The sequence below is a fragment of the Chiloscyllium plagiosum genome, chromosome 28 (assembly GCF_004010195.1).
Source record: "Chiloscyllium plagiosum isolate BGI_BamShark_2017 chromosome 28, ASM401019v2, whole genome shotgun sequence".
In the NCBI taxonomy this organism is placed as follows: Eukaryota; Metazoa; Chordata; class Chondrichthyes; order Orectolobiformes; family Hemiscylliidae; genus Chiloscyllium; species Chiloscyllium plagiosum.
The window spans coordinates 32,501,386-32,573,474 of NC_057737.1; the positions used below are offsets into that span (position 1 = coordinate 32,501,386).

Genomic DNA, 72,089 nt, shown 5'->3' on the forward strand with positions numbered 1-72,089 from the left:
TCTCTATTGTTGTACACTCTGAGAAAAGAATCCCAGTCTGCAAGAAATAAATAAATATTTCTTGGAGTCTACTGAAACAATGAGCATAAACTGGTGACTTCAGAATTCAAGCAAGATGTACAGTTCTACTTGCCTGTGAATAACCCATTGTCCAACGAATTCTGAAGACTTGGCATTCATCATATGAAAGACTTTATTTAATATTGGCACCGGCCAATGATGATTCTTTTGATTTTTTTCTCATTAATTATCCCTCAACTGTACCTGTGTGTCGGTCTGTGCGTTAATTGTTAATTGTTAATTTTTGTTTAAGTTATAAACTTGTGTCCAAGAACTGTTATTCATAAAGTATGGTAAGGAACAAATGAACAACTAGGTGGGTCACTGAAAGTTTTAAATTTCACTGTGCTACAAATCCAGTGATAGTGAGGCTGATTTGGTTTGGCTTGCTATCCCTGTGCTGTTATAACAGGATTTAAAATGAAATTCATTGGATTTTGATTACTTCAGTTTGATTGATCAGGCTGTTAAAAAGTTTCAAGTTAATCCCTTTAAACTCTACAGTTTAGATGTTTCTGGTTTGACAGAGATGTACCATCAGGTAAGACAGAAGTCGATGCATAAAACCAAATTTTATTGAATATAAGCAAAGAACATAATACAGTATAATGATTCTATAATGATTCTAGTACCAAGCAGAAGATAATGCTAAGCTTGAGAGGTTCACAATAGCCTCCATACAAAAGAGGGTAAAGCAATATATTCATATACAAGACCGACTTCTGGTTCAACTGGATTCCCATTTGTGGATGGAAAAAGTTCTTCTTTCCCAAGACATTACATATCAAAGTTCCCAATGACAGAAGTCCTAACTACACCATCTTAAAATCTGACATTTCAAAACACCTTAAGTTTCTGCCTTAACGCGGACAAAAGCATCAATTCCCTCAGCTGGAAAACCTCTACACACATGCACAAAATATGACACTCAAAAACCTTATTTTACCGTACATTCGGTACATTTTAATTAAAGTATCCAATTTGCTAATAATCCAGTGATGCTTAAATTAACTGGTCTTTACCATTCTACAAGGTGACTTAACATGAGAAAATGATACACTTTTCTCCTAGAATGGCAGGCCTACATTAATTAGTCTGTGCGTCTGTGACTGTGAAACCCAAGGACAGTTTTAGCTTTTCGGGAATTGGAGGTGTTTTGCCTTGTATCTTGCAGAGGCCGCTTCTCAGGTTATGAGTAAATTCTATTAGATTTATCGGTAAAAATTAATCTTAAAATTATTTTTATTTCTAATGATCAATTACTTACTTTTTGAGTACAAATATAATTACGCTGCTTCTTCTAATTAATCATTGATTTCTTGGTTGATAACTAAATCTGCCAGTGTTTTGAGATTAGGTGTATCACTGCAGCAGCAGCACAAGATGACTCTATTCAGACACAATGTATCAATACACAAAATAATTGCTCTCCTCTCTCAGAGTACAGGAGTTTGCAAAAAAGCATTTTAAAATACACAGATTAAGCAAGCTGAATTTCAAATCTAAAATTCCACTCCACGTATAGAGAAATCAATCAGTATGTGAGAGCAATCCAGGGTGGCCGCTATTCATGGATAGGGTTGGGGTTGGAGACAGGGAATGTTGTGGATCAGGAAGTCAGAAGTGGGGATCGGGAGGGTTCACAATTTTGATGAGGCAGATCAAAGGGATCAGGAGATGGCTTGAAGATCTAATGAGGGCTGTGGGTTCTGAGAGCAACTGGGCAAGGTTTGAGAGAGCTGGATTGTGAAATTTCCTCAGGTAGTCACACTAAATCCAGGAGCTAGATACAAGGGCATTCAATTCTTCGATCCAAACAATTTTTGTCTCCTATCACTGATTTGGGACCAAGATTTAGGAAGGCTAACAAAAAATCTAAATCAAATCTAAAAAAAAATGACATAAGCCATCTCTTCCCTGTCTCAGTTCAGACTGAAAGTAGGTTGAGCTAGTTTTGGTTTGGAACCCAATTTAAAACATTCTGAATCCCCACTGCTCCAAACTCGGTCTAAACCTACCCATTTATGTTTGGGTTAAATTTCACATGTGACTAGTCTCACTGTTCATCAGAAATGATATGATAGAATTGAATTAGTCCAATTAGCTTTGGATTCTCAGTTGCAGGTTGTGCAGAAAATTTGGATATTTTTGGAATAATTCTCTTGCTAAGTTCCAGTGGCCCACCGTCATCTTAATGTTCTTCTGGTTCAATTAAGTTGTCCTCCGCTGCTATTGCCCCTTCATCCTGACAAGGAACTCCATGCACCTGTAAGAATAGATCAACATGTTTATCTGCACCCTGCAATATGCAGATATTTCCCTGCACTTGTTAAACAACATTGCTTCCAACATTTGGATTATTCGTAGGAAAAAGGCAATAAGACACAATATGGCCCAGCACACAATGAATTTCTTTGAGAAGCCATCACAAGAGGAAATTGTGACAAAGCGGCTGAATATTCCCACTATTGGCAAAGTGATTGGTGTTGCACCATGCATGGATCCCCCAAAAAAGGCTAGAATTAGAAAGTGCTAAGAATCGACTTACAAAATTAAAATGACTGCCTGGGAAATACTTGGTGTGGAACTGCCTAAGGAAGGGCAGTTTTGTCATGTCACTGCAGCATTTTACAAATATTTATCTCCAAAACAAGAGAGACTTAATGTGCTGCACTTGGACGACCGAAGACACAAACTGAAAGATCTAAATGTTCTGCACCTGCTTTAAGTTTTCATGTACAATTTCCAAAAAAAAAGAAATAACACTGAATAATTTATGTTTAGCGTACTCCCAAGGTTTAAAGATACCAGAAAGACTTACAGGTATATATAAAACTACAAGTTGAATCAAATTGTTTTACATCCAATGAATTTTTTTTTGCAGAGTTTAAAATGAGTGAGAATCAGATTTTGGTGCAAACTATGGTGTGAGCTGTGAAGTTTTGGATCAGCTCAACTTTAAGCTAAGAGCAAGATCCAGAAAAAAAAGACTTTTTCATTCCTTGAGTTACGTTCCGAGGATGTGTTAAGGTAGTTTTAAATTAAGATCCTGCATTCAGTGCTTAATTAAATGTTGGATTTAGTCCCTAAATGTTAGAACAAAAAACAATATCTGAATAACAAGGGGATGATACAGTTTCCTAATTCCTCTTCAGTGCGTTGCCCTTCAAAACAATACAGAATGGAAAAGCAGGAAAATGAGGTGCAAGAATCTTGCAGACCCCTGCAGGCAAATCAGAGGAAATTCCCAAAGTTTACCTTTTCCAGGTATCCGTTCTCTAACTGCTTCCATTTTGAGCAAATCTTGACTCTTGCACCTGTAATATAGTCAGATACAATTAGTAGGGAACTGAAAGATTTATAATATTTAGTGAAATATACCAGAAAATAATTCAATAGTTCTATTATAGAGTCACAGAGTCATACAATATGGAAACAGACCCTTCAGTATGACTAGTCCATGTCAAACATAATCCCAAACTAAACTAGTCCACCTGCCTGCATTTGGCCCAAAGCCTTCCAAACGTTTCTTATTCATGTACTAATCCAAATGAGTTTTAAATGTTGCAACTGTACCTGCTTCCATCACTTCTTCTGGGAGTTCAATCCACACACGAACCACTCTCTGTGCAAAATAATTGCCCCCATGTCTTTATTAAATCTTTCTCCATTCATCTTAAAAATATGGCCCCTAATCTTGAAATCTTCCAGCTTAGGGAAAATACACTACCTTATCTATGGCTCTTATAATTTTATAAACCTCTATAAGGTCACCCCTCAATCTCTTATGATTCAGTGACAAAAGTTCCAGCCTATCCAGCCTCTCCTTATAATTCAAACCATCCATTCCTGGCAGCTTAAATCTCTTCTAACCTTATCCAGTTTAATACTTTCTTCCTGTAACAGGGCAATCATAACAGGATATAGTAGTCTAGAACAAGCCTCACCAACATTCTGAATAATCTCAACATAACTTTGAGCAACAAAGGCATGTATACTAAATGCTTTCTTAACCTCCCTATATGTATGTGAAGCAAACTTCAAAGAAATTGCACCTAGACCCCTAGGTCTCACAGTTCTACAATACCACCTAAGTCACTACTTTTAATTGTATAAGTCATATTGTTTTCATTTCTGATATAACTCCACAGAAGCTGGTTTCCCTTCACCAAGTCATCCTTTATTTACACTTGGAGAGTCCATGGCAATGATCTAGCTCCCTCAAAGCCGGCTCTCAGAGTGAACAGAACCTCTGTCACTCCTGTTTATTATCTGTCAGCCAGGGCTTCCTGATTGGACCAGGTTAACAGCACCAGTCAGGGAACTCATATTGAACTGGTTTGGTATTTACATTAAACTCTTAAAATTGATATCTCTGAAATTCACTGGACCTCCCTCAGACTCCTTCCACACTAATTCCACTATCTGGCAGATTTCCTGTGATCAACTGTATTATATTATTCCATTTTGGACCACTAACATCGTCTGAGCCTGATTGATCCAATTTTTCTATATTTATCTAATACTTTATCCCTTCCCTCTTTCTTGTAGGTTTTTATGCATTTAGATGCAGCAGAGACCTCACTGCTGGTTTGGGACATATCTGACATACCCATCAGACTCAGGTAGGATTCTTGAAAACAGATTTGAATCAGGATCTTGTTCACAATGATTGCAAAGCCTTTTGTTGGTGAAGTATCCTCTGTGAGCACGCAGTTGAACTTGTTGATCATGAAGTGGATGTCCTCAGTGGCAAGTGAGACATTTATTTTCATGGGACCAGGAAAAGTTGGAGTGCTCATTGAACTTAATCCGAGTTTTGCTGTCCTCACACACTTTTGAAATTGTAAGCCCTTATCTAGCCTTTTCCTGTCACAGGTCTGACTGTAATGCTGGCTTTACGGTCTCCAGGTTACCCAACATTGCCTGAGGCTTTCCAGCTTGTCAGATCTATACAACTGAGATTTTGCACCTGGAATAGTCTGGTTCTCCTGAATGGTAAGCTGACTGGCTGCTAAAGTGAGAAATTATTCTCCTCCATTTCTTGCGCTCCATTTTAATTTTCTATTAACTCATGTATTTATTAAAGCTCTTACCCGCACATCTAGGTGGTGTTGAGTCCCATTTTCCATTACTCAGACACTTTATTGTGTCGCCTCCCACTATCTTGAATCCGGACTTACAGGTGTATTTGACTGCCAAATTACAGATTGAGAAATGGCCAAATCTCACAACAGGAACAGAACCACAGGGGGTCACTGTAAAGAGAGAAAATAGACATCAATTAGGAAATGTTACAGAGAATGTTTGAATGATTGTGGGTGCCCAGCCAAAGATTAAACAGAATGACAGAAAAGTGGTTATCAAGTGAGTCTTAAAAGGTAAGTCTTAAATGGAAGTGAGGATGATGAAGATGTTGAGGAACATGAGAAGAAATTTCAGTGTATAGACCTTAATGACTGAGAATATGAAAACCCAGCCAACAATAGTTGGATAAAATGAGGAAGCAGAGTTAAAAAAGCTAATGGCAGAGTTCAGGGACATCAAGGAGCAGAGCATGAGGAGACAGAAAGAGGACAACCTTGAGCATAAAGATAAAAAATTTAAGTCTGGAAAGTTGAGGACTGAAAGCTGGGGCATATCAGTGTGAAATATTGTATTCTGATTCTCTTCACTAATTCACTCACAAGCACTCTATTTTACGATACCACATTTCCATTCATTCATTAAACTGCATTTAGCGCCCTATGTTTACTATACCGCATTTCCATTTTACTCTTACAAAGATAAACCAAATTAAACATCCCTTCCTGGGCTGCCAACCCATTACTGTTACTTTACACCATTCAATTCTTATCAGCCCCATGCTGCAAGCAGTGTTTAGACCTGTTTCTATATCAAAGGCTACCTCTGAATAAACGTTAATACTGTCACTTACTCAGAACAATGCCATCAATGTCATCATGTTTTCTTAACCCACACAAAACTCTGTAAAGAATATAATATTAATTATCCCTTAGTAACTATCTCTCAGGACCTGAATAGTTGCAGGACGTCAAACAGTTTCCTTTACAAGCATGGCCCTACAGTCTGCTGCTTTTTATCTCTTTGAAATTTCCTTTTATACTACCTATTTCTATTAAATCTAATTCCTATTTCTAACTTTTATTTAGGACTACCAGCTTGTACTAACGTATGGACTTATACTTTTTAAATGTATATTAAATACAGCCACTACCCCCTTTAAGAAACTTACTATCAAAATAGCGCTTCCGTGAAACTGCATAAATGAATGTGTCGGAACTGTTCAAAACTGGCAATAGTAAATGAAATCTCTAGATCCAGCTGCTGGAGATCAGTTTAATATCCTCTATAATTTTATTTAGTACACATATAATTTCTCACTTATTTACATCATATAGGTCTAGCATTTCTATTAACATCACTAACTTTAAAGACAAAGGGACTAACACCATTTAATTATGCAAGCACAGACTGGACAGTCATTCTAATACTATCAGGAGGAACAAGCACTATTTAGCAAGTACTTAAACTATCTCCCGAGGATAGATGTCACACAAACTTGTGTACAATCGATACAATCATGTGACACCAGATCACAAAAATGCTAACATACCTAAAAACTGTATATGAAAGAGGCTATTGTAAAACTGTACTTTGGATTCCATCACTCTCTCGAACTCTGGAAAGAATACTCAATAAAGAGATGATTTTCACCATTCACTGATCTTGGTCATTATTGAACATGATCCCACATCTCTCAAGACAAGGGTGAAAGGAAAATGCTATTTTGTGTGGTCTCTAAACTTGTAAAAAGGTTTTGGATCAGTTGACATTTATTGACCCCTAAAGATTGGAATTTGACCAGAGAGCATTTGAAGTAATTGGGTGTTGAGAAAAAAAAAAGTGCGGAGAGGAATTTCAGGAGGCAATATTCCAAGGTAGTGCCAAGGATGAATGATGTTACTGAGGTAAAATCGGAAAGGTTAACTGTTGAGGGTGTTTGGGTGCTTCTGACATTTTGGAGACAATGGTAACAACAAAGTGATAAGGACCGCAAAATTCTCTTGAAAGAAACATTTTGATTTTTGTTTTTCATTTTTTATTGAAGCTTGAAATTGAACATTTTTAGTTGTGCTTGAAAAACTGGATATGAAACATATCAGGCCAACTAGAAACAGTTCTCCACACTCAGTAAATACTTTAATGCACTTCTTTTGCAAATGAGTTTAATGTTGGTAATGGGATCTGAGGAAACCCGGAGATAGCCTTAAAATGTCAACTGCAAAAGGGAATCTTTATGCCATCAAGCAGTGAACACTCATGTAGTTATTTTAAGATTATAAGTTATTAGTTATGTTCATGAATGTTGTACTTAAAAAATCAGAATGAAACAAATGTGGAAAATTAGGACAATAAGGTGAGAGTGCTTGGTTGATAGTCACAGAATTATAGCAGAAAGGGAAGCTACTTGACTTACTGTGACTGTACTGGTTCTCTGAATGAGCAAGTCACCTAAAGCCATTCCCCTGATCTTCTCCCTGTAATCCTGTACATCCTTCCTTTTCAGATTGATAAGATATAGGAGCAGAATTAGGCCATTCGGCTCACCAAGTCTGCTCCACCATTCGATCATGGCTGATATGCTCCTCATGCCATTTTCCTGATTTCTTTCTGTATCCCTTCAACCCATTACCAATTAAAAATCTGTACAACTCCTCCTTAAATTTACTCACTATCCCAACATTCACTGTCCCTTGTGGGACAGCTAATTCCACCAATTCATAACGCTTTGGGAAAAGTAGTTTTTCCTCAACTCTGTTTTAAATTTGCTACCCCTTGTCCTAAGACTATGACCTCTTGCCCTAGAATGCCCCAAAGGAGGAAGTATCCACTCCACATCTATTTTATCCACACCTTTTATCATCTTGAATACCTCATTTTGATCTCTCCTCATTCTTCTAAATTCCAGAGAGTATAGGCCTAAACTGTCCAATCTCTCTTCATACGACAAACCCCTCATCTCTGGGCTCAATCCAGTGAATCGCCTCTGAACTGCCTGCAATGCCACCACATCTTTCCTCAAATAAGGGGACAAAAATTGTACAGATAATAGTCCAATTCCATTTTGAATGCCTCAGTTGAACCTAACTCCACCATACTCTCAGGCAGCATATTCCAGATCTTAACCTCTTATTGACTGAGAAAGACTTTCCGTACATTGTCATTGCTGCTTTTGCCAATGATCTTAAGTCTGTGTCCTTTCAGTCTTGAACCTTCCGCCAATGAGAACAGTTTGCCTACAATCTACATTTTTTGCAGACCCCACTTGAACTTGATATTGAGGCATCTCTTTTTATTCAAGGTGGGAATGGGATAATTATATTGGATAATGTAAGTCCAAAGTGTCAGAGATCTAATTTTGAAACTGCAGGTGGATCACTCTGCTCTTGAAAAAGTGAAGTGCATGACTAAATCACAAAGAAATGGTTTTCAAAGTTCCAGACTTCAGCTCCTCTTTGTCGTTTTATTACAATAGATTTGGGTAGTTTTACGCTCAAAAATCAATTAGTAATAATGCCAGCTTTCTGAAGACTGAGCCAGTCTTGTAATTAAGATACCTTGAGTATCCTCCTTCCAGTCACTCAGGTCTACTGCTGGTATCGTGTTGCACTCCACATATCCGCTTGGATACTGACTGAATTTAAATGCTTCCCGAGGAACAGATTGAATCCCGGTGTTATCACAGATAATCCTGGACAGGGAGATTTTAGCAAGAGCCTGGCGTTGGCTGCCTGAAAAAACACCGTCATTTTCCCACCAGAATCTAAAGGGAAAGAAAAACTTGCATTTGTAATACTCCTTTCACAACATCAATGTCCCACAAGCTTATCACAGATAATGATAAACATTTAAAGTACAGTCACTTGTAGTTTAAGGTACACAGCTGCTAATTTGATGCACAGCAAAGAACAATGGGATAAATGACCAGATGCTCTGTGTGGAAGGAGAAATATTAGCCAAGATTATGGAAAGCTTCCTTGTACATCTTTATATTCCCTTGAAAGGGCAGCTGGATCTTAGTTTAACATTTTATCTGACTGTGCAGCACTCCTCTAAACATTAAGATGTGCGTTAAGACTGTAGGTTCCTGGCATGGTGCTTGAACCCATGATAGCTAAATTCAGAGCTGAGAATGCCAACAGAGTGCTAAAGCTGATGCCCGATAAATCAAGAGGAAAAGCATCATAGAGAAGCCTCTGAAATTGCTAACGTAGATCAGGTTGCAATGTACATGATTGAGGCGGCTTCCTGTTGTAATGAATCACCTGGAAACAAGTGGAATCTGAAATAGTATGAGAATCATTTGAGATTTGCAAATCAATTGTAGTCAATAAAGGGCTTTCACAGGATGATGATTAGCGTAGGAGAACAAATATTTTCAAAAAAGGAAAGAACTGTGAGAATGTGGAGTACTTTTTCATCCATGAGATTAAATTGAGACATCATTCATTTAAATGTGCAACCATATTATGGCTCTAAGAAGTGTATTTTGTCCTGGTTAAGACAGAGGTGAAAAATGGTCTGCTCCTAATAAATAAAATAAACAGCTTGTGAGACTTTGGTTTTTTTAAAAAAAGTTGGAACAATAGAAGCAGCATGATTGGGTGCAGTCAGTCTTAGTTTAGCTTTCAGTGGTTGTTGGGGTTTTGAAACTTCCATACATCTCTCCCTGCTACAGCAAAATTCTTGAGTACACTCTTTCTCTGCCAGAATTTTCTTCTGATATTCTTTCATCCTGACTAGAGAAATATTACATGTGAAACAATCTGTTTTACTGAATTTGCTTTACCGAGGGTGTGTTTATGGGATATTACTATATTGGAATAGTTGCTGTTTAGCAGTTAAGTAATTATTATTCTGTTAAGTTTTCCAGTACAGTTAATGTTACACCAATTCCTCTTTTTCTTTTGTTTGCGTTTTAACTGTAGAGTAATTATAAAATGTTTTGCTTAAAGCTAAGTAATGTAACCAATCAAATTACATCTGGAACACAGCACCTTATACTTGCATTTTAAAAAAAGTTAGCCTAGACCATAGCTCCTTGATATATTTGAAGGGGGTTTGGTCTGCTTCATAACAAATGGAAATTGGACAATTATTTGAAAAGAAATAATACAAAATGATATCAGGAAAATAGGAACAGATTAATTAATTCTAGTTGAAAAGCAAACATTGATATTTGCATGAAGGATCAAGGGACCTCCTTTAACACTATGAATTCCATGGCTTCTGCTTACTCAATGACTGCAAATGCACATCAGAGGTAGTGCATTTGCTGTCTTTAAAATAATAACTGTGGACTTTCAGTTAACCTAGGCAGCTGTTTTAAAAATGTCAGCAGGGACAGCATTGATTGACTTCAAATGTAGTAAATAGTAAACTCAGGTGGGAAAACTCGACCCTCGCATATTTTGCAAAGTGTTGGTTTTACACTTTACTTCATTTTCAAATTTCTTCAGGACACTAAGTGATCACATAGTTTCCAATTGACTGAAGATACATTTACGGAAAGGTTGGTGACACACTCTTCATACACATCATGATTCGGAGATACCGGTGTTGGACTGGGGGGTACAAAGTTAAAAATCACACAACACCAGGTTATAGTCCAACAGGTTTAATTGGAAGTACACTAGCTTTCGGAGCGACGCTCCTCACAATCACCTGATGAAGGAGCGTTGCTCCGAAAGCTAGTGTGCTTCCAATTAAACCTGTTGGACTATAACCTGGTGTTGTGTGATTTTTAACTTCATACACATCACACTCTTTGAAGATTGTAATCAAGTTTCTAGTCTCTGATAGAAAAGTAGCATGATGGAATGGAAGGATTTGCTGGTTGATTAACAATGTGACATTCTTTACACATCCATAATCAACTTCATAACTTGTAATACGATTCTTCATTTTATATGGGATCTCAGAATGCACATGATTGGGAATTAGGGATTGGGACAGGAGGCAGGGGGTGGGTGGGTGTGGGAGGAGTGACAAAAGATACCACCAGATCACAAATTTAAGCTGCATGTCAACCCAGAATTCAGAACTAGTCTCCATTTGTCTACTGATGTAACAGCTCCATAGTGGATGCCATATCTCTAGCCCTGCACTTATCCCTGGAACATCTGAACAACAAAGACATTTACGTCAGACTCGAGCTCATTGACTACAGCTCCACCTTCAACACCATTATCCCAGCCAGACTGATCTCAAAATCTGAGACCTAGATCACAGCTCTGCCCTCTGCAATTGGATCCTCAGTCTTTTGCCGCACAGACAGGTAAGTGCACCTCCTCCACAATAACACTCTTAACACTGGAACCTTGCAAGGATGCATCCTCAGCCGCCTACTGTACTTCTTGTACAATCGAAACTGTGTTGCCAAATTCCAAATGAACGCCACCCACAAATTCGCTAATGACACCACCATATCTAACAACAACGAGTCAAAATACAGAAGGGAGAAAGAGGGCTTGGTGACGTAGTGCAATGAGAACAACCTCTCTCTCAATGCCGGCAATGTTAAAGATCATTGACTCCAGAAAGAAAGGAGGAGAACACATCCCCATCTACATCAATGGAACGGAAGTTGAGAGGGTGGAGAGTGTCAAATTCCTCAGAATGATGATAACCGACAACCTATCCTGGACTTCCCATGCAAATGCAATGGTCAGGAAGGCACAACAATGCCTCTTCAGCCTCAGGAGATTCAGTAAATTTGGCATGTCCATAAGGACCTTCACCAATTTCGACAGATGCATCACAGAAAGCACACTGTCTGGGTGCATAATGGCCTGGTATGGCAACTGTTCTGCTCAGGACCATAAGAAACTACAAAAGGTGGGTGTGCACAGCCCAGACCATCACGGAAGCCAACCATTTACATGGCTCGCTGCCATGGAAAGGCTGCCAAAAACATCAAAAACCTATTACACCCCAGTAGTGATCTCCTACAACCTCTTCTGTCAGGCAGAAGATACAGAAGCTTAAACACATGCACAGTAGGTTTAGGAAAAGTTTCTTCCTGGCTGTTATTAGACTGATGAACAGATTCTAGCCCCAAATAACACTGATCTAGCTAACGTTGATCTCGCCTAGCACGCATCCAATGAAATGTAACCTTTATGCCTTTGTCTAAGTCTTTTTGATTTGTACATCCGTGCTTACTATGATCTGCTTGTACCACTCATAAACAAAACTTTTCACTGTACTTCGGTACATGTGACAATAAATTGATCAAGTCAAATCAAATGCCTTGTGACTATCTGAGGCTGGGTTCAAATTTTGCATCTTCTGACTCAAGAGTGGAATGTTAACACCAAGCCAGTTGTTTGCTATAAATCATAAATACAATATAAATGGCACAGTGGCTCAGTGTTTAGCACTGCTGCCTCACAGCACTAGGACCTGGGTTTGATTCCATCCTTGTGCAACTGGCTGTGTGGAATTTGCACATTCGCTGTAGCTTTTGCCTAGGTGCTCTGGTTTCCTCCCACACTCCAAAGATCTGCATTAGGTAGATTGGCCACACTAACTTGTCCATATTGTCGAAGAATGTGCAGACTAGGTGGGTTAGCCATGGGAAATGCAGGTTTACAGGGATAGGATAGGTAGGTGGGTCTAGGTGAGATGCTCTTTGAAGGGTCAGTATGGAGACAATGGGCTGAAGGGCCTGCTTCCACGCTTTGGGGTTCTATGATAACTGGCTTTACCTGTAACAAAATTGATTGACTGAACATAACACAGTTAAGGCTGGTAGACTGGAGTTCTAGGAGAAAGTGAGGTCTGCAGACGCTGGAGATCAAAGCTGAAACTTTATTGCTGGAACAGCACAGCTGGTCAGGCAGCATCTAGGGAACAGCTTCTGTTCCCTAGATGCTGCCTGACCTGCTGTGCTGTTCCAGCAATAAAGTTTCAGACTGGAGTTCTAGGCAACCCAGTGTCTCTGAACTATGATTGTTTGATTGTGAAATAATATTCTACTGAAGTACTGAATATCAATGTGCTGAGCTGTTTTTGTGCGGTTAATATTATCCATTACCTGTCACCATCTCTCAGGTTCTTGAATTGCTGTCCTATTAAACAAGCCAACAATGGGCCCACCTTTCCACCTGTGACCGAAGGTTCAGCAATAGCCCCAATCCACACATCAATATTGTTTGCAGTTCTGTACAATTCGAAGAATTTCCTTGCCACTTTCAAATTCTTGATAACTTGACGAAATTGATTAAGATTGTTGATCTGCGTAAGGCCACAGAATTTCCGCCAAGCATTATAACCTGCAAAATTTAAACAGAGTCAATAGAACCATTCACCAGTCAGTAACAGAAAGAATTATTTGTTTATTATAATTGATATTTTAGTGAATGGTACATTAAAATTCAGTGAAAAACTCCAACAGTCACCACAATCCAGTGCCATTTTGAATTGTTCAAGCATAAAAAGGATAAAAGATATAACTGAAAGAGAATCCTGAGCTGGCTCACCAACAACACCTGTACTGGCGCTTGTGCCAGACCCACCAACGTCGGAGTCACCAATCTTTAGGCGCCATCTCTTCGCTGCTGGACCCACCTTGTCAATGTCTTCACCAATGGCAGGTCCCATGCTGAACCCACAATTGCCCTGCAACTGGGAATCCCTAGCTCCATTGCCATCTCAATGATGCTAGGAGACTGATAAAGACTGACAATGCTGTGATTTATATGCTTTTGCTATATATAAATGACTTGGACTTTGGAGTAAAAGGAGATTGAGGAGACACTCTAGAAACTATGCAAGATTTTGACAGATCTGGGAAAGGTCAACCAGGAAATACCATTTCCATTAGCTGACGGTACAAGGACTGGATGAAAACGATTAAGGCCTTGGCCAATGAATGCAGGCGCATATCAGGAGGAACACCTTTTATGCAACAAATGGTAATGATAAGGAATTTACTGCTAATGAGATGGTGGAAGTGGAAAAAAATAATGATTTCAAAAGTGAAATTGGAAATGAGATTGTCACTAACTGATTCACCTTCATCTTATCTACAAGATTGTTTAAATAAATGTCCCCCTGTGGGTTCAACAAATATAATTCTTCTTTCATAAACCACTGAAAAGGAAGTTCAAAATATCCTTCTCCTATGCAAAGGTGTGCTTCCCCAAATAACCCCCATGGCCCTTCAGCCGCTCTATGCTAAGGTATGGCACTTCCAGGCCTATACACCATGTATGCACTGTAGAGAAACATACCCTTCATAGTGGCAGTTAGATAAACAAAAGCTTAAAAAATTATTCCTTCATAATTTTTAACTATGTGTTGTAAAAGATTCTCCTGGAAGTGTCAGCTATCTAGACCTCTCAACTTTTCAGTACATGAAACGTTTTCCCTTCTGTAAACCAACACATTGTCAAATTGATTGAGGTTAGAGCTGTCAATCGAGCCAGGCCTAGCTATTTCAATAAGCAAATGATTTTCATTTTTGTGGGCTCTCAGCTAAGAACAAAATACAATGAAACTGCGGATGCATCCCACCTTTTTCTGAAGTAGGCTGGAACCAGCAGCCAGCCATCAACAATAAAGATTGTACTTTTGAAAGTAATACTTCCTGAGGTAGGCATGCAAAGCTGGGAATTTTCTCAACATTTTCTACTAGCCTTGAGGATGAAAGTCCAGCTTTTTATCGAAACACCTCTGTATCTCCCTCCTCAGGCTCAAACATTTACTCTGTCTGGAGACTCCCTGTTTCTTTTGCTGTTTTACAAAGAATAACCCCTGCTTCTGTAGTTTCTCCTTCAGCAACTGAAGGCACTCATTCTGTTTACCATTCTTTTCAATAACCTTTTGCAATTTCAGCATTTTCCATAAAAGTAAGGCTAAATTCATGAGTTCAAAAGCTTAGAATAACATTTTGCATTTCGGCTGTATGGCCTGATAATAACTGTAAGGGAGGGAAAGTAGGGGGTCAAATTTAGTAGTTAAGAAACCAAAAAGTGCAATTCCCATTTTATTTTATTTTGAGCATTTTCATTTTAATATAAGTCTTTCCACATCTTTTCCAATCAATCCTGGGATACAACAAATTATTAGGGTGTAGGTTTGCTCGCTGAGCTGTAGGTTTGATATCCAGACGTTTCATTACCTGGCTAGGTAACATCATCAGTGGCGACCCCCAAGTGAAGCGAAGCTGTTGTCTCCTGCTTTCTATTTATATCTATGCAGCCCGTATCGATGGGCTAAATGTCCTGCTTCCACACTGGTAAGGATTCTGTGAATGCTGGTGATATAAATAGAAAGCAGGAGACAACAGCTTCGCTTCACTTGGAGGTCGCAACTCATGATGTTACCTAGCCAGGTAATGAAACGTCTGGATATCAAACCTACTGCTCAGCGAGCAAATCTACACCCTAAACCTCAACCTGAGCTACAAACCTTGCAAAAAACAAATTATTAATATGAATGAAATCTGTATTTGCTAGTTAATGAATTCAAAATAGTATGGGTGCTGGAAATCTGAAACAAACGCAGAAAATGTGGACTTTCGTAGCTGAGCTGGTAGAGCACCAGGCTTTTAATCTGAGAGTCCAGGGCTTATGTCTCATTCTCAGCAGTGCTTTTGTTAAGGCATGGCATAGTGGCTCAGCGGTGAGCATCGCTACCTCATAGCGCAGCAACTCAGGTTTGATCCCACCCTTGGGTGATTGTCTGTGTGGAGTTGGCACGCTCTGCCCATGCCCTCACGGGATTCCTCTCACAGTCCAAAAATACGCAGATTAGATGGATTGGCCATGTTATATTTCCCACAGTCTCCAGGGATGTGTAGGCTAGATGGATTAGCCATGGGAGATGTAGGGTTACAGGAATAGCGGGGTTGGTCTGGGTGGACTGCTCTTCAGAAAGTTGTGTGTGAACTCGATGGGCTAAATGTCCTGCTTCCACACTGGTAAGGATTCTGCGAATGCTGGCGAATCACAGTAGTTTTCGCAGCATCTGTGGTAAACAGCATTGATATTTTTAGTTCAGTATGACTCTTTTTAACTCTACTTCTCTCTCAACAGATGCTGCCCGCCATGCTGAACTGCATTTTCCAGGTTTGTTCCTGCTAGCTTCTTCATACTATGAGCCTTAGTAATAAAATTGTTGTATTAACTGACATTTCAACATGTTTTTTGCATTTATATCGTGATTTTCCACTTACCTGGAATTCCATGATCTCGCGAACGCTGCATATTCAAAGAACCCAGGTCCAGGGCTATTTGGCTGGTCAATTCAAAAAGTTTTTCACGTAATTCATCATGCATCATCTTGTCCTGCACCTGCAGCTTGGCCGGTCTGCCCAACAACCCTCGTATGAGGGGATCAACCCCACCTAAAACGAATGAGGGTACACACACACAATAAATATGCATTCTTAATCGATGTTATGGATAATTATTCTATTGTTTAAACTGTACCTTGAAGAGTGTTAGAATAGTTGTGAGTGGGAGAAATGCATAAATATCTATGACAAAGATTGGTACCTGACAAAATCAGCATTGTTTAAGCAAGACTCTGTAATAGAATCTTGCTTAATATAAATAGTGTTTGGCAAAATGAATAGACATCTGAGTTGTGGAAGGTAGTATTCAAGATTCCTGTCATAATTTCAATGGCTATATTGCAAAACTGGCATAAATGACTTTTATGACATTTCTCCAGAAGATTCATCAATCTTCCGCTACTCTGTTTTCAGAAATTCTAAGTAATGCTATGTGGTACTTGAAAGAGTGAGAGAAATACAATTTGATAGTTGAAGAGTATAAGAAAAAATATAGCATGTTAACATCATGTTTTTGAGTCTGCATTTTGTCTTGTAGCTTGATGTCTATATGAACAATTTTACAGGTGCTATGAATCTGAAATCAAAACAGAAAATGCTGTAAGTATTAACTTAGTTTATAGATGCTGCCTGATCTAAGTATTTTCAACATTTTCTCATTTTATTATAGTAAAACAATTTGCTCGTAATTTCTGATCAAGTTTTATAAGGATATTAATGGATATTAAATGTCAATTTAAAATGTACTGTATATAATCTACTGTCTGTGGGGGAATCAAAAATAGCATGCAAATGAAACAAGGGCTGGAGATGGCGTTGGCATTCCCTGCTATCATTTCCTTAAACCTTTCTGTATTTTAGTACAGGTCTTTTGTGATGATGAGGAACCAATTAATTTATATTTGGATGCAATTTGTGGAAAAAGAAAAATCTCAATTTACTCAGGTTCTCAAACTCTGCTGAAAAATGTGTTGCTGGAAAAGTGCAGCAGGTCAGGCAGCATCCGAGGAGCAGGAGAATCGACGTTTAGGGCATAAACCCTTCTTCAGGAATCTGCAGCAATGTGCGATAGTACGGATGAAAATAGGTCTGCCCAGAAAATTGGGACTGAAACAAGAACCTACTTGAAAAGTGTGGGTTCTTGCTTACAAAAACAGAATGTAATTCAACCAGGCTCATTAACTAACACTGTAACTTGACCAATAGTGAGCAGTTTTCCTTCACAGTTATTTAATAACTAACTTGCTGGCCAGGCACTGTGCCAGCACAAATACAACATGAAGCCAATCAGAAATTGATTTCATTGAACTTTAGTTATCTCATCCATTATTTATCAAGTACAACCACTGAAGTCAATGGAACAGAAAATGGGAAGAGGTGCACATGATCATTTAACTTGAATCAGCTACTTTTACTCGAGAGTTGAAAATTAGAGCCACTCCTCACAGAGTTTCTATTGAGGAAATGGGTAACAATGCCTGCTTCACCCACTATTATGGTAGAAATAACACAAGCAAGAGAGCAGGCCAGGGAATCAGGTCTAATAGAAGATAATAAAAATTGCAGCAAGGTTGAATACATGTTAATGGTTTTTTTTGGCACTCCTGTTCCTCTGGGCTAATCCTTGTTTGCAGCAACAGACTGAAAAATCATTTCATATAATTAGAAGCAAAGGGCAACTAAATTAGTGGCATCTAAAGAGTTACAGAGTCATTGAGATGTATAGCATGGAAATGGACACTTCGGTCCAACTTGTCCATGCTGACCAGATGTCCCAACCTAATACAGTCCAATTGCCAGCACCTGGCCCATATCCCTCTAAACCCCTCCTATTCATGTACCCATCCAGACACCTTTTAAATGCTGTATTGTACTAGCCTCCACATTTCCTCTGGCAGTATATTCAAGACACGCAACACACTCTGCATGAAAACATTACCAATTAGGTCCCTTTTAAATCTTTCCCTTCTCACCCTAAACCTATGCCCTCTAGTTCTGGACTCCCCCACTCAAGGGAAAACAACTTGTTTATTTAACCTATCCATGCCCCTCATGATTTTACAAACCTCGACAAGGTCACCCTTCAACTAGGCCCAACACAAATTCGGCTAAACAGTTTCTGCAAGCAAGGCCTGATGGTATGCAAAGCTGCCAAGGTTACCATAGATCAAAAACAAACAAGGATTAGCCCAGAGGAACAGGAGTGCCCAAAAAACCATTAACATGTATTCAACCTTAGAGTGAAGGGATGACACTTTGGAATTAAGATGAGGAGAAATATTTTTAAGCCAAAAAGATATTAATCTGTGGAACCCATTGCTGCAGAAGGCTGTAGAGGCCAAGTCATTGAGTATATTTAAGACAGAGATAGATAGGTTCTTGATTAGTAATGGCAACAAGTTTTACAGGGCGAGGCAGGAGAATGGCTTTGAGGAATATCAGTCATGATCGAACAGTGGGGCAGACCCAATGGGCAGAATGGTCTAATTCTGCTTCTATAGATGAAGGTATATGCATTTTATGAGTTATAAACTGGTCAAACATTCTTTTAAGAATATTTCACAGGTAACACCTATGTGCTCTGTGGCCTCTTCCATGCTCAAATTCTTTGACTTGTGGCCTGTCTCCTTTGTTTGCAATCTCTCCCAGTACCTACTCTGCCACTTGTGGCCTCTTTCTGATCTGATCCAATGCTGGAGTCCCAATGTGAGCTGACAAAAAGTTCTGTGGTTGCCAGATGCAACAAGAAATGAGAATGTAGAATGACATAGGAGAACAATTCAGGATGGCATGGTGGCTTAGTGGTTAACATTGCTGTCTCACACTGCCAGGGACCCAGTTTTGATTCCAACCTCGGGCGACTATCTGTGTGGAGTTTGCACATTCTACCCGTGTCTGTGCGGGTTTCCGCCCACAATCCAAAGATGTGCAGGTCAGGTGAATTGGCTGTGCTAAATTGCCCATAGTGTTAAGTGCATTTGTCAGGGGTAAATATAGGGTAGGAGAATTGGTCTGGGTGGGTTAATTTTTGGAGGGTCGGTATGGACTTGTTGGGCCAAAGGGCTTGCTTCCACACTGTAGGGAATATAATCTGATCAAGAAAGGGACCATGGTATTTTGAAATGTGGGAGTTCAGCAATGTAAGATATTAAGGCGGATAGGTTAAGTTTAATAGGCTGCACTGTGGCACAGTGGTTAGCACTGCTGCCTCACAGTGCTAGGGACCCTGGTTTGTTTCTAGCCTTGGATCACTGTATGGAGTTTGTACATTCTCCCTGTGTGTGGTGGTTTCACAAGGTGCTTCAGTTTCCTTCCACAATCCAAAGATGTACAGGTTAAGTGGATTGGCTATTTCAATTCCCCCGTAGTGTCCAGTGAGGTGCATGTTATGCACCTTAGCCATGGTATAGTATGGGGAGGGTTGGAATGCTCTTCAGAGTGTTGATACACCGAAAGGCCTGTTTGCATACTGTAAGGAGTCTTTGATTCTAAATGCTTTCGTACTTTCTGATAAGAAAGGCCCTTCTCTTGTTATAGCTTTCTCATTGATTTGTACAGGAATCTAAGTTTCATTTGTACAGGAATCTAAGTTTCATTTAAAGCTGTTTCACTTAAGGTTGCAATTCTCAGAAATGAAACTATAACCTTAAATAAGGACTACCTGTGTTCAACTCTATTTGACATATCACACTTAGAGCTTGAACTTAGTTACTGTAATCATGGGTCTATTTGCCCATTACTGAAGTGGAAGATTGCTCTCAGTCTCACTGTAATGTCTCAAGATGAGTTTGCTGCTTGCAATATTTAAAAGGCATCTGGATGGGTCTATGAACAGAAGGGATTTAGAGGCATATGGGCCGGGTGCTGGCAGGTAGGACTAGACTGGGTTGGGATATCTGGTCAGCATGGACGGGTTGGACCGAAGGGTCTGTTTCCATGCTGTATATCTCTATGACTCTATATTAAAGATTGTTACCTACCTTCCTTGATCAGTCTCCAGGGAGTGAAGAAAGCCTTGTGCAGTTCAATGTTTTTGAACTGAGGATGTTCCTGGTAGTTTTCATTAAGGCGGAATAGCTTTGGCTGAATGATAAGATGCCCAAAACGGAAAGCTGCTGTTGAGACAACATTGGCAATACCAGGATCAATAAATTCATTATAGGCTTCATAACGTGGGAGATATTTCTTTGTTGCTTCATTCCCAATAAGCAATGGAAGAAAGTCTCTGTAGGTTATTATCTGTAGCAGGAAGAGAAGTTATCAGTGTAGTCAGAATTGAAAAAGGATCAATAAGTATTGTATTAGAAAATGATCTCTGTGTCGCTGGATATTAATCGGTTACATCTCTGGCACACTCAGAAGGATTCAAGTTTCCATCACTGTTGTGTTTTGGAAGTGAGAGTGCATATACATTGCTCTTTACCCTGATACTTAAGATATGGCAGTTCAGAAAGTAATGATTGGGTACAGAAATTCAAATTGGAATTGGAATATTACAGCACAAAAGGAGCTCAATTGACCCATTGTATCTGTGTTGACCTTCTGAAGGATTGATCAACAATAGAGTCATAGAGTCATAGAGATGTACAGCATGGAAACAGACCCTTCGGTCCAACCCATCCATGCTGACCAGATATCCCAACCCAATCTAGTTCCACCTGCCAGCACCTGGCCCATATCCCTCCAAACCCTTCCTATTCATATATCCATCCAAGTACCTTTTAAATACTGCAATTGTACCTGCCTCCACCACTTTCTCTGGCAGCTTATTTCATACATTTTCCACCCTCTGCATGAAAAAGTTGCCCTTTAGGTCTCTTTTATATCTTTCCCCTCTCACCCTAAATGACCAACATTTCCTAAGAGCTCTGCCCCGGATGCTTATTCAAGTTTGATTCAAATTTCCTTTTGAGTGTCTCAATTTTAAACCCATCTCCAAGTTATACATTGCAGATCTTAACCGTTTGCTGTGTAAAAACAGTTTTCTTCCTGTTGCCATTGCTTCTTTTAGCAATTACCTTAAATCAGCATCCTCAGGCTCACAATACTTCCACCAATAGGAAAAGCTTCTCTCTACATACTCTGACCAGACATTGTATAATTCTGAGCATCTATCAACTCTGGTGTAAGCTTTCTCTTATCTGAGGCAATTTGTCCAATCAATCTATTAATTAAAGTTTCTCACTACAGGAAACATTATTGGCATGGTGGCTCAGTGGTTAGCACTGATGCTTCATAGTGTTAAGGCCCTGGGTTCAGTTCCACCCTGGATGACTATCTGTGTAGGGTTTGCATAATCACCCCCCCCCCCACCACCCCGTCACTATGTGGGTTTCCTCCCACAGTCCAAAGATATGCAGGTTAGCTGGATTGGACATGTTAGGTTACTCTGCAGCTTCCAGGGATGTACAGGTTAGGTGGGTTAGCCATAGTTAATGTGGGGCTGTGGCATCATAGGTCAAGGTGGGATGCTCTTCAGGGTGAATAGTGCAAACTTGATGGGCTGAATAGTCACTATCTGCACTGTAGGAATTCTATGATTCTCTTGAATTGTTTCAGCTCTCGTTCCAAACATTTTCACGTCCTTGCAAAGAGGTGGTGACCAGAAATGGATGTAATATTCCAGTTGAGACTGAACTGCAGTATTATACAGCTCTAACAAGAGTTCCTTGCTTTCAGATTCTATGCCCTGATTCATAAAGTTCATGCTTCTGTGTGCTTTATCAGCTGCTCACTTAATCTGTGTGTCACCTTCAATTGTTAATGCATCCAGTCTCTTTGAGACTGCACTACTTCTGGAATCGCACTCTACTTCATATTGTGTCTTTATGCTCTTCCTATCGAAATAAATGACTTCTAATGCTTGTCACAAATAAATCACATTTCTCCTCAATAAATTTCATTTACCATTTCACCAACTTGTCCATCTTTAAGTTTAACACCAACATGATTCACAAAACTTTCAAGTTTTATATCATCTACAACATTTGAAATTGTGACCTCTACATTAAGATCTGTGTCATTAATCTACACAGGATGAGTTCTATGGAGCCCAACACTATAAACCTGCTCCCATCCGAAAAACAGTCTTTTACCAATACTCTGTTTTTGTTCATTCAGCCAAATTCATTAAAAGTCATGTTGCTACTGCCTCTTGTTGGACATGAGATCTAACAATCTTCATAGATACATTGTACACTTGATCAAATCTGTTAATCTATATCCTCCATATGAACCTCTTATGAAGCCTTCGTAATACCTCAAAAAACTCAAGCAAGTTCAACACCATTTGTCCTTTGAAAAATTATGCTAGCCTCCCTCAGTTATTCTGAATCTGCCAAAATGAGATCTCCACTGAGATTGAAATGACCAACTCCATTGCTGAGCTTGCCTTTATACTTTTTTCTGAACAAGTGTGCAACATTGGCAATTTTATCAATTGCTGGCATTCCAAGGTTGGAAAATTAGAGACAGTTCCTCCACAAAATGGATACAGGCTTCCATCAATATCCTAGAATACACCTCATCCCATTCAGGTTCCTTATCAACTTCAATACATTCGAACGTTTACCACTGCAAGGAGAAGTCTTCTGAACGCAACAGGCCATCTTAGCTCAGATACTGACTGGAGAACATGGGTACCCAACTATCTGACACTATAGCCGGGCAACCCACTCTGCCCTACTGTCTGACCCCAGAGCAAGACATGCCACAGTCTTGACCTCAAAACATTGATACCCGATTGTCTTGACCCCAGAGTGTGGACACACCACTGCCTAACCCCAAGGCTGGGGTGCACACTTGCAGTGGATCATTTCAATTTCTAACCTCATTCCCCTGGAAGCACATGAGCAATAAAACATTGTTTATCTGCAATTAGCTAGGAATATATTCATCAACATTGAAAGTCAAGGTAGCATTACATCAACAAATGTCAAGTGACCAGAAACAGGGAAAACAGGTCAAAATAATTGAACAATTTATAGTCTGATTAAATGTGATGAACCACAAACTTAATTAAAGATAGCCCATATTTGTTCCTACATATGTCTAAATGACATTTTCTCTTTACCTGCTGAAAAGCTCCCAGGATTTTTCTCGCTTCATGATAGGTCGTATCTCCGCTCCAGTGAGGGTTCATTCTCTTCAACTCTCTTGCTAAACGATTGTGTTCCCGGAGAAACACTGTATGTAATGATAACAGGGCTAGCTGTTCATTCACTCGTACATCTCCTGTGGGAAGACAAATGCATTCAAGTTTACAAGTGGTAGGTCTACAATCCTTTACAATGTTACTGACAAAAGAAAAAAAACCTGTAGAAAAATGAAGGTAGCTCAACACAACCTTCCCAAAGACAACTAGGGTGGGCACTAAATGGTGGTTCATCCAATATCACCAACAACCCATGAATGAATGAAAAAAAAAATCTGAACATGGATTTAAAAGATTGGAGATGGTAGGAGATCTTGATAATTTTACAATGCATAATGGTGAAAATGTGGGAGGATTACTGATTGCAGTTAAACCAGCAAGACTGTAGGACATCATTGAAAATGTAGGGCACCAAAACCTAATGGATACAGTTTATCTTCACCAGAGATTTTGGGACTCTAATTTTGAAAAGGAAATATTAAGGGCAAAATATTAAAGGATCTTCATTTTTAAGTCACCTTTCACAAAATCAAGACATTTTAAAGTAAGCTGTAGACAATAAATATGCTGAAGTGGAGTCATAGAGATGTACAGCACGGAACCAGACCCTTCAGTCTAACCCATCCATGTCGACCAGATATCTCAACCCAATCTAGTCCCACCTGTCAGCACCTGGCCCATATCCCTTCAAACCCTTCCTATTCATATACCCATCCAGATGTCTTTTAAATGCAATTGTGCCAGCCTCCACCACTTCCTCTGGCTGCTCATTCCAGTCATGCACCACCCTCTGTGTGAAAACTTTACCCCTTTGATCTCTTTTATATCTTTCCCCTCTCACCATAAACCTATGCCCTCTAGTTCTGGACTCCCCGACCTCAGGGAAAAGACTGTCTATTTATCCTACCGATTGCCTCTCTTGATTTTATAAACCTCCATAAGGTCACCCCTCAGCCTCCAATGCTCCAGGGAAAACAGCCCTAGCTTAGTTAGCCTCTCCCTCTGGCTCAAATCCTCCAACCCTGGCAACTTCCTTCTAAATTTCTTCTGAACCCTTTCAAGTTTCACAACATCCTTCCAATAGGATAGAGACCAGAACTGCATGCAATATTCCAAAAGTGGCCTAACCAATGTCCTGTACATCCGCAACATGACCTCCCAATTCCTGTACTCAATACTTTGACCAATAAAGGAAAGCATACCAAATGCCTTCATCACTATCCTTTCTATCGCTGTTATAATATAGGAAATATAGCAGCTTAGTTGTGCTCAGTAATAGTCCATAAATAGCAAGAGATAATGGTTTACATTATAAACTTTGAGTGATAGTGGTTGAGTGACAAATAGCGATCTAATGAAGCTTCTGCTTCAAAGTAGTGCTATGAGATAATTTACATCAACCTGAGAGCATGGATGGGATTCTGGTTTAATATAGCATCCAAAGCATGGCACCTGTGACAGTGGGGCATTCCCTCAGGACTGCACTGGAATATAAACATGGACTACGTGCTCTTGTCTCTGGGATAGTAGAGTTGAAACCACAATTTAAAAGACTCAGAGATATAAGAGTAATCAACAGAGGATTAAGGATGGAGTCACAAAATGTACCTTTAGCCTTGTGATAATATTCTCACCATTGAAAACAAAACGTAAAGCTTCATTCTGGAAACTGGACAATCTAGGCTGGGATTATTGTAGTTTTACATTGAGAGAATGCTAACATTGCAGTATGGGTTGCACTGAGGAAATGTTACTTTGTCAATGATCCTACCTTTCAGATGAGATGTAAACCAAGGCTCCAGGAATGTCTCTGGCCATCTTCCAACTCTTGCAAAATCAGTTACTACTTGATAACTCCTAACACCTTTCTTTCTATGTACAGTGAATTCCTGTGATGCGTGTTAAACGATTGTAAAGCTGGAGCACTGCATGTAAAAAGAATGTCCCGTACATTCTTCTCTCTGATTGACATATGATTGGAAGTAGAGACCCTCAACATTCCTATTGTTCATCATTTATCTCTCAAGCCGTACCAGAACAAAATCTGATCATTTATTATATTCTGTGACAGTCAATGTGGATTGGTTTTGTGCTTCAATAAAAGTCTGAAAATGAGAGTTTAACTATTTTATGCAAATTGGCAAGAAGAAGAGCTGAATATTATTTAAATGGAGAAAGAATGCTGAAGGATTTGGACAAAGGAAGTTGGTGCTTCTCGTACATAAATGCTAGATTCCACATTCAGCAGGCTAATAGGTAATTGTCACAATGTTGGTCTTTTTACAAGGTTACTGTGCCCTTGAGGTTTTTCCAGATGGGGGGAAATTGGCTCAGCTCTAACTACGCTGGTTTTGAGGTTTACAGGGGCCCTTTACTTTTATCCCGAACAGATAATGCCTCTAGCCTAAGGCTTTCATATCTTAATAAAAAGGTATAATCAAAGGGGAGTGGCCAGCTAGCTGGTAGCTAGCCTTCGTTTAGAGTAAAGATTTTGATTCAGTTCAGCAGCAGTGTATGTGAAGAAAGGCTGCTGGGGCAAGTCCAGCCGGGTATTCTCTCTCTCTCTCTCTAACTTCAAACCTGTCAGCCCTGGCTTGTTTCATTTTTACTGTTTATGCTAAGGGATGTATTTATTGGGACTGTTGCAAATTGTGTCGGAACAGCATCATTAAGTCGGGATAGTCTGTTGGATTTTTGGATAAGATAAGTAATCCAGTATTCTATTTTCTTTTCTTTGTGTTTCATTCTGTAAATTAGAAATAAATTATGTTTGTTTAAACTTTGGCAGTCGGATCAGCTAATTCGCTCCAGGAATATCCAATATACACTTACCTAAACAAATAGCAAAGTTACAGTGTGGGCTACCTGCTTAAAAATGTTTTGAGGGTCTGGCCTGGTCCATAACACAAGGCAAATGGAATATTGGCCTTTATTGAAAATGGAATGGAGTATAAATATAGGAAAGCCTTGTCATAACTATACAAGATACTAGTTAGATTACACACAGAATACTGAGAACAGATTTGGTCCCCTTACTTAGGGAAAAACATACTATCATTGTAGGCAGTCCAGAGAAGGTTCACTAAGTTCAGCTTAGGTTAGGACAGCTTCCTTATGAAAAGGATTTTAGTAGCTGGGCTTGTATTCAGGAGTTTAGAAGAATGAGAGAAAATCTTATTGAAACAATAGGATTCTTAGAGAACTTTACATGGTAGATAGGGAGAGATCATTTCCCTTTGTAGGAGAGTCTAGGACCTCTCAGGCAAAATCTCAGAGTAAGAGGTTACCCACTTAAAACAGTTATGAGACTTCTTGGATTTCTTCTCTCAGAGGGTTGTGAATCTGTGGGAATTCTATATCACAAAGAGCTGTTGAGATTGGGTTATTAATATATTCAAGGCTGCGATAGAACAACATTTTACCAGTAAGTGAACCAAGTGTTATGGGGAAAAGTCAGAAGTGGAGTTGAGGATTATCACATCTCATCCCAATTAGCAGGCTTGAATGGCTTACTTTTTGAGTCTAATGACCTTACTTTGCCAAGTGCCAAAAGATGGAACGTGCATCATAAGCACCTCACCACTAACACCACACAAGCTGCAACATCCAAGTTACACAGGACAAACAAGTTTGTACCTATAAAGATACATTTCTGATCTGCCCAGCTCAAAACGAAAAGCAGTGACTGAATGGATAATGAAAAAGGCAGTGGTGGGGTATTGCCCTTTTTGTCTTGCTATTGCTCAATTCCTATTAGATTGCTATTTTCTTCAGACTTTACTGTGCAAAGTAAATCTTTGCAATGTGCAAAGCTTTGTGCAATGTTCTCTCATATTTCAATTATTCTTGTCTCTGGCCATCTTCCAACTCTTACAAAATCAATTACTACTTGATAACTCCTAACACCTTTCTTTCTATGTACAGTAAATTCCTGTGATGCGTGTTAAACGATTGTAAAGCTGGAGCACTGCATGTAAAAAGAATGTCCCGTATAAAAGTGACTTGAGACAGAAGTTCTTAATCCAGCTAATACTCACCAGCCAAAAAACATGGAGTTGAATTTTCACTGGTTAAACAACTTTCCCCCATACTTCCACAAAGGTTGCTTGAAATGGTGTTAAATGGTAAATATTCTCGTCCATTGTCAGAGTATTTCTCATTGACAGCCAACAGGCCAAGTTCATTAGTGAGGTTTCTGAGTTTGTTGGCCAAACAGTCTGTGCTGCCATAGACCTCATTCACATCAATGAAAGCAGTAAGTGCATTGATCTGCTGACGAGTGTTGACATCTCCAAATAATGCACCCAGCTCACCGCTGCCACACGCAGGAGCTGACCGGAAGAACGGCAAGCATTTAGTTGTGTCCTTGATTCTTGTGTCACTTGGAGGGATCTGTCAGGAAAGATCAAGGACACTTTAGATCAAAGTGAAAGAGGCTCTGTCTGCAGTCAGTGACTGGGACAATTCTACAAGGAATTGTTCTGCATTCTGTTGTTCACAGAATAAATAACATGGAGCAGTTGACTTCAGCAATTGTTTAATATTGCCTGGTGACACCAAGGCACATAGTCAGGAAGCTTACAAAAGATAGGCAAATAGGTTCAGAACAGATAAATTAAAAGACTAAGCAATAGTTGGTTGATTTTAATGAGAGTATAACACCATAAAATAATGCAGGTTAATGCAGAATAGGAACTATGCACAGGCAATGAATAAATGCATGTTTTTAAAAGCACAAATTTAATCATTTGACAAGAATGTCTTAACAAAGAATAGCTGTGATAAGTTACAAATACATAATCAAGGATAGACACAATTCAAGACATAGCTCAAAGAATAAAGTACATTAACTATAAAAATTCATTGATGAAATCATTGGATTTGACTCCAGACATTGACTTCTTGTTGATTTAGTGGAGAGTGTTGAAGAAGAGTGCAAATGAAGATTCTAAGAACACAACTGAAAAAAGACACATCAAGTCGGTATTACAGAAACCCCATGTTCTATTTCTTTTTAACCGCAATGGGTAATCTGACACTATAGCTCCAGAGTATAATAACAGATCTATCTTCTACTGGTCTCAATTTTTCTCAATAATTCATCGATCAGATGCCACATGGTTCCTCACTCTACTCCCAATTCCACCTTAGTCAATATTTCAATTACTATAGAAGAATTCAGTTCCATCTCTCATGATCTATTATGAGTAAAGACTGTTGGTCAAACCAGGTCAGAGGGTATCGTTAAGAATTTTGAACTGGATCTCCAGGAAACATTTGAATACTCTTAATTTCACTGGTGAGCCGATAGAAAATGCTTGGATCAAGGATGCAAGGAAGGGAAAAGATCACATGCTATACAAAGAATTTCAGGAGTAGAATAGAGGTCTAACCTTAATTGGGAAACAAGGACTTTGCTGAATACAAGTTCGGTCACAATTGATGCCATCATTGAAGGTCTGGAGGCTGCCACTAAAAGGGCTTAAACTCATGTCGTGATCAATCCACTGACCCCATTGCATAAAAAAATGACTTCTTGTTAAATCTGAGACCACATCTTTATTGGCTGTTCTCAGGATAACATTTGACACTTGTCGAACCTGGAGGAAAAGTGGAAAACATTCATCACATGAAATCATGTCAAGGCTCATTCATCAATGATATATCTACTGTCCTCTCATCTGCTCTTCTACAACATGTTCCCGACTAAGAAAACATTAATAAAGACTGAAACCCCATGAGAACACAAAGAACATGCCAAGCTAGAGACATTCAATAGCAGACTGGGATTTTCTTTTTATCTTGTCCAACCAGTGGACCATTTAATACACCATTGCATTGTGGTCTTTCCAATGATACTGCAAATGTATATTCAGTTACTACTGCATTAAAGAGTCAGTTGTGTTTTGTGTCCACATCCACTAAGACAGTGTTGAACTGTTGCAAAGAGAGCTCATAAAATAGCATTGAACACTGAAAGGGTAAAAGTGAATTTCATCCTGTCTGACAGGTTAACTCTAGGTGCAGTAGGGTGTAATGTGTGAGATTTATATGCATTTTAATATCATTTGCTACAGGCTTCAGATTTGTTTGGTTTTCAGGGCCCTTGATGGTTTAAAAGTATGAAGATACATTTCCTGGAAAGTGTTCACAGTGGACCAGTGGACAAGGTAAAGAATGAAATGCCTTAGAATTTCAGTCAGAAGGATCTGAATAGGGTTTCTTTTTTGTTTAGAGGAAACATGTGTCATTTGGAAACAAAAACGTTGCTTTTTGGTTTCAGTTTGAAGAAGTCACACTAGGAATTAGATGTGTAAAGCAGTTTCTCCTGAAGAGAGAACATGGTTTAGAGTGGTTAAGGTACAAGTTACCTCAGTATAAGCAGTTTGAAAACTCCACACCCAGAAATATTTAGTTAGACCCTGAAGTGATTATTTGAAGCCAGGAGAGTCAAAGCTCAATCAGGTGAACACTCAAAGAAGAGGCTATCCAACTTTTAGGACTGGGAGTTGAAAGAAAAATTAGGTCAATCCATAAAAGTGACAGAGAATGGGTTCTTTCTGGTGTTTGGGGGGTGATGTTGGAATAAATGGGATTGTATGTTACTGAGTGTTTTGAAATCTTATAGTTTGTATCATGTGAAAATAGTTTTGTCTATTCGGTTTGATCTTCTTTTGTCTTGATTAATAAATGATTATTAAAACCAAATCTTCAATATTGTAGGTCCGTGGTTCAGTGACAGACCACCTTGTTATATTTAAAGAACATAAAATATAATCTATCCATGATCTAATTTGTTCAGTAATAATATCAGCTGGGGTCATAAAGAAGGTACACTACACTAGCACACCTCATTACCTGCCCCAAGTATGATGCTGGTATATTACTGGTATATTACTGGTGACCGCAAACAGACAGCTCTTTTATGGATAGCATAGAGATTTTGATTTATTTTTGCCTGATTTGCAAACAATTACCAGTGGCAGCCGGAATCCAAAATGCAGCCTGATTGGAGTCCAGCCCAGTGGAAGTGAAAACCCATCTTCATAGCGAGCTGGGAGCCATCGGCTGAGTGCAATGTTGGACGATCCCAGGCGAGGCTTCCTCCTGGAAGTCAGGAAAACAAAATGTTAAACTTCTTTTCATCAATGTACCCAATCCAAAAATAGAACCCAGTCTAAATGAAACTCATACAAGTAATGTTTCTACAACTGAAGGATGAATAATAAAAGCATTTAAATTTAGGCTCACAGGTATTCTTGTGAGAATGAAGCCAGTAGATGTCAGTGTAAACTTGATTTCCAGGCATAGAGTCATAAGGTCATAGAGATGTACAGCATGGAAACAGACCCTCTAGTCCAACCCATCCACGCCGACCAGATATCCCAATCTAGTCCCACCTGCCAGCACTTGGCCCATATCCCTCCAAACCCTTCCTATTCATATACCCACCCAGATGGCTTTTAAATGTTGCAATTGTACCAGCCTCCACCACTTCCTCTGGCAGTTCATTCCATACACGTACCACCCTCTGTGTCCCTTAGGTCCCTTTTATATCTTTCCCCTCTCACCCTAAACCTATGCCCTCTAGTTCTGGACTCCCTGACCCCAGGGAAAAGACTTTGTCTATTTATCCTATCCATGCCCCACTTGAGTTTGTAAACCTCTATAAGGTTTCCCTGGAACCTCAGCCTCTGACACTCCAGGGAAAACAGCCCCAACCTGTTCAGTATCTCCCTTTGGCTTAAATCCTCCAATCTTGGCAACATCCTTCTAAATCTTTTCTGAACCCTTTTAGGTTTCACAACATATTTCCAAGAGGAAGGAGACCAGAATTGCACGCAATATTCCAACAGTGGCCTAACCAATGTCCTGTACAGCCACAACATGACCTCCCAACTCCTGTACTCAATACTCTGACCAATAAACGAAAGCATATCAAATGCCTTCTTCACTATCCTATCTACCTGTGACTCCACTTTCAAGGAGCTGTGAACCTGCACTCCAAGGTCTCTTTGTTCAGCAACACTCCCGAGGACCTTATCATTAAGTGTGTAAGTCCTGCTAAAATGCAGCACCTCTGAATTAAACTTCATCTGCCACTTCTCAGCCCATTGGCCCATCTGATCAAGATCCTGTTTTAAGCTGAGGTAACCTTCCTCGCTGTATACACTACACCTCCAATTTTGGTGTAATCTGCAAACTTACTAACTATATCTCTTGTGCTCACATCCAAATTATTTATGTAAAAGTCAAAAAGTAGTGGACACAGCTATGCTATTTGTAGTTTTTATAAATGACTTGGATGAGGAGGTTGAGGGGTGGGTTAGTAAATTTGCAGATGACACAAAGGTTAGAGGTGCCGTTGATAGTATCGAGGGCTATTGCAGGCTGCAGCACAACATAAACAGGATGCAGAGCTGGGCTGAGAAATGGCAGATGAGTTCAATCTGGATAAATTCAAAGTGATGCATTTTGGAAGGTTGAACTCGAGTGCTGAATATAGGATTAAAGACAGGATTCTTGGCAGTGGGAAGGGACAGAGGCATCTGGGTGTTGAAGTACATAGGTCCCTCAGAGTTGCCACCCAAATGGATAGGGTTGTTAAGAAAGCATATAGTGTTTTGGCTTTCATTAACAGGAGGGTCGAGTTTAAGAGCCACGAGGTTTTGTTGCAGTTCTACAAGTCCCTGATGAGACCACACTTGGAATATTGTATCCAGTTCTGGTCGCCCTACTAAAGGAAAGATACAGAAGGTTTGGAGAGGGTGCAAAGAAAATTTACCAGGTTGCTGCCTGGACTGGAGGGCTTGCCTCATGAAGAAAGGTCAACTAAGCTCGGACTTTTCTCTCTGGAGAGAAGGAGGAAGAGAGGTGACCTGATCGAGGTATACATGATAATGAGAGGAAAGGCTAGAGTCAATAGCCAGAGGTTTTTTCCCAAGGCAGGGTTGAATGGCATGAGGGGTCATAGTTTTAAGATATTAGGAGAAAGGTATGGAGGGGACATCAAAAGAAGAGTAACAACAAGATGGGGTACTGGGCTAATGGTCGGATACTTGGTCGTGTGGATGAGCAGAGGGATCTTGGTGTCCATGTACACAGATTTCTGAAAGTTGCCACCCAGGTAAATAGTGCGGTGAAGAAGGCATATGGCATACTGGCTTTTATTGGTAGAGAGATTGAGTTCCGGAGCCCTGAGGGCATGTTGCAGTTGTATAAGACTCTGGTATTGTGTGCAGTTTTGGTCGCCATACTATAGGAAGGATGTGGAGGCACTGGAACGGGGGGCAGAGGAGGTTTACCAGGATGTTGCCTGGTATGGTAGGAAGATCGTATGAGGAAAGGCTGAGGCACATGGGGCTGTTTTCATTGGAGAAAAGAAGGTTTAGGGGCGACTTGATAGAGGTGTACAAGATGATTAGGGGTTTCCTGTTCCCTAGATGCTGCCTGACCTGCTGCGCTTTTCCAGCAACACATTTCCATCTCTGATCTCCAGCATCTGCAGACCTCACTTTCTCCTCAGGGGTTTAGATAGGGTTGGCCATAAGAACTTTTTTCCACGTATGGAGTCAGCTATTACGAGGGGGCATAGCTTTAAATTAAGGGGTGGTAGGTATAGGACAGATGTTAGGGGTAGATTCTTTACTCAGTGAGTCGTGAGTTCATGGAATGTCCTGCCAGTAGCAGTGGTGGACTCTCCCTCTTTATGGGCATTTAAACGGGCATTGGATAGGCATATGGAGGATAGTGGGCTAGTGTAGGTTAGGTGGGCTTGGATCGGCGCAACATTGAGGGCCAAAGGGCCTGTACTGCGCTGTATTTTTCTATGTTCTATGTTCTAAGGTTCTTTATGCAGAGAGTTGTGAATGCATGGAATGCATTGCCAGCGGTGGTGGTGGAAGCAGAGTCATTAGGGACAGTTAAGCGACTGCTGGATATTCACGTGGACAGCAGTGAATTGAGGGGTATGTAGGTTAAGTTATTTTATTTTACATTAGGATTCATTCTCGGCACAACATCATGGGCCAAAGGGCCTGTACTCTGCTGTACATTTCTATGTTCTAACCTCCAGTGTACTGCCACCTCACCTGTGACTATCGATGATACAAATATCTCAGTAAGAGGCCCAGCAATCACTTTCTTAGCTTCCTACAGAGTTCTCAGGTACACCTGATCAGGTCCTGGGGATTTATCCATCTTTACCCATTTCAAGACATCCAGCACTTCCTCCTCGGTAATATGGACATTTTTCAAGATGTCACCATCTATTTCCCGACATTCTATATCTTCGATGTTCTTTTCCACAATAAATACCGATGCAAAATACTTGTTTCGTATTTCCCCAATTTTCTACAGCTCCACTCAAAGGCCGCCTTGCTGATCTTTGAGGGGCCCTATTCTCTCCCTAGTTACCCTTTTGTCCTTAATGTATTTGTAAAAACCCTTTCAATATTCCTTAATTCTATTTACCAAAGCTATCTCATGTCTGCTCTTTTGCCCTCCTGATTTCTCTCTTAAGTATACTCCTACTGCTTTTATAGTCTTCTAAGGATTCACTCGATCTATCCTATCTATACCTGCATCTACCAGAGTTCCTCAGCATCTCAGAAACCTGTCTAAATCGCTCCACGTGATATCAAAGGATGATCAGGGGAACTGGATACTGCAAAGGCTATGTACCCTGACAACATTCCAGCAATATGAGTGAGGACATGTGCTCTAGTACTTGCGCACCCCTCGCTAAACTGTTCCAATACTGCTCCGACAATAGTATCTCCCCGATAATGTGGAAAATTGGCCCAGATATTGTGAGCGTGTTGCTGGAAATGCACAGCAGGTCAGGCAACCTCCGAGGAGCAGGAGAGTCGATGTTTCGAGCGTAAGCTTTTCATCAGGAGCTTATGCAAAAAATGTCGACTCTCCTGCTCCTTGGATGCTGCCTGACCTGCTGAGCTTTTCCAGCAACACACTCTTTGACTCTGATCTCCAGCATTTGTAGTCCTCACTTTCTTCCAATTGGCCCAGATATGTCCTGTACACAAAAGGCTTGACAGACCAAGCTAGTTAATTACTGCCTCATCGATCTACTCTTGATCATTAGTAAAATGATGGAAGGTGTAATCAACAATGCTAACAATCAACAGCATCACAGCAATAATCAGCTCACTGACACCCTATTCATCTTCCACCAGGATCACTCAGCTCCTGCATTACTATCACTGAATCCCCAATATCCTGCTGGTTACCTTTGATCAGAAACTGACCTGGACTTGCCACACAGGTACTGTGGCTACAAGAGTAGGTCAGAGGCTGGAAATCCTTCAGCGAGCAATTCACGTCTGAGTCCCCAGTGCCAGTCCTGCATCGACAAGGCACAAGCCAGGAGTGTGATGGGATACTTTCTACTTGCATGGATGAGTGCAGCTCTAACGTCAATTAAGAAGCTTGATACCATTCAGGATAAAATAAACCAGTTGTCTGGCACCACATTCAGAAACATCAAATCCCTCTATCACCAATTCTCAGTAGCAGCAATGTGCACCATTTACAAAGTGCAGTGCAGAGGTTCACCAAAGACCCATACAGAGTGTAGTGATTGTAACGAGATCAGCTAGGTGGACATCATAGAATATGAGTTCCCTGACTAGGGCTGTGAATCTGGTCCAATCAGGGAGCTCTGGCCGACAGATAAAAAGAGGAGTATCAGGCATTCTGACACTCTGACAGCTGGTTCTGAGGGAGCTGGACCAGTGTCAAGGACTTTCCAGGTGTAAACAAAGGCTGAGTTTGTGACGGGATACCAACATCTGGAGTTATTTCACACATCAGTTTCCAAATTCACAATCACTTCCATCTAGAAGAATACAGGGAACAGATAAATGGGAACACTACCACCTGGACGTTCCCCTCCAAGCCATTCACCATCCTGACTGGGAAATACGACACAGTTCTTCAGCGTCATTGGGACAAAATCCTGGAACTCCTTGTCTAACAACATTTTACAATGTCAAAAGGAATGTTGTGCTTCAAGAAGACAGCTCACCATTGTCTTCTCAAGTGTGGCTATAAATGCACAGGAAATGCTGGCCCAACCAATGATGCCCACAATCCATGAAAGAATTAAAATAAACTCAAAAATTCATCTATTAATTACAATGGTTTAAAGGAAGTATAACTATAGTAAACACAAACTAGATGTTACTTTGAAATTAGAAGGGTACTGACAAACCAGTGAAAAATTTACAACTAAATTGTTGATGGAGATGTTTCAAGGTTCTGGAGGATTCAACAGACAAGGGGCCGTGCAATTTATAAAGTTACAACTTCTTGTATGGTTCAGGGGCCAATCTACACTTTGTGTGATTTTAGATTCCCTACAGTGGAATCAGACCCTTCGGCCCAACAAGTTCACACTGACCCTGAAAATAGAAAATGCCCAGAAATACCTCAGTAGGAAAAGCTTCACTCCCCCAATGTACATCTATCCAAAGTAACAGGTATCTATTGTTACAAAGAAAAACTCTGGCTTTGTGAAATCTTTACAATCCATCTTGGTTTCCAGACCTTCTCCTGTTCTATCTCTCACTCTTCAATTAAGACTGTTGTCAGCATTGAAAGGTCCCCTGCTTTAAGGTGATGTCAAATGGCTGTGAAGAAAGGTCACATTTTTTTTCCACAATGTTGCTTGCAGCACCAGCATTTTCTGTTTGTATTACAATGATATAAATGCTTGTGAAGACATGGTCTATTGTTTATCATGAGTAGATGTTAATTAAGATGAAGATTAAAACATTTAATCAATGGCTGTATTTGCTTAGCACTCAATCACTGCAATGGATAGTGGTCACCAGCAGCATCAGTTCCTACCTGTTGTTACACACAGAGGTGAAAGTCCTGTATCGGTCTGAAAAACAGTCGTCTTTACATATTGGAGGTTGACGTATGGCCAGACAGCCTGTGACACGTGCAATGGTATCCAGGTCAGCTGGTGTTAACAAATCTGGAGGAAAGACACAGTCGTTAACCAGTTCTGATCTCTGAGAAATTCACACACTAAAAGTGTAGCAGTTAAACAACAATCTGATTTTCCGTTAGCAGTAGTACCTTCTGCTTTGTTGATGAGTACAAATGGTTGCACCAGTCCAGGTTCTGTGATTGTAGGTTTGAATTGTAGTATGACCTGCTGTTATGTGCCACTGCCAACTTTGACTTTATTCCACACAGCCTGCGTGAGAAATTCATGGGTTCTCAAACAGGCTGCTTCCAGGCAGATCTTGTAAGTGACAGTCTCTCACATTGGACAACAGCTGCAGGTTAGAGCCAGGAAAGTACCAGAGCAGGAATCTGAAATCCTGGGACAGATTTTCCTGGGAGATTCTCCTCAACCTACCTTCAAATGTGCTGGAGGTGAGTTGTAATACTCAGTAGATGAAACGGGGTCTTGAACTGAATATATCAGTAAAAAATGGAATGTCTTCCCTGTGGTCAGACAGCATGCAGGAAACTGCTAGTTGGACTGAAGCCAGTCACTAGTGATCTTCTGACTTGTATCATTCACTCCCTGGCCTGAGTCTGCACTGTCCCAGGCTGATTGTATTTTTGGGAATGGAACCTATTCTCGCATGACTCAGTTTCTAATATTATTGCAAACTCTTAGCGATCATGGAATGGGGTCGAATGAAATAAGTCGGTTGAATTGCCAAATACAGCAAGTGTTTCCTCCAGGTTTCTTTAAATAGTTGAGGCGGAATATGTGAACCATTTAGAGACACCTATTTTGATCAGTGAGGTGACTCTAAGTACTGGCATCATCCATTTATTGATCACATCAATATTTTCCTTTATACTGCAACCAGAATCCCACCATTTCTGAAAGCGAAAAGCAATGGAGAGACTCCAGCTGGTTCCTCGACATCAAACTGATGCGGGGATAAGTGCGGCCTTCACGATTGGATTGCACACTGGAAGAACTCAGCACATGCTCCAGGAATGTGAGAATATTTCTGAAGCATCCAAATAAAAAAATGGACTAGCACGTGCAGCAGACTGCAAAACACTTTCTTTTACATTCCACCTCGCATGTTATGGTTATCAGGAAGTCTTTTTGGATTTATTTTCTTTTGGATATGGGTGTTGTTGGCCAGCATTTGTTGTCTGCCCCTGCTTGTGAATGGTCTGCTAGAACATCTCAGAGGGCAGTTCAGAATTAATGACATTACTGGAGAGACACAGAACCATAGCCATGAAAGGATGGTAGATTTTTTGCTCATGAAAGGACACTAGTGAACCAGATGGATTTTTAACATTATAACACATGATAATTTAATTCTCATGATTCCCATAATCAGATCTATGTTCTGTGTCTTTATTTTACTTGAATTTAAATGTCATCAGCACTGTGCTGGGATATGGACCCTTGTCCCAGAGTATTAGCCTGGGTTTTTTGATTACTCAACCAATGAAAGAATGGCTAACAGGAGACGTAGATTGAAACAAAAGCAAAAAAAATTGCCAGAGAAACTCAGCAAGTCTGGCAGCACCTGTGGAAGGAAAGCAGAGTTAATGTCTCGAGTCCAGTCACCAGACTGTGCTTTCCATGGATGCTCCCAGAGCTGCTGAGTTTCTCTAGCAATTTTGGTTTTTGTTTCAGATTTCTAGTGCCTGCAGTTTTTTAGGTAGTTTTTCTTTAATTAGATCTAGATTGACCTCTGTTTTTATTGATGGGAGTCATGATTTTCTCTTTTTCAGACTTTGTGGGGCAGGCAAGCTCTGCACTGATTAATCTACTGACTCCTGCACTGACAAAATTCACTGGATCACTCAATTAACTGCTCAGTGCTGACCAGGCAGTTCCTCAGCCAAAGGCCAGGAGTTTCTGGGTCTTAAAGAGTGCCAGTGACCTTTCAAGGCTCCATTTGCAACATAACTTTTTTTTTGCCTCTTTCAGGAGTGAGTAGCATGGGGAGAGTGGTCAGAGGCCAGTGTAGGGAGTAGCTTTCGGAGTCCTTCAACTTGCCGCCTTCATCCAGACCTCTGATTTCTCCAGATTGGAGGGAATACAGCTACCAGCCACCCTCACACCTGACAGATAGGTGCCTGGATATCTGGGTCATCTTTCTCACCTACTGGAAAGGCAGGCAGTTGAGGAGAAGAAGGCAAAAGAGGGAAACGTGATCTGAGGGAAGAAGTTTTATACAGATAATGGTTAAGATGTAGAATGCAGTGCCTGAAAAGGGTGAGGGAGGTTCAATCAAAGCTCTTAAGAGAAAACTGAATTATTATCTGGAAAATAAAACTGTGCAGGGTTACAAGGAGAAGGCAGGGGAGTCACTGTAAGTAATTTGCTGCTTCAGACAGCTAGTACAGACACAGCAGATCAAATAGTGTTCTGTGCTATAACATTCTATATTTGCTTCTTATGTCACATTCACACTAGCCTGGTTGGGTTCAGTTTGTGTTTCACTCATCTGTGGATGAAACACTTCTAAACTGACCTGATGCATTCAGGGACCGCTTGTGGATTCGATGAACATTGCGTTGAATAAGATGCATTGCCATTTCCATGTACTCTGCTGACCGCACTGCTCTCCTCGTTTCTGCGAAAGGTTGCTTAAAGAAACGCAGAAGGTCAGTTGTTCTCAGGGACCTTTTTCTCAGTTTCTCCTTGTGTCTGGAAATAAAAGAGCTCAGACTAAATGGAGACATCTCTCAGGAAGTCAATGTATAAATATGAACCTGGGATACAATACCACTGTGTTAAGTAACAGCTTGTTACTTAAGAACACTAGTTTCAGTCACTTTTGATTACAGTTTCCCAACACTGATCATTATATATTATCTTTTTTTTCACTAACAACGTGATGAGATGGGATTAATTATAAAGCTCTTGGTAAAGGATTATCTAGGCAAAGGTATTCACAACATAATAGAATTTCACATTCAGTTTGAGAATGTTCTGCTAAACATTACGTAATCTGTGGTTAACTTTGGGAGTTAATGGTTGCATCTAATTGAAAGCAAAGGCACATAAAACCATGAAGGTTAGTGGTATGTCAGTCAGTTGGAAATTTTTAAGGATCAGTGGGAGAAATTGAAGTCTGAGAGGAAACAAACAAGAAATATAAAAACACACAGTTAAAGCTTCTGTAAACATTTGAAAGGAGAAAGACTAGCTAAAATCAGCATTGGTCTCTTAGAGGAAAGTAATAATGAGGAAATTGAATTAGTAAATGAAAGAGGCTTTGAAATGTCTTCATAGCTGAAGATATAAAAAGAAACTCAAGATCAGTAGAAAATCAAGAGACAAATGAACAGAGGAACATAACACAATCACAAACACTGGAGAAGTAGGAATTGATACGTCATTAACAAGGCAAAAACAGAAAATGCTGGGATAATCCAGCAAAACTGGCAGCATCTGTGGATAAAGAAATAATTTGAGTCCAGTATGACTCTACTTTAGAACTGAAAGGGGATGGAAAATGGTGACTTTTATATTTTTGACAGAAGTGGAGGGGGCAGATGATGTGGAGACAAAAGAGTTGCTAATGGTGGTGAAAGCAAAATAGAAATTTAAAATGTACATCAGTTAAGGTGTGAAAGGGAGAAAAATGAGTTCTTTGCACTGACAGGAATGTAAACAAAACATATATAAGACAATGCTGCAGGATTGGTGGGGAGAGGAGGGAAGAGAGAGAGAGAATGCAAGAAAATGGAAGACAGAGATCATGTGGTCAGGCTTTGAAGCTGTAGTATTCAATATTGAGTCTGAGAGGTTGTCAGGTGCCTAAGTGAGAAATGAGGTGTTGTTCCCTGAGCTTTCATTTATTGTTAAGATGCTTATTGTGTATTGTTATTGCTCATTATAAACATGGCTCCCTGGATCAAATGGCCTGTATCCTAGGTTCTTACAAGAAGTAATTGTTTTATTGGAATCTTCTAAAATTCCTTAGAACCTGAAAAGGTGCCAACAGATTAGATATCCTGATAATGTAATAATTCTATTCAAGAAAGAATTTAAAATAGAAAACAGGAAACTGTGGTCAGTTAGTGTATTATTTGTCATTGAGAAAATGTGCATATTCCTTGTTAAGAGGGGGGAGCAAGTTGTTTAGAAAATCTTTAGGAAGTCCTATTTGACAAATATTTTATAGATCTTTGAGGATGTAACATATAGCATGGATAAAGGAGAACCAGTGATGTAAAATATTTAGATGTCCAAACGATATTTGATAGGGTGGCTTGTCAAGGTACAGAATAAGATCTTATTATATTGAAGATAAATATTAGTATGGAGAGAAGTCTGGCTAACTGACAGGAAACAGTTAGGAAAAATGAGTTACTTAAAAGATGGCAAACTCTAACTAGCAGAGTACTGAAGCATGAACTATTTATGAATAATAACTTAGGTGAAAGGGCCAGCAGAATTGTAGCCAAATTTGTTAATAACATGAAGATAGGTAGGAAATAAATTTGTGAAGAGGGTAAAAAGGGTCTTCAAAGGAACATAGATAGTTTACGTGACCGGGCAGATGTGAGTATACTCGGGTGGAGTGGTGGTGGTGGATGAAATAGCTGTCCATTCCAGCAGAAATAATGGAAAAACACAATATTATTTAAACAGGGGAGGACTACAAAATGCTAAAGGTTAGCAGTATCTCAATATCCTTGTTTATGAATAAAAAAAACAGCAAGTGGTTATGAAAGCAAACAGAATATTGGCCTTTATTGCAAGAGGAATTGAGTATAAAATTGGGATAGTCTTGCTACAATTGTGCATGGTATTGGTGAGTCCACAATTCAATTGATTGTGTTGCTTAAGTTGCCTTGCCTCAGGAGAGTTACACTTGCTTTAGAACTAGTTCAAAGAAGATTTGTTAGAGTGAATTGTTGGATGAAGGGTCTCTCTTAAAAGGAGTGGTTGACCAAGTCATGCCAAGTCTTTCAATTTAGAAGAATGAGAGTAATCTTATTGAAATGAGTAGGATTATGAGAGGGCTGGACAAGTTAGAGTCTGATCTGATGGTTCCTCTTGTGGACAAATCTACAACTAGGGGCTCAGTTTAAAAAATTAAGATGGAGATCAAGAGAAATTTCTTTTCTCCAAGATCCTGGGAACTCTCTACCCATACGAGCAGTGGGGACTAGATTGTTGAATATATTCAAAGCTGATTGAACAGATTTTTAATTGATAAAGGAGTCAAAGGCTATGAAGGGCAGACAAGAAAATGGAGTTAAAGCTACAGTCAGATCAGTCATGATCCAACTGAAAGATGGACCAGGTTCCAGTGACTGAAATGTCCATTCCTGCTCATATTTCATATGTGTTCATGCTGGGATTTGAGAGTTCATGTTATGGACAAGTTGATTCTGATGTTTCCCTGTGTAATAGCAGTAGCACTTGAAAGTTAAAGCAATTAGTTGTTGCACACTATTTTGATACTCCTAAAACCATATAAGTGCAAAGTATGTATTTCATCAAAAATATACCTCATAGTCACATGTTTCACATTCACGTTTAATATTTCACTCAAGCCACTTCCAAAACTAATTTACAGAGAAAAATGTCCTTCCTTAGCCTTTCCTCTTAACTTGCTGGTTCATAAACTTTTTTTTCTGTGCCACAACACATGAAGCAAGAATGTTCTCCTATGATCACAATTAATTTCCAAATCCAAATTTAAACCCTTAACACAAAAGGTGTATGTTTGATCATTGCTGTACCAAAATGTTCTGATCCCCAGAATTGAATAAACAATGAGAAGGTTCATATTAAAATTTGAACATCTCATGTAAATGGATATGAAATAATTACTTACTGGTCTCTGGACATTTTGTAGGCCGTGTCCACGAGTTCCATGGCTTCACTTACAGCACTTTCCACAAATGGACTGCCCAGGGCAACATCTATAACAATAACAATGCAGTTCTGAGCCAAACAGGTCATCACCTTGAGAAAGTTGGGGAGTGATTTGATGCGCCGTTCGCTAATTTTGTCAATTGAATAAAAAACATCTTGTTGAAAGTGTGACAGAGAATTGCAAAAGTGACTGCTTTCAGGTTTAATTGATGCAAGTGCTTCATTGCGATGAACGTATTAATTAGCATGCTTTGAAGCAATAAACTATTATTGTGTGGAGGCTCAGAAATGCAGTAGAGGACCAAGATAACTCGACTCAGCTGTGACAGCATCTGACCCGACATGCTGCCAATGTAGCTCCAATTTAAACTGTTATTGTTACTTTCTAATTATTGAGTGCCTTCCCAATAGCAAACTTACAATTTGTCCCAGTAGTATCCGTAAGCTATGTTTCTCAGCTATGACAGCAATTGGGGCATTGCTTCATTTTTATTGGTTCAATTTTGAGCATAGATTACCTGGAAAAGCTGAATAAACCAATCTGGAGTGGAGTACCCTGCCTGCAGTGATAACAGGAATCTAGAAAAGATTGTTTTCAACCAAGTGACAGGTATTTGACACAGAAATCACACACAGCACTTTCAAGACATTCTCTTTTTAATTAAATACTGAAATTGAATATGTCAAAACATGATCTCACAATGCTTAAATGGCAGAAACAGATTGACATAGCATTGTAATGAATACAACAGATGTATAAAAAAATGCTGATAGCTCTAAAATACTGGGGGTTGTATTTTCACTTTAAGAAAGGCTCTGGAATTGTCATTTTTTAATGTAATTACGATGGTTTACAACTTACAATTTCCACAATTTGTAATTGCTACATAAATTGCAAGTTGAGATATTCCTTAACAGGTTCCAAAGGAGCACTGCTGCAGGTCCTCTCAGACTGTTTTGTAAATCAGTTACATTCATTTTCACCAATTTTACTTAGCTTGATGCTCACACTGAATTTGATGATCACGCAGTTTCATTTCTCTTTTAACAAATCCAACAAATCAATTTTAAAAAAACTTTGCAATTTGCAAAATAAACTCACTGGCTAAAATCTTTAGATTCTCTTTTGCAAAGTTGTTGCCAACTGGTTTTTAAAAAGATGGTGTTCATTTTACTTTGATTCTACTTTTTGGATATTTATGAAGATCAATCTTATTAGAGCAAATCTTACTTTCCAAAGGATTGAATGCAAAAATATAACAAGTGAAAAAAAGGTTAGAATCGATCAAGCACATCTCGACAGTTGTGCCAGAGTTGCTGAGTTTCTCCAGCACTTTGATTTTATTTCAGATCTCCAGCATCCACAATGTTTTTTTTGTGTAAACTTAGGAGGAATTCAAATGAGTGTTTGAAATAAAATACACTCATCACTAAGCGTCTATCAGCACCATACAGTTATATACAAGGCTGTCAGTGGAAGGGATGGCAAGTGAAGATGACTGTTAACTGTGAATTTAAAAAGGGATATTAAAAATGAACAAACTATTTGTGTTTTTCACTGCCTTCCTTCCTGGACATGTTTTTGTTTTAGTGGTAAACCTTTGTCTCTTAGTTCAAAAACTCCTCTGAAGTCTTCTAGTTATTCTCAATCAAATGAGTTGAATGATAACTTGGCTCAAGGGTTATATTGAGAGGAGTTAACATCTAAACATCTCTATGGGAGCGTCTCCTAACAGAAGCTCCTACGGTCCTGTATCCCAATGTCACAGTAACTCAAATACAGGCTTTAACCAACCTGTATCACTGGTTCCAAGAAACAATGCAATATATGTATGCCATTAATCTCTGAATCTCTTTTGTATTTCATTTGTTTTTGCAAGAAGCACATGGTGCACTTTTGGCTGGTCTTCCCATTGCCACTGAGTGCATCTGAAGGAACAAGCCCTACAGCCCACAACCCAATCAGGTTTGCTCTTCGGGGGTGCCTAGTCTGAGAGATCTCTGCCTGTTCTGGCATTTATACCAGTAACGGAAGCTAAGGACTAAAGTGGGCCTTGTGTACTTCAATAGGCAATGGACAGGAAAGCTGTTCTCAAATTATCCCACCCAGACTTGATTGGGGCAGATGCTGGAAGGTGTTACCCTCCATCCACCTAACCTGTCAATATGGGAAGGCGTTTAATTCTACTCCCGGTGTGATCATCTCAGCTTATTACTTCATAGAAACATTTTCTTTATCTTACGTTGATTTTTAAAAAAATATTTATCCTATTGATTCCTGAATTTAGGATCGATACCTCAATTTGTAAAGACTGTAAATCCTAGATTTTCAATGTGTCCATTTGAAGAGTAGGTTGGAAGTTGAGGGGAGGTAGCTGCTTAAATCAAAGATGAACAGTTTCAGCAAAGATCAAGACAAGGAGTGATAGATGGGGCTTGAACAGATTTGATGGAATCTCGCATTTTTCTGCTAGCCTTTGAAGTTCTGAGAGGCACTATCAATTCAAAGCTCCAATTGAAAATGAAGACAGGCCTTTCAAAGCCTGTTAAAAATCATAAGAAGGTTTCAAAGTTTAAAATATGTTTCAAAGTTTTTAAAAATATTTAGACAAATTGAAAAGTTTACATTTTTCAGAAATATATAAAAATGTTCAGTCATTATGTTCTAGATGTACCCAACATATTTAAAGGTATTTAAATCATAGCGTTTGCTGACACAGACAACTTCAAAAGTAAAAATCATATAACACCAGGTTATAGTCCAACAGGTTTATTTGGAAGCACTAGCTTTTCGGGCACTGCACCTTCATCAGGTAGCTGTGGAGCAGGATCATAAGACAGAATTTATAACAAAACATTACAGTCTCGTGCAACTGAAATGATATATGGACCAAACCTAGACTTAACAGCAATCTAGGTTTGGTCAATATACCATTTCAGTTGCATGACAATGTAATCTTTTGCTCTAAATTCTTTGTCTTAAGATCCTGCTCCACAGCTACTTGATGAAGGTGCAGTGTTCTGAAAGCTAGTACTTCCAAATGAACCTGTTGGACTATAACCTGGTGTTATGTGATTTTTAACTTTGTCCATCCCATTCCAACATCTGCACCTGTACCTCCACATCACAGACAACTTCAGTCAACTACACACGCGTGCTCATTGGGGGCACGTGCGGCTTTGCGCACTGATGTCATCGTGTAGACCTTATAAGGACACCATGCACAAATGCGTTACTGCACATGCGCAGGGAAGTGTGTGAGGTTTTGAACTGAGTTTCAGTTGAAGGGAGAGGGGTCTTGATGGGAAACCCTCTGAATTGAGAAGGAGAGCTTAGGAGCTAGAGAGGGATGGGCAAAGGCAACAGGAAGAGCCCAGGACCTGTGAAGCCCTCTTTCCCCCATTATCTCTGTTCTGCACAGCCCACTCCTTGACATCATCCAGAACCAACATACCCTTCCCCCGCTCCTGTTCTCTCCTGGATCCTGATCTTACTTCAGTGTAAACTTGTTATCTTACATTTCTTGTTGAATTCCACTATTTCTCAACTAATTGGCTTAATTCAAAAAGATTTGCAAAGGTTATCAAACATTGATATCATTTTTCAATGTTTTCAATGTGGTGTAATTTGCAAAAAGTGGCATGATTAAACAGTTTGAAATCTGCTACATCCCTCATACTGTCATGTACATCATGTCAGAAGCTAGAAATATTTCCCTTCTCATTGCTAATTTTCAACTCAATTTATTTGTAATTAATTCTCAGAAACCTCAAACCTGCAACTTCAGTAAATCTTTTCTGTAGGTTATAGTCTAAATCAAAAGTTTCAAAAGACTCTTATTTCATAGTCAACACAATTGCAATCTTCAGATGAACATCCATTAGGTAAAATCTTATTCAATGATTTAGGTCCTTTTTAAAGGTCAGTGTTGTAATAGATTTCTCCATATTGAGATTGTAATGATTTTCTTTACATTTGAAAATAACAATCCACAGTGCAGATTAACTCAGTTTGACTAAATATGGAATTTATCAAATGTCTTCATTCAAGAAAAGTGGGTGTCAAAGCTTTGGGTATCAGGCTTCCCACATCCGAAATGACTTGGTGTTTGTACTCAAGCTTTATCCATTTTAAGGGCATATTTTGTTTTTATTATGGCATCTAATTTCATATGGGGGCGGCCTGATGTCTCAGCGGTTAGCACTGCTGCCTCACAGTGCTAGGGACCCAGGTTTGATTCTCACCTCGGGAAACTGTCTGTGCGGAGTTTACACATTCTCCCCGTGTCTGCATGGGTATCCTCCAGGTGCTCTGGTTTCCCCCCATAATCCAAAGATGTGCAGGTTAGGTGAATTTGCCATGCTAAATTGCCCATAGTGTTCAGGGATGTGAATATTAGGTGCATTAGTCAGGGGAAATGTAGAGTAATTGGGTCGGGGAATGGGTCTGGGTGGGCTACTCTTTGGAGGGCTGGAGTGGACTTGTTGGGTTAAATGGCTTGTTTCCACACTATGGGGATTCAATGATTGTATGATTATTGCAAAGAATTTTTTCAGCTATCTCTTTTTAATTCTCACATTGTATTATTGTGCCTTTCTCAAAGAGAGATGGAGTTGGGGAACACTAGTCTCTTCTTCTATTAGGAGATCAAGCAACCCATTCCACAGGAATCAGGTTCAGTTCCTTATAGCTTGTGAGTTTACATGAGAAGGAATAGATTAGTTGGGTTTAGCCACTTACCCTCTATAACTCCTTCAGTCTGAGACAGGAGAGTGCCAGTGAGAAACACACCCAACAACCACAAGGGTGCCATTCTGAAAGAAGATAAGCAACATTAAGTTAAGAACTGGGTTGGTAATTCAGAGATGATGTTAGCAATTAAATGCTGATTTAAAAAGGTGATCTAGAAATACAGATGTAATATTTTGATATTTGGTTCCATTGCACTAAGAGCAAAATGCTAGTAAATAATAAACAATTTTATTGATTATTTTGAGTTAAATATTTGTTCATGTTATATCAATAACCAATGAAATTAAAAGGAGGTCTCATAAATGTAATAAAGATGTTACATATATGAAACACTCAAAGACATGATTCACTTTGCATGTTTTGTCATTTATAGATTGGAATAAGATTCCCACTTAACTGTACACAAGGTGAAGAGACAGCTAAAAACGCTTAAGGTCAGTTTAGTTAAGATCTTAAGGATCAAATAATGAACAAAATTAATTTTGACTCAATATTACCTGTTCAATACATAACATCCAAATTACTTTACATGCATGAGCTACAAGATTTGAAATTAGCAGTCAGACTGATACTTGCCTTGGAATCCCTGGGCCTGATCTGCAAGAACGTTTCTGACACTTCACCTTATAAACCATTTGGGTAGTCCCAATATTTGTATAGGAAGTTTGAAGTTCTGGTTGATCCAGTTAAGTAACAGTTAGAGTAAAACGTCATTGCATTTTTGTTTGCTATTTAGAAATTTGATGATTACAGATTTTTGCACATTCTATTACTTTAGGTGTGAACCAATTATTCAATTGTCAGAACAAGGCACTAAATTTAAGAATTTCAACTTGTGTTAACCCTTTCATCATCACCTTTTGTAGCTTTGGTTAAGATTCCCATGTATGTGAAGACTCTGAAGCTAGCTTTATGCTACATTTTCTTAGCGTGATTTATTGGTTTGCAAGCTTCCATGCTACAATCAAAATTAGTATCCAGTGACGTTATCCATGTTAGCTAATATTTGATCTTGTTCATTATTTGAATCATATGAAGACTTTCAGGCTGCTATGATATGCCTGAACTTGAGAGCATATTTACATTTTTGAGTCATTCTCCTGTGAATATTTAACATTCAGCATATCTTGGAAGCATCGTCTGTAAAGACACTATGTTGAATGATCAATTTGCTCATTGCATAGCACCAGCAAGCTCTGTATTCAGCAGGAAAAAAATCTAGATACATTCCTCTCTTGATGTCTTAAGATCGAGCTGCAGCATCAAATGTCAGAGAAAGTCCCAATGTTGATGTTTATGCAAGACACTGCATACTGCATAGCAGAGGTATGCTCATCTGAACCCAGCTTCAATAAAATACAATTTGCATAGAGTATCCTATATGTATTCAACTGAGCATGGGAACCTGTGCTATAAGACATTGGAACTGATGCAAAGACATTCTGAAAGCCCCTTTGCTCCAGGTTGGACCCCACTACATGGGGTTTAAAAGAAAACATGATTGAAAACTGATTTAAATGGAAAAGTACCTGCTATTAATCATTCAGCATTTGAGGGGATCCCAGTCATTTCACAATAGGACACACAAGCACTCCATAAAGGCAGCTCCTTCACTCAAGTGTTCAACAATGACTTTTTAATGTAACATTTTGCAATTGGATCCACAAATTCAGGTTTGGCTTATACCACAAATGAAATTACATTTACATTGATGTTGAGCAATGGTCTCATCTTCTGAAGCAATAGGAAAACCCAACATTAAAGGTCTAAAGGTCAAACAAATCTGTGGGTTTTAGGATGATATAAGAATCCACCTCCCATTGTAACCATCTTTGAATCAGAGCTTTCCCTTTAACATTTCCTTTTCTTTTCATCTTTCTTGATACTCCTTCGTACTGGGCTCCCAATTACCCTGCTTTATAACAAAAACTACATCAACAGTAGTCAACTACTACATTTTGGCAAGAAAAATAAGGAGCACACATTTTATTTGGAAAGTAAGAACCTAAATATGATCAAAGAACCAAAGGACTGAAAGCTGTGACGCAGGTCAGCCAAACCACAACAATAAAATACAATCGGTTGAATTTACTTTTTGAGGGATGAAATTGAAATAATAAAGTTTGTTAGACTATAACTTTGAGTACAGTTTTGTTGCTATTTTAGAAAAGAATAGGCCGCTATTCGAGAGAATGTAAAAGTGATGTAATGATTCCAGAACTACAGGATTATTTCCATCAGGAAAGGATGAGCAGGCTTGGTTTCTTTTCCATTAAAAAGGGGAAGTCAAAAGCTGATATTTTATGGAAGTACGTCCTCAGCCACCACGAGGCACTATAACTATAACGCTCAAAAGGTTCTTAAAAAGGCAAATCAAAAAGGACACAAATATTATATGAACCGATTTTAAATCAGCAGCATTGCTGGAGAGATAGCAATAATCCCAATGTTTTGGATTCTGAGATGAGGATTGAATTGACCTGCTCTGTATTTTCAGAAGCTTCAGTCTTCGCTTTAAGGTATTACAAACCGCAACTCAAATTTATGCCCGATCATGTGGTGTAAGCAGAGCTACCATTTGTAATATGTAGACAGTAAACTACATATCACGCAGTCAGCATATCTCATAAAGAAGTATGGGATTGAATCTTCAATCCTTTTAGCTAAGTGCAAATTGATGGAGGCCTTCTCGCTGTAAGGCTGAGTGGATTTTCTCACCATATTTGACCAAGCTCACTGCGTTAATTGGCTTTTCCATGGTTATGAAATGTATCTCGTCTGATCACCTGTGGCCATGCCAACTTTAAGAGCCTGTTGCTCACCTGGAAGAGTGCTAGCATTTGGCAACTCTCCTGCTCAGTGAGGAGACATAGCAGACTGTCACTGTGTTTATCTGAGAGGGACCTGGAGTTTCTGATCAATGGGTAGTGAAGTGGAGACATGTTCTAATTCTGGAGGACTGTGACAGGAGGCTATGCCACCAGATGATAACAGCATGGTTGGAGATCTCCACCTGGCCATTTCTGTCTCTACTTTGTGAAGACCTTTGCATTCTGAAAATGGCCAATCACCTTCTCCCCTCTCTACCAGGGTCATATCAGGTGTTCAAAGGCAATATTGTTTCCAAGGCATTGGAGTGATGCCAGGAAAGTTGGTTATGCTTCCCTGATTGTCAGGTGCTAATGTCCATGGTGGAAAGGTATTTGCTGCTGGTGCTCTTAGATCATTCCCTGCTCTGCAGTTTGTGGGCAAAGGGAGATTATTTGGAGGAGGTGGAAATCTGGATCCAGCAAATACGTGCTCTGGTTTCCATGTCAGGTTTTCCCCGGAGATAATTTGTTGGGTAGTGTTTGGTAAAATTACAATTGAAATATTAATGAGGCAAGAGAAACATGCTGAAAATCTGAAACAATCACTGAGAATGCCAGAGTAACTCAGCAATAGGATTAGCATCTGTCGAGCGACAAACGGAGTTAGCATTTTGAGTCTGGTATGTCTCATTTTCAGAACTCCAAACAAAGAGACATATCAGGCTTAAAACATTAACTCTGTTTCTCTCTCCACAGATGCAGCCAGAGCTACTGAGTTTGTCCAGCACTCTTGGTGTTTGCTGTTAACTAGGCAAATTACGCTATTAACAAGGAGCTTGACAAGTGTCAATCACAGTTGAAGAGTGTGTTGCTGGAAAAGCACAGCGGTCAGGCAGCATCCGAGGAGCAGGAGAATCGATGCTTCAAGCATAAGCTCTTCATCAGGAATGAAGAAAGTCAATCACTGTTAATTGGCAACTCACCATTATCAGGTAAGAATCTCACCATGGCACTTGTGAAAACTAGGTAAGTTGGGATGAGATGATGTTGAGATTAACCTCACATTACTTCTAATGCAACTCTGTACATATTTCACCATCGCCTACACTGTGTCACTCAGATTCCTCTAAGATTCCACTAAAGGTGTTTAAAATCTACAGGTGTCATGCCTCTGATCGTTCATTTAAGTTAACTACTCAGTATCTTCTTGGCACAACATCAGATGTAACCAAATTGGATAACTTCAGTATAGATATCAACTTCAGTATGTTGATATACGAGTTGTACATATTCCTTTTTAAGTCATTTTTAATTAACAATCACATCTTTATCGCAGGTGTGGGAAGTTTAAGTTGCATTAGACATGAAAAACAAATCAAAATTTGAAGCACTGCACTGCTTGTTAAATGTTCAAATTGAAACAAAGGCACTAAAGTGGTTTACACAGAACTAAGATGCATAAAGTGAGTGAAGTATTATGTTCAAGAGCAATTGAAGAATGTTTTCAGTTCATTAGGACAATTAAACAAAGCATTCTGGAACATCTGCATCTCAATGATGGTGGAATCCAACACAAGAATACAAAAGACTACACTGAAGTGTTTTAAACCATCCTCAGCCTGCAGTTCTGAGTAAATGGTCTATTCCAGATTTTTTTCTGAGATCTCTGTCATACAGAAGTTAATTCAATTTAGTGTACACAATATTAAGTGGCTGACTGCACTGGACAAAACATAGACTTTGGATCCTGATCATATCCTAGACATATTGCAAAAGCCTTGTGTGCTAGTGTAGCCATGCTTCGAGCCAAACTCTTCCAGTATAGCTACAATAATGACATTGACCTGTAAACATGAAAAATTTTCCAGGTATATCCTGTACACAAGAAGCAGCACAATTCCAAACCACCCCATGAGCCACCAGTCAATCATTAGCAAAATGATGGTGGCTTGACTTCTTTGTTGACAATTTTATCAAATGGCACTTACTCATCAAACGTAATTTCACTCTATGTCCAGTTTGAGTTTCACTATGACCAAACATTATCACAGCCTTAAATAAAAAAAGACTGCTTTGAAAACATTTGTAGCAGGTCAGGTAGCATCTGTGGAGTAAAACAGAGTTACTTTTTCTGAAATGATATTATTGTCTAGGATGTTGCCTACCTTTTTGAGCCCCTGCCAGAATCTTCTGTCCAGAGTGAAAGCGAGAGAAATGCATTAAACGTGGCCCTTAACCTTCATTTTATTTGTGGAGGAAAGATTATGTGATAAGTCTAAGGGGAAGTTAATTGAAGCTAATTGTGCAACTGAGTTAATGGGGAATGAATGTATCAGATGAAGTGTAACAAAAAGGAATTAAGACATGGGAGGTATAAGATTCTATTAAATGTATGAACGAACATGGACTATGGTGAGATTAATGGCAGAATTGAACAAGCAATTTAATTCAGCTCATCTTGATGTCAGCAGCAACTTCTTCCATCTCTGATACATTTGCAGAGTGGTGAGATGAAGTAATTGCTAGGCAGTGACAAGTTGGCAGTTCATTGGGATTAAAGATTGTTAAACACTTCAGTAATTTTGACTCATTAATATTCAGCTTTCTATCTAACCAAACACATCAAATAAGACACTTGTTGAGAAAATTCAACATGGAAATCAGAGCACATACCTGGCAAATTCAGCTTGCCACTGGCTGTGACTAGCTTATACTTTGGCAATGATATCCCACATTTCTCAATCCCTCTCAGCCATCATCTAATCCACTTACATGTTTAGGAGCTGCATACTCACATTACAGACCGGACAGGCAGCATTCCCTGAAAGGCTGTAACAGGGATACCGTGTGTAGGGACAAGCACTCAGCTCACAAACTGGACCAGGCTGCTTCTTAGGGCTGTTCTGTTGCTCTCTTAGGATTTGGTCACTTAGCACCTACCTGCATACTCATAGCATCCATGCATTACCTTCTTATGTCAATTACACAGTTTCACAACCAAGTAGAATGTCTGTTAGTCAGCAGTCCTCAGTCAAGACAGCACACATCTTGTGTGATACATTAGTGCCATGTTTTCCATGTGCTATCAGTTTTCATGCCAAATGCACTGTATTTGGAGCAAGTGAGCAGCCATGTCCCAAAGTACTAGGGGAGTAGTTCTGATTTAGATCTACAGAGGTGCATGCCAGTCAATTGTGAGCCACTGTGGCAGAAAGGAGACTTGGAAACTTAATTGTAGAGAGTGGGGAATGCAGGTTGGAAGAGGAAATCACAGTTGTGAAATGAGGCTACAATATTTGGAAGAGGTGAAGTGGCAAAGCATAGAGAGGGAGGGGGTGGGGTCACACAGGAGTTGGTGATCATCAACAGTTCAGATTAGCCTGGCTTCAAGTAGGGGAACAGATTATGGTCATCATGTATGCTAAAGGCTGAGCTGAAGAAAGGTGAGGAGATAGAGTGTCATGCAGACAGGATGGTGAGGACTTGGCATGAGAGAAACCTATAAGGTTCATGAGAACAGTGATAGGGAAGGGGAATCGGGATGTTAAGCAGGTCATCACAAAATGAGGCAGAGATTGAATGTAATCGCTGATGAGTGCTCACTATTGGCTTCCGTCTCGCTGGAATTTGAATGAGCTTGATGTGAAGGGAATCAGCTGTGACCAGACCAGGAATGGGTGCAGTAAATGTATCAACATGTGAAGGAGATAGCTGCAAGGCCTTCTAGTGTGAAATGTTTTCAAGGGAAGTCACATTGCATGTAGAACCAGACACTGTAGAGATCACAGACCTGAGGAGTCTTGAATTCCTGGGATCCTAATACATTGGCCCCATGTACAACTCCTTGCCCAAGTTATCAGTGACCACCTTATTCACACAAGCATCTTTGCCACATTGAGGCAAAGGAATGAGTAGGAACATTCCACTATGTGGGTCAATGATGTGGCAGAACCCTCTGTCCCTTAAATGCTTCATGATATGCCCCTCCCATGATATGATCTTCCTGTGCTATGTGAGAAGTCATGGACACTTTCAGTTTCCCTGATGACCATGTGTACAACAAGTCTGGCCAGCTGCAGCTATTGGCTAACCATATTTCAGAGCGGGTGCAGTCACTGAAGAGCTTCCGTGATGCTGAGATGATCATGGACAGCAGATTTGATGAGATTGGCTCTCCACAGGTGAAGACTGAACAGAGAGAAAGGGAATGGTTGATTACCAGACAGAGGAGAGGAGGCAAGTATTGCAGGACACCCTTGTAACTGAGGTAAAAATAAGGACTGCAGGCGCTGGAAACCAGGATCTAGATTAGATTGGTGCTGGAAAAGCACAGCAGGTCAGGCAGCATCCGAGGAGCAGGAAAATCGACATTTCGGGCAAAAGCCCTTCGTCAGGAATAGAGCTGATGAAGGCCTTTTGCCTGAAACGTCGATTTTCCTGCTCCTCGGATGCTGCCTGACCTGCTGTGCTCTTCCAGCACCACTCTAATCTAGATCCCTGTAACTAATCCCTCTCTAATATATTTACCATTTTGAATACTATTTGGGTGGAGTGGGGAACTTCTTAGGGGAAAGCAGCTGAAGTCAAGTCCATGGCATCACAGGTGGTTCTATGATGGGAGAGGAAAGAATGACAGGTTGGGTCATAAGGATTCATTAGTAAGGAGTACAGCCGTGGAGAGCATCGGCTGAGGAAGGAGATGTGGCTGTGGTAGCGAGTCTGTTTGAAGACGTGCCTGAAGAGCTTCAGGGGCTGAGGATGCTCTCCACCGCATCTCCTCCACTCCCCGCTCCTCCGCCCTTGAGCCCCACCCCTCCAATCGCCACCAGGACAGAACCCCACTGGTCCATCTTCCCCTGCAACCGCAAGAAATGCAAAACATGCGCCCACACCTTTCTCTTCACTTCCCTCCAAGGCCCCAAGGGGTCCTTTCATATCCGTCACAAATTCACCTGCACCTCCAAACACATCATTTACTGCATCCGCTGCACACGATGTGCCCTCCTCTACATTGGGGAGGCAGGCCGCCTACTTGCGGAACGTTTCAGAGAACACCTCTGGGACACCCGCACCAACCAACCCAACCGTCCCATGGCGGAACACTCTCACTCCCCGTCCCACTCCGCCAAGGACATGCAGGTCCTTGGCCTCCTCCATCGCCAGACCATGGCAACACGACGCCTGGAGGAAGAGCGCCTCATCTTCCGCCTAGGAACCCTCCAACCACAAGGTATGAATGCAGAATTCTTCAGCTTCCTCATTTCCCCTCCCCCACCTTATCTCAGTCCCAACCCTTGGACTCAGCACCGCCTTCTTGACACCCTCCCTCCACCTATCACATTCCCAACGCACCTCCCCCAAGTCCCACCTCCCCCAAGTCCCTCCTGCTTGGCACACCTTCCTCATTCCTGAAGAAGGGCTTATGCCTGAAACATCGATTCTTCTTCTTCTTGGATGCTCCCTGACCTGCTGCGCTTTTCTAGCAACACATTTTTCAGTTCTGTTACGACATAAACTAAAACATAGGAACTCAAAGGTAGTAATCTCAGAATTATGGAAAGATGAGAAGCAAAAGTGAAAAGCAGAAAAAACTCAGGTGGAAAACAAATGGAGTCATGATGTAAAACTAAGATGACTAACAAGGTTAGAAAGATGAGTTTGAAGGATTTGTCTCTTAATGTACAGAACACGAGTTTGATGGAATTAATGCACAAATAGGTTATAAATGGTTATGATGTAGTTGCAATTACAGGGACATAACAGTGGGGTGACAAAGAATGGGAATTGAACGTTCATTAGTATCAATTATTTAAGAAAGACAGACAAAAATAGTAAGGAGGTGGGGTAGCATTGTTAGTAGAGGAATTCTACATCATTGTGAGGAAGGATATTGGCTCAATAGAATCATGATGTAGAATCTGTGTGGACAGAAATAAGAAATATAGGAAGAAAACATTGTTGGGCAGGTAGATAGGTCGAAAAACAGTAATGGAAGTGCAAGGGAAAGCCGTAAACAAGAAAGCCGAGATGCATGCAATAAGGGTACACTTGTAATTATGGGTGACTTTAATTTATATATTGACTGGACAAACCAAACCAGATATGGTATTGTGAAGGAAGATTTCCTGGCATGTGAATGTGATTGTTTTTTAGACCAATGTATTGAGGAAACAACCAGAGAACAAGTTACTTTTGACTGGGAAATGAACAATGAGAAAGGATGAATTAATAATCTTGTTGTGCAGGTTGCCCTGGGGAAGAGCAACAACATGGTAGAATTCTTCATTAAGATGGAGAGTGAGTTAGTTGATTCTGAAACTAGAGCTCTGAATCTAAATACAGGGAATCAGAATGATTAGGATTAGGGTTAGTCTCGAATTACTAAAGATGGATTGGGGAATGAATCAAAAAAGTTGATATGGTTAAAAGTGGATAGGCAATGAATAATATTTAAAGAGCATATGAATGAATTACAACAAGTATTCGTATCTGCCTGAAGCAAAACCAAAGGTAGCTCAGCCATTGCTTACCAAAGAAATTAGGGACATTAGATCTGATAAGGAAATATATAAAATAGTCAGAAACAGCAGTAAGCCCAAGAATTGGGAGCTTCTTAGAATTCAGTAACAGAGGACAAAAAGTTTGATAAGAGGGGAAAATAGAGAATGAGTGTCAGATTACACAGATTATAGAAACGAAATGTAAAAGAGTCAATAAATACAGGAAGAGAAAAAAGACTAGTAAAGACAAATGAAAGTCTGTTAAAGTCAGAAGCCATGGAAACTATATTGGAGAACAAAGATATGGCAGAAGAATTGAACACACACACTTTGGTTCGGTCTTCAAGGGACATTAATGGGGTTAAAAGGTGAACAAATCTCCAGGGTTGGAATAGCTACACCCCAGAGTGCTAAAGAAAATGGAAATACTAAATGCTTTGGTTGCCCTCTTTCAAAACTCTACAGACTCTGGAGTGGTGCCTGCAGATTGGAGAGTGCCAGATGTATCTCCACTATTTAAAAAGGGAGGAAATTACAGAGTAGTTAGCCAAACATCAGTAGTGGAGAAAATGCTCAAGTCTGTTATAAAAGATGTGACAACAAATAATTTAGAAAGCGTTAATTGATTGGACAAAACCACAATAGATTTAGAAAAGGCAAATCATTCTTAACAAATCTACTCATGATTTTTTTGAAGATTAAATAGTAGAATTGTTGACAGACAATCAGTGGATGTGGTGCATTGGAGTTTTCAGTTGATTTCTGGTAAGTCTCACACAAGAGTAAAATTAAAACATATGTGTTCAGGGTAATGTATTGACATGGATTGAGAATTGGTGGACAAACAGGAAACAGAAAGTAGGAACAAATATGTAATTTTTTTGGTGGCAGGTGGGGAATCAGTGGTATACTGCAAGGCTCAGTGCTTGGACCTCAGCTATTCGTGATATATATAATGGATGAGGGTGTCAGATTCAATATGTCCACAATTTCTAACCACATAAATCCAGGTGGAACTAGGAGCATTGGGCTGTGAGAAGGATGCCAGAAAGATTGTAGATGATTTAGATAAGTTGAGTGAATGGGCAACGCATGGCAGATGCAGTGAAACATGGCTAAATGTGAAGTTTTAGACTTTGGTATGATAGTGATTAGAATGAAGACCAAGTAGATCTCATTGACAATGAGATCCTTGATTGAGGTTGTTAACCTGGGTTAATCAGGGAGCCCTGGCTGTCTGACATAAACAGGAGATGCTCCTTCATCTCCCTGTATCCAATTTCAAATCCAATGTCCCTCCCCTGAACTACAGGATTGCTGAACTACACAAATGTTTATTCATGTTTGGCACCAGAGTGCAAACAGAACAGTCGCCAAAATATGGCTTGCGAGGGGAGTTAGAGGTAGTATTGGATGCAAAAAGAAGAAAATAAAATAAACAGGAGAAGGTGGGAGGGATGGGTGGCTTGTTGGGTTGCTAGGGGGAGGGGATCTGTATTCTATGCTCTTTTTTTATCTACTTGGACTGTCTTACATGTATTTGTTACTGTTCTTAACGTTGAAACAGATGATCAGCCATGATCGTATTGATTTGTGGTGCAGGCTCCAAGGCTGAATTTCCTACTCTTACTCCTAGCTACTATGTTTCAGTGTTTGTCCAAATTGCTTCCACATCCTGCAGCAAGGCCCCAACACTCACATCAATCTATGGGACATCCTGTGTGGAAATGAGTTTATAAATCAGTTTCTGTGTAACATCAGGGGCTACATGGACACTCAAACATGCGAGCGAAAGTGAGGACTTCAGATGCTGGAGTCGAGGCTGTTGTGCTTTTCCAGCACAGCAGGTCAGGCAGCATCCAAAGAGCAAGAGAGTCAATATTTTGGGCATAAGCCCTTCATCAGGAATCCTTAGCCTTTACCTAAAACACCAATTCTCCTTGGATGCTGCCTGACCTGCTGTGCTTTTCCAGCACAACAGTCTCGACTCAAACATGTGGGTCTAGAACGTCGTAAGCAAATGTAAAATGTCACGGTTACTTTGTGTGGCAATGTCATCTATGCTACCAAAATGCCCTGCGTAGTTTTTTTTTCTTCTTTCCCTTCTATTACCTCTTAGTGTTGTCCCTGGTTGAGCAGCTGGGTGGGTAGAAGGTGCTGTTGAACAGTGGAGATTGGAGATTGTTGGCCTTGGAGTGTTGGGCAGCTGACCCGGTGTGTGTTGCTAGAGACAAGTCGATCCTCCTTGGTTTAGCTTCTAATGGTTGAGGGCGGCCAGGCAGGATGGAGGTGGAGGACCTGTCCTCCCCAGATTGATGCTTGGCACCATCACTGTCAGTTTTGTGGGGAAGGGCCTCCTTGACTGATCAATATCCCCAGCCATCCTGTCACCTTCAGTCCTGTGGACCAATGTGTAGGATAATGGATACTAGTGTGCACATCTCTTGAGCAAACCCTAAGGTTTCTGGACTTGGGACTCCATGGCAGCTGCCAACTGTTTATGGAGGCAGCCATAGAGTCATAGAGTTAAAGAGTTGTACAGCACCAAAACATACTCTTTGGTCAAACTCATCAATGCCAACCAGATATCCTTAAATATCTAATCTCATTTGCCAGCATTTGGCCCTTATCCCACTAAATACTTCCTACTCGTGTACCCATGAATATCCAGATGCCTTTTAAATGTTGTAATTGTAAAAGCCTCCACCACTTCCTCTGGCAGCTCATGCCAAACACGCACCACCCTCTGTGTGAAAATGTTGCCTCTTAAGTCCCTTTAACATTTTTCCCCTCTCACCTTAAACCTATGCCCTCTAGTCTGGCATCCCATACCCTAGGAAGAAAGACCCTGTCTATTCACCCTATCCATGCCCCTCATGATTTTATAAACTCGGAGGTCACCCCTCAGTCTCCGATGCTCCAGAGAAAATAGCCCCAGCCTATTTACCCCTCTCCTAAAAACTCAAAGCCTCCAGCCCTGGCAACAACCTTGTAAATCTTTTCTGAACCCTTTCAAGGTTCACAAGATCCTTCCAATAAGAGGGAGACCAAAATTGGACACAATATTCCAAAAGTGGCTAACCAAATGTCCTGTACAGCTGCAACATGACCCCCCCCCCCCAACCCCTGTACTCAATGCTCTAACCAAGAAAAAAAAGCATACCAAACACCTTCTTCACTATCCTAGCTACCTGCAACTCTACTTTCAAGAAACTATGAACCTGCACTCCAAGGTCTCTTTAGAAGATAATTTCAGAACAACAACTGCAGGTTAGAATATGAAATTAGGACTGAGACAGACACTTTTAAACAGTTTATGCAATGTCAATGGGGAAAGTTCATTGAAGCTAATTGTGTAACTGAGTTTAAAAGGAAGTAAATGGTATCAGATAGTAACTGTAACGAAAAATAGTGAAGAGATAGTGTGATAATGGTTACATCGGTTGAGATAAAACAAAAATTCGTTGGACCTGTGGGCTTCTGAATTTCTGACTAACGTTTTTATGTTTTTACATATTACATGACAGTTTATAAGGAATCTGGGGGTCAGTAATATATACTGGAACACTATTTATCTATTGTTGAGAACCTCTAGCTAGGAGCCCATAGACGTAAAAAAACACAGAAAGTAGGAGCAGGGATAGGCTATGTGGTCATTTTTAGCCTGCTCCACCATTCAATATGATCATGGCTAATCTTCAAATGCAGTTTCCTGTTCCCTTTTTCTCCCATATCCTTTGATCTTTTAGTCCTGAGAACTATATCTTGTTCCTTCTTGAAATTATTCCATGTTTTTGGCTTCAATCAATTTCTGAAGCAGTGAATTCCATAGGTTCACCACCTTATAGAGGTTCATAAAATCATGAGGGGTGTAGATAGGGTAAATAGACAAGGTCTTTTCCCTGCCGTGGGGGAGTCCAGAACTAGAGGGCATAGTTTAGGGTGAGAAGGGAAAAATTTTAAAGGGACTAAGGGGATAACGTTTTCATGCAGCAGGTGGTGTGTGTATGGAATGAACCTCCAGAGGAAGTGGTGGAGGCTGGTACAATTACAACATTTAAAAGGCATCTGGATGGGGAGATGAATAGGAAGGGTTTAAAAGGATATGGGCCAGGTGCTAGCAAATGGGATTAGATTAGGTTAGGATATCTGGTCAGCATGGATGAGTTGGACCGAAGGGTCTGTTTCTGTGCTGTACACATCTGAGACTCTGAATTTTCCAGATGGAAAGCTGAGCAGACACCTGGAGGTTTGAACATGCCACATGCTTCAATGAACCTTCATATTTAACACGAGACACCAATATCTCAGGCTTCTCTTCATGGGTATTCATCACACCACACCCCATGACAATATACATTGGCATCTAAACATGTGCCAGCCTCTGTGAACCCTTATGGTACATCGCCAACCCACTTGTGGCTCTTCAATGCAGCACCGGTTCAATATCATGATACTGCTGCAGCAAGGAAATTTTGCACTCAGAGGCATGCTCACAGCTCATGGAGTGGACCAGGCTACATTTCCAGCCTGTTTATTTTATCTCATGGTCCACACTCACTTTGAGATGCTCTCAGCCTTCCTGGCTTGCCTTGACTTTTTTTGCCTTGTCCTTCAGCTGGAGATTCCATGCTCATATTATTTCCACCTTGCTTGCCTTTAACACAGTTATAAGGCTGGGACATTTCTCATGGTTGTTGGCAGGCCTTTGTCATGTCCAGGGAAATAGTGTTTGGTTCAAGTGTCCTGGCACAATAAGTCAAGGGCAGTCTCAGAACTGAGACAATGGGCTTGAATACAGTCAATCAGCTGCTTGGAATGGTCAGACTCAGGGTCTTACTTTCTTTATTAACAATAGTTTTTAAAATCCTGACTCATTAGGGATGAAGAACTAAATGCAATTCAGCCTACCACCCCTCCTGGCTCTTTTAGTGGATTGTTTTTCTCCTGGAATGAGAGAGGCAGGTATTAAGGGGAAAACTGGGTGGCAGAGCTATTACTGTTGGTGCAGGTTTGAAGGTGTCCTAATCAAGCCAGTAGGAAACACAGAGGGGTATACAGGGTTTGTGAATTCTAGGGTTTGAATAGGTGAGGTCAAGTAGGGAAAATGTTGCGAGCAATAGTGAGAGTGATAGCCTTGGTAGGAGGTGGGTACAGCAACCAGACAAAATGTGTGATATCTCAGAAAGAAGATAGTGGCATTTGCTTTGGTGGAATGTTAATGCCCCTAGGCCATGGGGCATTCTTCCAGACAGCTGAAACTGCACTGACTTGGATGGCAGCCTCAGACCACAGTCAAGCGTCATGACCTTCTCTGCACCCAACTCCGCCAATCCATTCAGCAAGAACTCCCCATCTCTATCCACAAAACAAGGCTCCGATTTTCCCTTGTCTGTCACAACCAGGGCAGATATCAAGAATCATGCAGTGCAGCTGTGGACTAAATGTTTGCCGGGGTGCACAACAAAGTTTTGAAGATGGTGTTGGTTTCAGGGACAATTCTTGGATGTCCTGATCATGGTGACTTGTCCTTGTGAAAGCGGATGGCAGGATGGTGCAAGAATTACGTGAGAGCGATGCCATGATGGAGACGGGGAAGTAGCCAATGAGGTAGTTTGGTAAGATATGTCAAGAAAATTCCCTGGGCCTCATGGAAAGAAATAAAACTTGGCTAAACTGACACTTAAGTTAAAATAAAGTGTGAGATTCTGCATAGAAAGACTGTTTCTCAAAGGATATGACTGTTTAGTGTGTTCCATACCACGGCCTAGCTTTGCCATCTTCTTCCCAGATTAAAAGTGAGAGAAATTTCATGGATTTTTTTGTTTGCTCTAATTTTGCAAAAGGATGAGGAGTAACTAAGATAATCTTGACAGTTTAATTCAGAAATGAAATGTTCAAATCCAAAGTACCAACATTGCACACAAAAGAAACACCAAACCTTTTTACTATTATTGTTATTGTTTCTTAAGGTGCATGTGAACACAGGATGGGATAGATAGCTAAGTGAGAGACCCAAAAAAATCTGACACGGGAAGATTGCTGAATTGTTTGGAGAGATTATTTCAGAACAATAGCTGAAGGTTAATAATACAAAATTAGGAACGAGAAGGAAAATTGACATGTATGAACAGTTTATGCGATATGTTGAAGCTAATTGTGTAACTGGGTTAAAGAGGAAGTAAGTGGTAACAGGTGGTAACTGTAATGAAAAGGAATTGAGAGGTAGTGTGCTAGCAGTTAAATTAGTTGAGGTTTGAGCACGATGGCTCAGTGGTTAGTGTTACTGTCTCACATAGCCAGGTACCCAGGTTCAATTCCAGCCTTGGTGACTGTCTGTGTGGAGTTTGTACTTTCTCCCTGTGTCTGCATGGGTTTCCTCTGGTTGCTCAGATTTCCTCCCACAATCCAAAGATGTGCAGGTTGGGTGAATTGGCCATGCTGAATTGCCCATAGTATTCAGGGATGTGTAGGTTCAGTGCATTAGTCAGGGGTAAATGTACAGTAATAGAGTATGGGTGGGATGCTATTAGGAGGATTGATGTAGACTTGTTGAGCCAAAATGGCCTATTTCCACACTGAGCTTCTATAATACAAGCATTTCTTAGTCCAGTGACCTTTTCATATTGTTAATGGGGAAATATATACAGAAAAAATATTTATCTATACTGAGGTTGTATTTTCTTACGTTATGGTAAGATCCCATGGAACTCTTGATTGATGCAGAAAATAATTGCTAATGCTCACAACTTCAAAGTTGATGTATAATGTTGATAATGGGAAGCCGGGATATCTGTCTTTTGTTTAATTGATGAAAAGCTCTGTCGTTGCTGTTTTTGAGGGTCCGGGGTTACAGATTATAGTAAAAATCCATTTGATAAAAGTGGGTACAAAACTTTAACATTTATAAAATGTTTAAACGTAGCATATGTTTTTCAGTGCAGACATTTCTGCCACATTTATCACAGCAGTGAGCAGAACGTGTTCCAGCAATCGATACTAGTTTGTTACTCAATACTTAGGCTGTTTGACTCTGGTGAGCGTATTATTGAAAGTAGAAGGCTAAATCAAATTACATTCAATTTATAATAAGCACAATGTAAAATTCCTTCCACTTCAGCAACACAGAAGGGTTGAGATTATATGTGTACAGCTGAATAATAAAATGTGCAATTATATATTTGACCCCAGGACAAAATGTTTCAACTCACATACTTGAGATTCTGCATGTCGGTAAAATACCATCAATAGAGCGAGGAAAATTCTGAATCAGCAAATCTATGGCAATGAGGCACATAAACAAGTTATAAATTACCTGCCATGTATCAGGCTAAACAATAAAACATGTTGTAAGATTAAAAGATTCGCATGGGAAAAAATGTGTTTAATTACCTTTCAAATTTAGTTGTAAGCCTTAAAATAGAAGGAAATAGATAAATCCTGTATCTCAAATAACTCCATTAAATGAAAATAATTAAATTACAACAGAGTCTGAACTTCGTTTTTATTAAATGTTTTAATTAAATATTGACTGCTAAGTAATTTTACTTTTTTCTTGAAATGGCTTATCATATTTGTAATTAACTTTGTGTATGTTAATTCTTAGACATTGTAACATGAGGTTTGAACATAGATCACGATGTAGGGATTTTTTAGTCCTGGCATCAGGTCAATACAAACATGACGAGAAATTAGGGTTAAAAATAGAAGACACAGTATCTACATGGAATAAGCTTTGGTTTACAACAGATTGATGATATTTTTGACTGCTTGATTCTTCTCCCCATTGGACTTTCTTACCAAAAGGTGCCCTTTCCTCCAAGAAGGATTGCTCTAGTTGCTCAACTCTGCCCTCAAATATTTTTTCTCCCTGCTGCTGGAGATCCTGGCACGCCTGTCTCAAACTGCCCTGCCTGGTGCCCCACATCACCATCACTACATATTGCTGGAGGTAGCTGCTTTCCCTGGAGTGTCAGAGACTGAGGGGTGATGTTATAGAGATTTATCAACTCATGAGATTCAAGGATGGGATAAAAAAACTCGGTATTTTCCCTGGGGTAGGGGGTCCAGAACTAGAGGCATAGGTTTAGGATGAAAGCAGAATGATTTCACAGAGATCTAAGCGGCAACTTTTTCACACAGAGGGTGCTGTTTGTATGGAATGAACTGCCAGAGGAAGTGGTGGAGGATGGTACAGTTACAACATTTAAAAGGCATCTGGATGGATATATGAATAGGAAGGGTTTAGAGGGATATGGACCAAGTTCTGGCAAACGGGACTAAATTAGTTTAGAATATCTGGTCGGTGTGGATGAGTTGGACCGAAGGGTCTGTTTCCATGCTGAACATTTCTATGACTCTATGCCCTTCTGAAGTGTGAACTCTTCTGTACACGGTACCTATTGTTTATAGTTGGATTTACAACCCAGAGGATGTCAATCCCAATTGCACCATGGCAAGTGATTAAATTGAATTCATTGGTCACTTGGGGTTTAGCCCCAGGTAAACAAAAAAAAATCATTGTTCAGGCCTGGCTCTGATCCAAGCTCAGTGAAAGGTTCTGAGTTAGGAGGTCATGAGGTCAAATTCCAATCCTGAGGTTTGCTCAATAATCTAGGCTGAATCCAATGTAATACTGAAGGATTAATGCATAAATATTTAACTCCTCTAGGTCACTTCTGCAAGATTTTAGCAATCCTCGGCCTTCCTATTGCCACCATCCCAGGCTCAAACGACTTTTCAGTAAAATTACAGCTTCCCACTGTCTTTCACATGGCATCCGCTGAAAGACCTATTGAGGCTTCTCTCACTACATCCTTTACTCAGCAATCTAAGCTCTTTCATGCAATGTTATTGTTGCATGGTCCCAGTCAATAGAATAGCTCTTACTACCCCTGAACTCATCAGCCTCTTGAGTATCTACAGTAATATTTCTGCCATCCATCAACTTTTGGAGAATTGCTTTGATGTTGTATCCTTGGTGGAAACATGGATTGCTGGTGATAATGGCTTCCCCTTTATTGAAGCTTCCTTTCCTGGCTTCACCTCCAGCACTTTCTCTGTAAAGGCAGCAGCATTGCAGTGTGGCCTTGCCACCCCGTCCCTCCCTCCACCAGAACCACCTTCTTTAAGCATTTCAACTTTTTCCTTTAAAATTTTTATCCTCTACTACAGCTACTCCCACCAAATCTCTAAGGTTTTCAACTGAGGTATTGACACTGTCACCCTGCTTCACCATCTACATTGAGTAAATTCTCATCCTTGATCATTTCAACCTGTGTCTCAACTACCATGTTCTCTCTCCCCTGAATTCACTGTCCTCCGCTCCTCCTTACACTTTCTCTCCATATGAGCTCTCTAACCATATTCAGTCACATCTCCAATCTTGCCATCTCACATGGCCTCTATTGGCATTCCCTATTGCGTCAATGAATAAAACCATCTCAAATCACTTTCTTATATTCTCCTCCAGTAATCGTCTCCCATCCTTTCAGTCCCACATACTTCTGCATTCACCCTCAAAAGAAACATTTTCCCCTATCCCTGAAACTCATGGACCAAATGACCCTCGAAGCTGTTCCTGTCCTTGTCCTGAATTCACATGCTTTTCCAGTTTTCTTGTTTTCCTTCGGTCCCTCTCCAAGTTCATCTTGGCCACATCTTATTCCTTTCAGCCCATTCCCATAAAACAGCTGAGGGGCCAGTTTTCCTCAGGCATTGATCCCATCCTCAATAAGACCACCGTCCTGTCTGACAGATCGATCGCATCATCTCCAAACCTGCTTTCCTCTTAAGTTCTTCAACAGATTGTCATCACCCAAAATCCACTGAATTCCACATTTGTCCTGCCAATATCATTTCCCCCTTTGCCATTGAACTGAAGTATTCCTTATCAAGGACACAAATGTGACACCAAATGTGCCTCTGGCTATGGTAATTATCCCTTGCCATGAGAATACAATCAAATCCCTACAGTGTGGAAGCTGGCCATTTGGCCCATCAAGTCCGCATATACCCTCTGAAGAGCATCTCACTCAGACCCAGCCCCCTACCCTATCCCTGTAGCCTTGCATTTCCAATTCCCACCTAGCCTGCACATAGTCATACAGCATGGAAACAAACCCTTTGGGCCAACCAGTCCATGCTGGACATGTCCAAACTAAACTAGTCTCACCTGCCTGCTCCTGCCCCCCTATCTCTCCAAACATTTTCAGTTCATGTACCTATCCAATGTCTTTTAAATGTTGTAATTGTACTACATCCACCGTTTCCTCAGGAAGTACATTTCACACGCGAACCACCCTCTTTGTCTAAAATTTGTCTGTCATGTCTTTTTAAAACCTCTGTCCCCCTACCTTAAAAATGTGCCCCCTAGTCTTGAAATACTCCATCCTTGAGAGAGAAAAAACAGATACCATTAACTCTATCTGTACCTCTCAATATTTTATAAACTTCTATCAGGGTCGCCTCTCAACCTCCTATGCTCCAGTGATAAAAGATCCAGCCTTTCCAGCCTTTCTTTATAACTCAAACCTTCCATACCTGGCAGCATCCTGGTTAATCTCTTTAGAATCCTCTCCAGTTTGATAATATCCTTACTATAACTGGGCGACCACAACTGGACACAATACTCCAGAAGAGGCCTGACCAATGTCTCGTACAACCTCAACATGACTTCCTAACTCCTATACTCAAAGGACTGAGCAATGAAGGTATCCAAATACATTTTAACCACTCTGTCTATATGTGATGCAAACTTCAAAGAATTATGTACCTGGCCCCCTAGGTTCTGCTGTTCTATAACCCTATCATTAATTGCATATGCCCTGACTTTGTTTGTTGTACCAAAACGCAATATCTTGCATATATCCAGATTGAACTCCATCTGCCATTTTTCAGGCCATTGACCGATTTGACCAAGATCCCTTTGTAACCTTAGAAAACCTTCTTCATTATCTACGATGCCATCAATATGGTGTTGTCCGCAAACTTCCTATCCATATCTTCTGTATTCTCATCCAAATCATTTATATACATGACAAACAAAAGAGGGCCCAGAGCTGATCCGTGTGGAATACTGATCACAGGCCTCAAGTCCGAAAAGCAACCCTCCACCTTTCCTCTCTGAATCCTGCCATTAAACCAACTGTATATCCAACTGGCAAGTTCATCCTGAATCCCATGTGACCCAACTTTACTAATTAGTCTATCCTTGTCAAAGGCTTTTCTAAAATCCAAATAAACACATCTATTGCTCTGTCATCACCCATCTTTTTGATAACTTCCTCAAAAAAATCCAAACAAATTTGTGAGACAGGATTTTCCCCACACAAAACCATACTGACTATTCCTAATCAATTTTCACTTCTCTAAATGTCCACACATCTTATCTTTTATAAACACTTCGAACAACCTACTCACAACCAAAGTCAGGTGCAAAGGTCTATAGTTCCCCAGTTTCTCCTTACATTCTTTCTTAAACAAAGTTACAACATTAGCCACCCTCCAGTTATCAGGCATCACATTCGTAGTTATAGATGATGCAAAGGGATCTTACAATTTCCTCTTATTCTCACAGTGTTCTGAGATACATTGGATCAGGTCCTAGAGATTTATCCACCTCTATATTCTCTAAAACCTCCCAAATATTATCTTCTGCAATGTGAACTGTTTTTAAAACATCAAAGTTTATTCCTTTGAATTCTCTAGAGTCTATTTCTCTCCACAGTAAAGCTGATGTGACATATTTGTATAGTATCTCTCTCATCTCCTGGGATTCAATGCAAAGATGACCTCCTTGATTGTTAAGAGACCCTACCATCTCTCTAGGTACCCTGTTGCTATTAATGCATTTGTGAAATCACTTTGGATCCCTGGACACTAGGTAATTTAGCATGGCCAATCCACTTAGCTTACTCCTCATTGGACTCTGAGTGGAAACCAGAGTACCCAGATAACAACCCACACAAACACAGGAAGAAGGTGTAAACTCCACACAGTCAGCTGAGGGTAGAATCGAACCCAGGTTCCTGGTGCTGCAAGGCAGTGGTGCTAACCACTGAGCCGCTGTGCTGCCCATGCTTGTTGCGATTTGTCTCCACTATTTGATGCAGTTAACCACACAGGCAACAGAATGTTGAATGGTGGATTTTTGGACCAGAGGAAGGTATACTGTAGAGTTCCCCAGAGTTCAGTACTTGAGCCATTTCATTCTTGCTATATAATCCTAATACAGACTTATGTATACAGAGAACAATTTCAACATTTGTAGATTACATAAATCTGTTAACTGTTATAAAGTGAAAGGAAGATAATGATAGACTTCATGTGCTATGGACAGGCTGGTGGATTGGGTAACAATTACAAAATAAAGCAATAAATTATGCTGATGCATTTTGGTTTGAACAATAAAGAAAGAACACGGCACGGTGGCACAGTGGTTAGCACTGCTGCCTCACAGTGCCTGAGATCCGGGTTCAATTCCCGCCTCAGGCGACTGACTGTGTGGAGTTTGCACGTTCTCCCCGTGTCTGCGTGGGTTTCCTCCGGGTGCTCCGGTTTCCTCCCACAATCCAAAAGATGTGCAGGGTCAGGTGAATTGGCCATGCTAAATTGCCCGTAGTGTTAGGTAGGGGGTAAATGTAGGGGTATGGGTGGGTTTCGCTTCGGCGGGTCGGTGTGGACTTGTTGGGCCGAAGGGCCTGTTTCCACACTGTAATGTAATCTAATCTAAACTATAATTTTAAAGGTGTTCAGGAATAAAGATTTGGGAATAGATGTGCACAAGTTGTAGGAGATGGCAGGACAGGTTAAAAAACGTTGCTAAAAAGACATAGTATCATGAGGTTGTTAATAGAAGCACTGAGCATAAGATCAAGGAAATTGTAATGAGACTTCACCGCATATTGCTTAAACTTTAAATTAAGTACTGTGTTAAATTAGACTCAATGCTTTGGGAAGGTTATAAAGGACTAAGAGAGATCAGAAAGGATTTAGAGAATGATAACAGTGATGAGGGACTTCAGGTACGTGGACTGATTGAAGAATCATACAATCCAACAGCGCAGGACGAGGCCATTCAGCCCACCCAGTTTGCACAGGCCCTCCAAACAGCAACCCAGCCAGACCCAGCCTCCTCCCCTATCCCTGTATTTAGCATGGCTAATTTACTAAATCTGCACTGGACTGAGAGTAAATCTGAGCACTCAGTCAAAACTCACACAGACATGAGTAACACTTGCAAACTCCCCTCAAGCAATCACCCAGAGCCTGGGTCCCTGGTGCTGTGTGGCAGCACTGCTAACCACTGAACCACGCCTGGACAGAGTGGATGTTGGGATGATGTTTCCATTGGTAGGAGAGACCATGAATCGAGGGCACAGCCTTAGAGAAAAGGGAAGACCTTTTAGAACGGAGATAAGGAGAAACTTCTTCAGGCAGAGAGCGGTGAATCTGTGGAATTCATTGCCACAGAAGGCTGTGGAGGCCAGGTCATTGAGTGTATTTAAGACAGAGATAGATAGGTTCTTGATTGTCGAGGGGATCAAGGGTTACAGGGAGAAAGTAGGAGAATGGGATTGAGAAACTTATCAGTCATGATTGAATGGTGAAGCAGACTCAAAGGTTGACTGTCCTAATTTCTGCTCCTGTGTTTTATGGTGTCATTATTGCCTCATGCTGCCTCAACAAGCTGGGATTTTTTTTCTCCAGAAAGGAGAGAACTTATTAAAAACATCTGAAATCATGAGAATTCTCGATGAAATAGTTCAGAAGAAACAGTTCCTATTGACAACAATCAAAAGACACTGATTTAAGGTGATTAGCAAAATAACCAAAGGTAACATGAGGAAACATTGTTTATACAGTGTGTGCACTGCCTGAGTGCGGTGGAGGCAAATTCAATCTTGTTTTCCAAAACGTAATTGGACAAAAATCTAATGAGAGAAACTTTGAAGGGCTGCAGTGAAAGAATAACGGAGTGAAAACTAGTTGAGTTATTCCTCCAGAGAGTCAGAACAGACATAACAGGCTGAATTGCTATCATCTATGGTTTAAAAATTCAGTGGTACTCCACTGGCTGTGAAAAATTTGGAACATCATGTGATTGCGAAAAGTACAACAGAAATGTAAGTTCTTACTTTGTCTTCCAATAAGCCCCAGATCAATGCTTTTTAGTTATAAAAAGATCATGTAACATTTTTCAAAGAGAATCTATTTAAACTGCCTCCTTCAATCTATATGTGACTCCAGCCCCACATTGACTCATTGAAGTAACCTAGCAAAGTGATTAGTTTTACAATTCTTTCAGGTTAAAGGGTATCTTGGGCTAAACAATAAATGTGGCTTTGCTAATTCGAGTCATACAGTCACGGCACAAAATCAGCCCCTTTGGTCCAACTCATTCATGCTGACCAGATATTCGAAATTAACCTTGTTCCATTTACCAGCATTTGGCCCATATCCCTCTAAACTGTTCCTATTCATGTACCCATCCGGATGCTTTTTAAATGTTGTAAATGTACCAGCCTCCACGATTTCCTCTGGCAGCTCATTCCATACACGTACTACCCTCTGTGTGAAAAAGTTGCCCTTTGTGTCCTGTTTTAAATCTTTCCCCTCTTAAACCTATGCCCTCTAGTTTTGAACTCTCCTAAACTGGGCTAAAAACCTTGGCTACTCACACTATCCATGCCCCTCATGATTTTATAAACTTTTGAGGGTCATCCTCAGACTCCGATGCTCCAAGGAAAATAGCCACAGCCTATTCAGCCCCTCCCTCTAGCTGAAACCCTCAAATTGTGACAATATCTTTGTAAATCTTTTCCAAACCCTTTCAAATTTCACAACGTCTTTCCTGTAGCAGGGATACCAGAATTCAACCCAGCATTCCAATAGTGGGCAAACCAATGTTTTGTACAGTTGCAACATGACATCCTAACTCCTGTATTGATGTACTGACAAATAAAAACAAGTGTACCAAATGCATTCTTCTCTACCCTGTCAACCTGCAACTCCACATTCAAGGAACTATGAACCTGTATCCCAAGGTCTCTTTGTTCAGCAACACTCCCCAAGATCCTATCTTAAAGCATATACATCCTGCCCTGATTTGCCTTACTAAAATGCAACACCTTCTATTTATCTAAATTGAACTCTATCTGCCATTCCTCACCCCATCCAATCTAGGTCCTGTTTTACCTTCTTCACTATCCACTACACTGTCAGTTTTGGTGTCATGTATTAACCATACTTCCTATATTCACATCCAAATCATTTATATAAATGACGAATGCAGTGGACCATGCACCAATTCTTGCAGCACATTGGTGATCACAGGGCTCCAATCTGAAAAACAACCCTCCACCATCACCCTCTGTCTCTGACCTGCAAGTCAATTTTGTATCCAAATGGCTAGGTCTTTCTGGATTCCATGTAATCTAACCTTCTAACCAGTCTACCATTTGGAACATTGTCAAATGCCTTGTTGAAGTCCATATAGACATGTCCACCACTCTGTCTTCATCACTCTTCTATGTGACTTCTTCAAAAAATTCAACCAACCTG

The 72,089-nt window shown here is 40.2% G+C and overlaps 1 protein-coding gene across 1 annotated transcript; it reads right to left on the reverse strand.

Annotated features, from left to right (window-relative positions):
• Positions 1-618: 618 nt before the first annotated feature.
• LOC122564093 (myeloperoxidase-like) lies at positions 619-52,247 on the reverse strand. The gene is made up of 16 exons (XM_043718653.1): positions 52,191-52,247; positions 47,204-47,277; positions 42,422-42,509; positions 39,098-39,273; positions 36,471-36,603; positions 30,578-30,707; positions 28,994-29,200; positions 27,638-27,992; positions 23,520-23,680; positions 20,428-20,686; positions 16,328-16,498; positions 13,184-13,421; positions 8,703-8,908; positions 5,157-5,318; positions 3,319-3,377; positions 619-2,326 (listed from the first exon to the last, which is right to left on the reverse strand). The coding sequence occupies exons 2-16, from the start codon at positions 47,274-47,276 to the stop codon at positions 2,252-2,254; spliced, it is 2,493 nt and encodes an 830-aa protein (XP_043574588.1). The 5' UTR covers position 47,277; positions 52,191-52,247; the 3' UTR covers positions 619-2,251.
• Between the last annotated feature and the right edge of the window lie 19,842 nt (positions 52,248-72,089).

Bases quoted from the DNA above. Each gene is read 5' to 3' on its own strand.
- LOC122564093 (XM_043718653.1), bottom strand. From the start codon at position 47,276: ATGGCACCCTTGTGGTTGTTGGGTGTGTTTCTCACTGGCACTCTCCTG. The intron at 36,604-39,097 runs GTCAGTTTAGAA...TCTTTCCTCCAG, and splicing joins GCGGTCCCTGAATGCATCAG to ATTTGTTAACACCAGCTGAC. The intron at 29,201-30,577 runs GTAATTGTTTGC...CTTTTCCTCCAG, and splicing joins TTGGATTCCGGCTGCCACTG to GTTCGACAAGTGTCAAATGT.